The sequence below is a fragment of the Polyodon spathula genome, chromosome 19 (genome assembly GCF_017654505.1).
Source record: "Polyodon spathula isolate WHYD16114869_AA chromosome 19, ASM1765450v1, whole genome shotgun sequence".
NCBI lineage: Eukaryota > Metazoa > Chordata > Actinopteri > Acipenseriformes > Polyodontidae > Polyodon > Polyodon spathula.
Genome location: NC_054552.1, coordinates 17548260 through 17620348, shown reverse-complemented (window position 1 = coordinate 17620348; position 72089 = coordinate 17548260). Strand labels below are relative to the sequence as shown.

The 72089-nt window shown below is 43.9% G+C and overlaps 2 protein-coding genes across 2 annotated transcripts; both read left to right on the top strand.

Moving 5' to 3' along the window:
- The first annotated feature begins 18002 nt into the window (after nt 1-18002).
- Nucleotides 18003-36838, top strand: LOC121294381 (trans-1,2-dihydrobenzene-1,2-diol dehydrogenase-like). Its single transcript, XM_041218010.1, is given in 8 exon segments — nt 18003-18144; nt 26099-26210; nt 27257-27420; nt 28989-29241; nt 34791-34915; nt 35639-35709; nt 35711-35787; nt 36623-36838. Coding segments are annotated over 8 exon segments (1002 nt in total). The 5' UTR covers nt 18003-18054; the 3' UTR covers nt 36733-36838.
- Nucleotides 36839-47836: 10998 nt separating this feature from the next.
- Nucleotides 47837-69653, top strand: LOC121294464. The gene is made up of 5 exons (XM_041218174.1): nt 47837-48028; nt 49467-50270; nt 51816-52016; nt 52552-52738; nt 69566-69653. The coding sequence occupies exons 2-4, from the start codon at nt 49952-49954 to the stop codon at nt 52695-52697; spliced, it is 666 nt and encodes a 221-aa protein (XP_041074108.1). The 5' UTR covers nt 47837-48028; nt 49467-49951; the 3' UTR covers nt 52698-52738; nt 69566-69653.
- The last annotated feature ends 2436 nt before the right edge of the window (nt 69654-72089 follow it).

Below are 72089 nucleotides of genomic sequence, written 5' to 3'. Positions count from 1 at the left end.
GAGTCGGTGCGTCCACAGCCCAAGAAGGGGGAGTGCTTCCACAGACCAGGTACCCACCAGCAGAGGGAGAATGCCTCCTGGTTCCACCTCCACCTTAATGGGAGGACTGCTTGTCACTCCTTCCTCCACCAGCAGAGAGATAATACCTGCTGGTTCCACCTCCATCTCAATGGGAGGACTGCTTGTCACTCCCACCTCCACCAGCAGAGGGAGAATGCCTGTTGGTTCTGCCTCCACCTCCATAGGAGGACTGCTTGTCGCTTCCACCTCCACCAGCAGAGGGAAAGTACCTGCTGGTGGCACCTCCACCACCATGGGAGGACTACGCACCACTCCAACCTTCACCAGCAGAGGGAGTATGCCTGCTGCTTTCCCCACTGCAGCCAGACGGGGAGGAGCCCCGGCCGCTGTTGCTGCCAGAAGGGGAGGAGCCCTGGCCGCCGTCGCTGCCAGAAGGGGAGGAGCCCTGGCCGCCTTCTCCAGGAGCAGAATAGCAGGAGCTGTCTCTGTCTCCACCACCAGCAGGAGCAGAGCAGCAGGAGCTGGCTCTGTCTCCACCACCAGCAGGAGCAGAGCAGCAGGAGCTGCCTCTATCTCCACTGCCAGCAGGAGCAGAGCAGCAGGAGCTGCCTCTGTCTCCACCGCCACCAGGAGCAGAGCAGCAGGCGCTGCCTCTGTCTCCAACCCTGCTAGAGGGAGAGAAGTAGGAGCTGCTTCTCCCTTCAGCATTGGAGAAACCAGGCCAAGATGCTGCCGGACCTCAGCAGCCCCTGAATAGGTTGCTGAGGGAAGCAAGGCAGAGAAACACCCATCCACAGTGGCTGTGAAGAGGGCCAAACCCCGCACCACAGCTAGGCCTGGCTCTCCTCCCACCATTGCCTCCAGAGGGTCCATTGCTGCCCAAGGATGCCAGCCTTGCACCGCCCAAGGATGCTACGTCCGCATTGCCTGGGGCTGCCTCTTGCTCCGCATTGCCTGGGGCTGCCCTGCTGCTCTCTCTTTTATCCCCTAGAGTCGCTGAGGGTCTCGCTTCGTCTGGGGTAGCTGAGGGTCTCGCTTCACCTAGGGTCGCTGAGGGTCCTGCTTCGCCTGGGGTTGTCTGTCTCTCCTCTGCTTTGCCTGGGGTCGCCGAGGGTCCCGCTTCGCCTGGGGTTGCCTGTCTCTCCTCTGCTTTGCCTGGGGTTGCCGAGGGTCCCACTTCGCCTGGAGTCGCCGAGTGTCCCGCTTTGCCTGGGGTTGGCTGTCTCCCCTCTGCTTCACCTGGGGCCACTGCCTGCTCTGCTTCACCTAGGGCCGCTGTCAGCTCTGCTTTGCCTGGGGCCGCTGCCTGGCTTGTGCTGCCTGGAGTCGGTACTAGTCCTGCAGGACCATAGGAAGCACCGGGGCCGGAGCCTCAGAAAAAGGGACTGCTGGCTACAAAGAAGGGGGGGGGGGGGGGGGGGGGGGTCAGGAGACCAGCTCCCCCAGCCGCACTTTCACGGCAGGAAGTACGGTGGCTGGAGCCCCACAAAGGGGAGCTGCTGGCCATGAAGAACGGGGGGAGGTCAGGAGACCAGCTCCCCCAGCCGCACTTTCGCGGCAGGAGGAACAGTGGCTGAAGCCCCAGAAGAGGGAGCTGCCAGCCATGAAGGAATGCTGTTTTAACAGAAGCTATGACGGTGAGTTATTGGAAATTTACATTTTGTATTTGTGCCCTGTCTTTTGCCTTTATATTCAGTGCTAATTTAGATTTGTTTCTGGAACTCGTTGATGGCCTTAGAAATCTTTCTGTAGCTGAACTAAAGCTCACACTGAAACCCTGCCACACTTCTCACTATAAAATAGCGTGTGTGGGTTCTAGTGACATGTACAGTGATACTAGGGAGCAAATGTTTGAGTTTTTGTTTTTTTTGCAAAAAACTGAAAATTTTGTGATTTCTTCTGCAATCGTGGAATTGGGAATCCTGGAGAGACAAAATTACAGTATCAGTGCAGGCAAAAAGAAGCACCTTTGCGAATGTACTCAAAGAATGACTTTTGACAGGTCCTAGAAGCCAATTTGCTGTTGAAACATATTTTCTCTCAAAAGTGAAAGTAAGCCGGTACAGCCCAGTAAAACTGCACCAGTGTGCTCGGCAACATAATACTAGTAGGAGGTATGACACAGGCCCGGTTTTTGGGATGGAACCACATAACAGTCTTGCGTTTTGATTGGACAATGTCTGTCACATGAATATGTCATCATACGAGTGAAAAAACTTGCAGGCTTGAGATGAGAGAGAGAGAGTGTTTAAAATCCCTTTATTGTATCCAAAAAAATAACAAAAAATACATCTAGCCACAAAGCAACAATTTCAAAAACAAACAAAACAATAGCAAAACTATCACGGTTCATTCAGATCACTTTTAAAGGTTTTTTTTTTTTTTTTTTACCTTTATAGGAACACAATGAGCTCCCCCTCCTCGCTGACGTCGCACACCCAATCTCCAATGTACCAATGCTCTTTAAAACTGTCCAAGTCCTGCAACATTTGATAATTAATCCTGGAGCCCATCAGGATTCTAAAAACACTTACAGCATTACTAAAACCAGTGGCTAAAAGCTTGCTCTTTAGGCATTTTAAAATGGCCAATTTCACCTGACCCAGTACAAAGTTGACCAGTGAGCACTTGTTTCTTTGTTTAAAACTATATTTAATGTTAAAAACAAATAGTTAAAAAACTAAAAAAAGGCTGCAGTTGGGGGCAGTCTGAAAACAGGTGCAAAACTGTCTCCACTGTGGAACAGAAGGGGCACTGATCACTGACCCCTGGCTCCACAAGGCTCAAGTATCGGTTTGTGTCTACAATTCCATGCAGCACTCTCTACTGCAGGTCTCCAGAGTGCTTGGACATGGGTAGTTTATATAAAACTCTCCAGACAGAGGATTCGTTGTCAGAAACACTGAGGTGAGCTCTCCACTTAGTGTCCCCCAGGTCCTTCAGCTGATTATAATGACGCTTTTTAATGCACATTTCATACAGCTGCTTTTTCTCTGCTATATGGAAAGCCACTTCTGCCACTTTCTTCAACAGCAGTATTTTGCTTGGTGATTCCTCCTCCTCTGGCATTGAGGGGGAGTCCAGCATTGTGGGGAACAGGGGATCCTGCTCTGGAACCAAGCGCTCTTATAAAAGACTAGTCAAAAATTGGGACATAGCTAGAATAAGGGAGGCCTGTAAATCATTCAGGATCTTTTCTACAAACCGCACTGATTTAATCTGTAGTGATGTAGTTGATTTCCTACTGGCTTTCCATTTAAACAGACTAAAATCAAACAGCTGGCCAAGCTTAGTAAAACCTGCTTTATAAAACACTGAAGACATTTGTGCAGAATTAAAACTTTCACATTTAAAAATGGGATTAAAAAACATAGGCTCTTCAAAAACCCATTTATTGCACAGTGACTCTTCTGATCTAGTGTTTTTTAAAATCCTCCTTGTGTTAAGCAGGTTTTTATAAAAACTAACCAGCCCGCTATCATTCATCTGTTCAGGGGGTATTAAAAATAGATGCTTGTCGAGCCCCAGCCCCAGCCCCCCTGCTCTGTGCAGGAGTGAGTGAGCCTCTGGGGCATAGAGCAGCTTCTGGGCAACCTGTAGCCTGAACACTGCCACCCTGCTGGGGATATCAATCAGCGCCGTGCCCCCCTCCCCACCCCCACCCCTCCTCACGGGGGAGGTACAGGACAGCCGACGCAGCTAGTGATGCTCACTCCAGAAAAACTGGACCAGACACTTCTGAATCTCATTTAACAGACCCAGAGGAGGGTCCAGACACACCTGCCTATGTCAGAGCATGAATGCCACCATATTGTTAATAACGAGGACCATCCCCCTAAATGAAAGTCGTGAAAGGAGCCTGTGGCAGAGCAAAGCTCTGCCCTTTTTAAATTGGCAGGGATGGGGTTAATTTCCCCTACCTGCCTGGGTTTATTATGTTCAGGTGGCTCGGGTTGATTAGTTGATTAGGTTAATTAACAATCAATCAGCGCCCAGCCACCTGACATAAAAGGAGGCCTCTGCTTCTCATTTAGGTGAGGGAGCTGAGGAAGCAGATGGGTGGTTTGTTTGTATGTTTGAAAGTTTGAATCCAGTGAAGGCATTGCCCTGCCTGGAAATTGTTATTTTTGGGTTTTTTTGTCTTGCTTTATTTCTGTTTAAATCCCTTTATTTTGGTCCTTGTGCCCTTTCATTTTTGTGTTTATTTATAATAAAATAGTTATTTTTCTGAACTACAGACTATCTCTGGGCCTCTATCCACTCGCCAGCCTGCCACATTTGGTGTCAGAAGTGGGACAGCGCCACCTAGAGGCTCAGAGCAGTATTTATTTATTTTTTTTGAATTTTTGGGTGAATTATTATTATTTTTTGGGATTATGGGAAAGAAGAGCAGACAGCGACAAAGGCAGGACAAGCAGCAGCTGAAGAAATGTAAGCTGCTGCAGCCACCGCTGGAGGACCCGGCCAGCCTGTTCCATGTGCCACCGGCAAACTGGTGTGGCCGGTGTGAGGAGGATGGCCACAACGGGGTAGAATGCCCCTACAACCAGGCCCAGGAAGAGATGCAGTGTTCACCCCGGGCATCAGGGGCCACCCCACTACCTCCAGCATCACCACCTTCACCACCGTCCCAGGAGATCTGGGACTGGTTGATGCACCCTGAGGCAGACCCCGTCCACGATCTCCCCATAGTTATCAACACGTTGTGGCATCGAGATGGGGAGAGGTGGGAACAGTGGGAGGGACAACACCACCCAGCTTCCTTCCCAGAGGTTGTCCTCATGGTGGTTAATTACCTGGCGGTAGACATGGGAGATGCCCCGGTCACTCCAATAAAGAGGGGTGAGCCGCCTTCCTGAGAGCCAGAGAGGGGTGAGCCGCCTTCCCGAGAGCCAGAGAGGGGTGAGCCGCCTTCCCGAGAGCCAGAGAGGGGTGAGCCGCCTTCCCGGGAGCCAGAGAGGGAGGAGGAGCTGCCTTCCCCAGAGCCAGAGAGGGAGGAGGAGCTGCCATCCCCAGAGCCAGAGAGGGAGGAGGAGCTGCCATCCCCAGAGCCAGAGAGGGAGGAGGAGCTGCCGTCGCTCCCAGAGCCAGAGAGGGGCGAGGAGCTGCCGTCGCTCCCAGAGCCAGAGAGGGAGGAGGAGCCGCCGCCGCTCTCAGAGCCCAGAGAGGAGGGGCCGCCGTCGCCGCCTCCGCCACTAGAGGGAGCCGGGCCGCCGTCGCCGCCTCCGCCACTAGAGGGAGCCGGGCCGCCGTCGCCTCCTCCGCCACTAGAGGGAGCCGGGCCGCCGTCGCCTCCTCCGCCACCAGAGGGAGCCGGGCCGTCTTCGCCGTACTACCTTGGAGATCCGGGGCCCCCTCAACCAAAGAAGACTTGGGGGCTCCGACATCAACCCCGCCCACCACCACCCGCCATAACAGCCCACCCAAGGGACATAATTGGACTCTTGGGGGGAGGGGGGGGGAAGGGGGGAGTTGGCCGATTGCGGCCGGTGTACGTTGTACATGGGGGGAGGTGTGTGGCAGAGCAAAGCTTTGCCCTTTTTAAATTGGCAGGGATGGGGTTAATTTCCCCTACCTGCCTGGGTTTATTATGTTCAGGTGGATGGGGTTGATTAGTTGATTAGGTTAATTAACGATCAATCAGCGCCCAGCCACCTGACATAAAAGGAGGCCTCTGCTTCTCATTTAGGAGAGGGAGCTGAGGAAGCAGGTTGGTGGTTTGTTTGTATGTTTGAAAGTTTGAATCCAGTGAAGGCATTGCCCAGCCTGGAAATTGTTATTTTTGTTATTTTTGTCTTGCTTTATTTCTGTTTAAATCCCTTTATTTTGGACCTTGTGCCCTTTCATTTTTGTGTTTATTTATAATAAAATAGTTATTTTTCTGAACTACAGACTGTCTCTGGGCCTCTATCCACTCGCCAGCCTGCCACAGAGCCATTGCCAGCTCTGCAGCCTCCCTATCACTTTATCTAGCAATCCCTCCCAGTTCTGTTGCATGAACGCTTCTTTCCCAAAAAACACTCCCAATATCTTTACCCCAGTGCTTTCCCAAGTCAGCGCTGGGGGCAGTGATGGGGGGAGTTATTCCCTCCCAGCTACCAGACAGAAAAGCTACACTTTTTGCCCAATTGACCCGAGCTGAGGTGGCTTTTTCATAATTCTTAATGTAGGATTTCAGCACAGTGACGTCCCTGTCATTAGTAATGAAGATATTAACATCATCATCGTATGCAAATAGCCTGATGGGGGAGCTGTTGGGTGTAGCTGGCACAGCCAGCCCTATTAGCTGTATAGATGCTCTATAGAGAGGGAGTAGAGCATCCCTGAAAGGGAACAGCCCTGCCGTTCCCCCCTCTGCACAGGGAAAGGGACACTCAGATCATTGTTTACTTTCACCAGGCTAAAAACATTCTTATAGAGGAGTCTAATATTAGAAATAAAAATAGGCCAATACCAAATGCCTTCAGTGTATGAAACAAATACTTATGGTTAACTCTGTCAAAAGCTTTTTCCTGGTCAATTGAAATTAAACCAATGTCAATATTAAAAAGTTTGGACACTAAAAAGGTCTCTTATTAAAAACAGATTATCAAAAATAGATTGGTCTGGTACACAATGGGATTGATCCTTATGCACATCTCATCCTATCTGTGTCCACAGCCGATTTGCCAGCGCCTTGGAAAATATTTTGTAGACCGAGCACAACAATGAGATGGGGCGCCAGTTCTTAAGGTTACAGAGGTCCCCTTTCTTGGGTAGCAGCTTGATTACTGCCCTGTGGCAGCTCAAAGGCAGCTCTCCATCCCGGCTGCATTCCTGAAGGACCTTATAAAAATCCTGTCCAATACAGTCCAAGAATCGTTTATAAAATTCAGCTTGCAGCCTGATGATCCTGAACGCTTTCTGGTTGGAGAGCTGCACGACGGCGGCAGTGAGATCTTGGAAGGTCAGCGGGGTGTCCAGCCCCCGCCACTCCTCCTCACTCAGACTGGGGAGCCCCTGATGCAGTTGCTCCATCTTTCCCAGGCCACAGTTCTCAGCCTTAAGGAGACCACTGTAGAAATCCACTGCCGCTTGCCTGAGCTCCGCAGAGCTGGAGACCTCTCTCCCGCAGGGCAGCCTCAGACAGCTCATCTGCTTGCGCTGTAGAAGAAGGCTGTAGGAGCATCCATGTCTTTAAGCTCAGTGAAACAGACTCTGAGCAGGGAGCCCTTTACCTTCTCCTACAGCAGGCTGCCCAGGCACTGCTGTCTCTCCTGCAGGCCCTGGTACGCCTCCTCACTGCGCTGAACATCCAACTGCCTCTCAAACTTCACAGTCTCACTCTCTAATTCACTGACCACTCTATTGACCTGGTGACACTCTGGGTGTATTGCTGACAAAAAACTTTAATTTGGATCTTTCCGATATCCCACCACTGCCTCAAACTGGCATACTTATTTTTTTTCTTTTCTCCAATTCTCCCCAAATAATTTAAAATAATTGTTGAATTGTTTGTCTAAGAGTAGTTTTGTGTTAAAGTGCCAGTATGATTTGAAGTGTGTTTTGGTGGGTAAAGATATAATAGGAGATACAAAGTAATGATTGGAAATAGAGTTGGGTGAAATACTGCATTTAATTAATTTATTTGTGTAATGCTTTGGTGTGTAAAACCGGTCCAAATGTGCCCCTGACAGCTGATTCTGATTGACTTTAATCCATGTGTATTGTTTGCTGGTGGGATGAAAATTCCTCCAGATGTCAACCAGGTCAAAAGTGTTTAATACAATGGCCAGCTCTCTAACAGATTGGGGATTGGGCTCCCCGTGGTTTCTCTCATTGTTAAAATCCATAGTGCAGTTAAAATCTCCTCCCATTATGAGGACATGACCGGTATCACATTGTCATATCCACCATATTTTACCTCTAATTTTAAGAGTCTTCCTTGAACAATTTCATTTATTGCTAAAATTTCTACCTTAAAACCTGGAGAAAAAAAAACAGCCACCCCTGCACTGACATTTGAGCCATGACTTAAAACACAGTCAGTGAGACTGGCTAGTGCAGTCTGAATGCATCTCCTGCAATAAAATCACGTTCGGTCATTTACTATTTAAAAAATCAAATAGCTGTGATCTCTTATTAAAATCTCTATCCCCATTTATGTTAAAATAACCTAAAATAATTCTTTCCATTGGTAAAAATGGATTGCTCAACAATAAAATGAATAAAGACATAACAGTATAAATATTCCAGGTAAAATTAGCCATTAAAATTGATTAGAAGATATGCTTTTTCAGTCGGAATCTTTTTTTTTTTTTTTTTTTTTGATCAAATTCAGCTAAAGTTGCTTTCCTGAGTACAACATTTGCAGAGTATAGAAAACGTTTCTGGTCTGGAGAAAAAGATTTTACCTCTACTTGCCTCTTACCTTTTGTTCTATCATGAAAAGTGCTGATTTCTTTAATAGTATATAATTTGCCCTTACCGTTTTGGCTGGCTGAAATGTCAGAGAAATGCAAGGTGTCGGAGAAATTTCCATCATATTCTTCGCCCTCCTCATACAGCGACATCTCCTCCTCTTCCACCGATTACTCTGCCTCTGCCGCCACTGGCTCCTCCGCCACCGCTGACTCCCCGGGCCTAGAGGAGCCACCCGGGACAGGATCCCCATCAGAGCCGGCTTGAACTCTGACACCGCCAACTCCTTCCTCACAGCCAAGTACCGCATTTGGGGCCGACAGAGATTCACCTCCGCTAACCCCACCCGATACCTGAACCTGAGAAGCGGGATCAGCGGGCCGGGAATCACCATCCACACCTTCCTCCGTCCGACTACTCTGTTCCACCGCAGTGCAGAGATGAGGCCCTCCGCCACTGCTGTGAGAAACCATAGGTCCCCAAATTGACTCGCTATAATGCCTTCCTCTCTTTCAGCCACCATTTCTTCTCCACCACCTTGAACTCACTCTCCTGGTCAGCATCAGCCGATGTTGTAGCAGTCTCTGGTTCGCTGCTGGCAGACTGTTGCTGGGTTCAACTGGTTCCGGTAACTCTGTCTCTTCCACCTGCGCTCTCTGAACCACTTTGGCCCCCTCCCTGTTAGCATTATTATTACCACTCGGACCTGCTTCTGATTTTGACCGTGGGCATGAATGTTTGAGATGCCCCTGTTCCCTACAACGAAATCGTATAATTATATCTGTGACATGTCTGGTGAGTATGCAAGCCATGGAAGAACTGGGAAATTTCCAGCTTCCAGGAATTGAGTACAGATCCTTTCAACTTGGGGCCGTGCATTATCATGCTGAAACATGAGGTGATGGTGGCGGATGAATGGCACGACAATGGGCCCCAGGATCTCGTCACAGTATCTCTGTGCATTCAAATTGCCATTGATAAAATGCAACTGTGTTCATTGACCGTAGCTTATGCCTGCCCATACCATAACCCCACCGCCATCATGGGGCACTCTGTTCACAACGTTGACATCAGCAAACCGCTCGTCCACACAACACCATGCACACTGTCTGCCATCTGCCCGGTACAATTGAAACTGGGATTCATCCGTGAAGAGCATACTTCTCCAGTGTGCCAGTAGCCATCGAAAGAGAGCATTTGCACACTGAAGTAGGTTACGATGCCGAACTGCAGTCAGGTCAAGACCCTGGTGAGGACAACGAACACGCAGATGAGCTTCCCTGAGACGGTTTCTGACAGTTTGTGCAGAAATTCTTCGGTTGTGCAAACCCACATTTTCATCAGCTGTCCGAGTGGCTGGTCTCAGATGATCCCGTGAAGGTGAAGAAGCCGGATGTGGAGGTCATGGGCTGGCGTGGTTGCACGTGGTCTGCGGTTGTGAAGTCGGTTGGACGTACTGCCAAACTCTCTTAAATGCCGTTGGAGGTGGCTTATGGTAGAGAAATGAACATTCAATTCTCTGGCAACAGCTCTGGTGGACATTCCTGCAGTCAGCGTGCCAATTGCACACTCCTTCAAAACTTGAGACATCTGTGGCATTGTGTTGTGTGACAAAACTGCACATTTTAGAGTGGCCTTTTATTGTCCCCAGCACAAGGTGCACCTGTGTAATGATCATGCTGTTCAATCAGCTTCTTGATATGCCACACCTGTTAGGTGGATGGATTATCTTGGCAAAGGAGAAATGCTCACCTTCAGAGATGTAAACAAATTTGTGCACAAAATTTGAGAGAAATAAGCTTTCTGTGCGTATGGAAAATTTCTGTGATCTTTTATTTCAGCTCATGAAACATGGGACCAGCACCTTACACGTTGCGTTTATATTTTTGTTCAGTGTATAGTAACTACTAACAATGATATTTTATTAAAGCCAACATAAAAAATATCCAAAGGGATTCAGTATAATTTTCTGTCGCTTTGCACTCTGTAGACTCTTGTGTTTTCATCCTTTGTTTTACAAGTAAGCAGTGTATCCATTTCATCAAACATATAATGATTAATAATTATATTTACTGTTATTATTTATACTGTACTTCTAAAGAATGCAGAAATATTGTGGTTCCTTAATTAGGAGGCTTGGTGTTCCAGTGGTTAGGCTTAGGAGCACACCTATTTTTTTATAACTTTGATGGCCTTTTGACAGCCTTTTGATACTCAGCATACACTGCAATACCCAGCAAAGTTATACAGTGGCAGTATACACTGTATACAGTATGTGGTTATACAGTGTTATAACACAATAAAATGTGGAAAGTCCAACCGGGGTGAATACTTTTAAGAGCTACTGTACACTGATATTCTGAAGTTTGTAAGTGGTTGTGTTCCACAAATACAAAATAAAACCCTGTATTTATAGGGTATATAGTTTACAGTGATACAGTAGTTTAAGCCATCTAAACACAGGTTCTGCATGGGAACCAAATAACCTAGACACTCGACACTTCGAGTGGACTTAATTGGTGCTTTTGTTGCTTAAATAGACTACAAAATGTGCATGTTTCATGTCTTATATGTAATGGACATTTGTTGTATGTATTTTGCCATAGGAAATCGCGGTCGGTGGGGGGGTCCTCCTGTCATACCCCATAAGTCCACAAATTCTGGGCCAAAAAGCTCGGAAGTACTTTCTGTAGATGCACAACAGTCTTTGCTAAAGAAAATAGGTTCCTTCAAGTTCGTACAGTCCACGACCGCCATTTGCCGAGCCTTACCCCGATGGTGTTTTTATAATGGGATTTGCCATAAGGAGGGGGGTGGTCTCTTATCATACCCACATCTCCAGGACCCCTGGGCCAACAAACTCAGAAGGACATTGTTAGCTAAAAGAAAGACATTGGCCATGTGTTCATATGACACCCCACCACCAGATGGCATATGTTACCCCGAAACATTTATGTTCATAACGTGACTCTTTTTTAATAGAATTTTTCATAGGGAATCGCGGTCGAGGGGGGGGGGGGGGCAGCTGTCGTACCCTACATGTTCACGACCCCTGGGGCAAGACACTCAGGAGCACTCTCTTCATGTGCACATGACTCTCAGCTAAAGACAATCACTGGACACAGGTTGGTATGCCACCCCGCTGCCAGGTGGCGGCCTTTGCTTCAAAGGTGTTTTCTATTGGGATTTAGAAAACTTTGTTCAGGGTGCTATATCTCGGGTTTCGGGGGTCCCCTGTCAATTCCTCCAAGTGACGTGTCTCCAGCTGGAAAGGACCTCAATTTAGACATTTTTGCCAACCTGGAACTCAAAAGCTATTGGAAATCCAACCTTGACATCATGCTGAAAATGTGAAACTTTGTTGAAAATGTAGCATTTGAAAACGGGTGGCTCCCTGTGAAAGAAGGGCCACAGACATGACCCTAGGAAGTACAACCCAGGTTCTAGGCCTTGGTGTCATGGAAATATGACCCCAAGATGGGTTGTTTTTGGACATTTTTGATGGGGTTTATCTCGGGTTCTGTGGGGGTTAGGAAATTGATTCTTCTTACAGTGTGGTCCCACGGGGCCCTTGCACAAGGATTTCTCAGTGCCAGGACAGCTCGGCAAAGTGAATTTTTAGGAGGTGGTTTGCGGCGCTACCCTGAGTCTATATCACTTTCAATGGTTGTTCTATGTGCTCGGGTTCAAGAGATATGCCTTGTGTTTTTAACACTGCCATAAACATGAATGGGGCTGAACACCCTGAAAATATCTTTTGCAAAGAATTGCTAAGAAACTAGGCATGTTACATTCAGGCTGGTAGTAGGCATGTACTACAGGGATTCTATAGCAATTTCTAGCCTCCTAGTGCACGTGCTTATTACTTAATTAAGCAATTTAGGGCACACTTGGAACAAAAACTAGGAGGTACACAGACCCCCCACGACCAGGATTGGAGACCCATGCTAGCAGATTCATTGCTCCATATCACCAGATTTATATTGTGCCCTTTTTAATTCAAACACCTAATGAATCGCTTCATTGTTTCTTGCTAATATTGCATTTGTTATGTGCTTCTCCAGGCAGAGTGTATTTTATGAAACAAGCGGTGTGAAGTGTAGTGACTGCATCTTCATTACAGTGAGTGTAAAGCGATCAGTTTTGTTCAAGGAATATGTAACTAGGTGTGTGTGCAAGTGTTGTTATCTGAAAAGCAAAGCGGCCCAGAATTTGGGACATTATCTGCAAACTAAATCGGCCCAGAATTTGGGATATTATCTGAAAAGCAAAGCGGTCCTGTAGCAGGGTGGTAGGAAAGCCCTGCGGTTTAAATGTATTGTTTTGTTTATTTTTAGAATGGGGTCTCCCCCTCCGCCCCTGTGTTATTTTGTATTTATTTATTATAATTTATTTATTGTATTTGATGACGAAAGCCGTGGTTATTGTTTATGTATTAATAAATATGACGGCAAGTAGCTGAGTGTGTTATTGTGGATTTGAGTGAGTTTGTGTTATTTAAAAATACAATGTTTTCTTTGTTATTGTTTGGATGTGGTCTGGCAGATGCGATGATAGCAGCTTGAATCTGCCAGACATCTCTTGAGAATGTGGCGGTTGCCATTTACTAAATGATTGTTTAAGTGTTTTGTACTTATTTGTTAAAATCACCTGTATATAAACCTGCAGCTCTCTGCACTCTGGGTGGGTGTACAGAGGAGAGCACGAGAGTGAGCAAGGAGCGAGAGGGAAATCCAAAACGATCTGCCTAACCTGAGTGTAGTTTACTTTGTGTTCATGACCGTAGCAGCAGAAGGACTCGGGCTCCAACTCGGTCTGGACCCCTGGACTGGGCAGCCAAGCAAGAAGAATGGAGGGCTGAAGGGGCCCCCAAGTGCGGAGCCTATGGTGAGTTTGGGCACGTTCGGGAGGACTTCCCCTATAGCGACTCCCAATATGAGGAGGCCTGGAACCAGGGCCTGGTTGGGGATGCAACAGAGTGGTTCTGGGCAAGAGACCAGACCCAGCCAATGCCCAAGAGGGAGGATCCCAAACAGCCACAGCCCAAGTCTGCCCCAGCAGAGGAAGATTGACTGCTGGTTCCACCACAACCACTGGAGGAGAGCAGCTAGGGAGCCTTCCTCCACACCATAGGGGTGACACAGGAGTGCTACCTCTGTGGGGAGTGGGGGCACTTTCCACTCAACTGCTCCCTCTCACTAAAAGAATGCCTGATGTGCCCATCATCACCAGCAGAGGGAGAATACCTGCTGGTTCTGCCACCTCCACCAAGAGGGGAGGATCCCGACCGTCCTGCGCCTGGGTGGGAGGAGCCTGAACGTCCACAGCCCAATAGGGGGGAGTCGGTGGATTCACAGCCCAAGAAGGGGGAGTCGGTGCATTCACAGCCCAAGAATGGGGAATTGATGTGTCCACAACGAAGGCAGGGGAACGTCCACAGCCCAGGAACCCGCCACCAGGGGGAGAATACCTGCTGGTTCTGCCTCCACTGCCCTGGGAGAACTGCTTATCCCTCCCACCTCCACCAGTAGAGGGGTATTACCTGCTAGTCTCACCACCTTCACTCCCATCACCGCCACCACTATCACCCCCACCATGAGGAGAGGAGCAAGAGCTACCTCTGCCTCCACCTCCGCCAGTAGAGGGTGCATGCCTGCTGGCTTCACCTATACCAGCAGAAGGAAGAGACCTGCTGGCTGCCACTTCCTTCACCACCCCTACAATCACGAGGAGAGGACCAGGAGATACCTGTACCTCCACCAACACAAGGAGAGGAGTAGAAGCAGAAGCAGGAGCTACTTCTGCCTCCAGCCCCACCTACACAGGGAGGATGCTTGCTGGTCTCACCACCTTCATCGCCTTCCCCACTGTCACCTCTATCACTATCTATCTCACCACTACCTTCACCTTCACGAGGAGAGGAGCAGCAGCTGCCTCTGCCTCAACCACACGAGGGAGAGGAACTGGAGCTGCCTCATTCATCGCAGAGGGAGGGACCAGGCCAGGAGGCTGACGGACCTCAGCAGCCCCTGCTTAAACTGAGGGGAGCTCGGAAGAAAGCCATCTGGCCACAAAGAGGGCCAATCCCAACACACCGTCGGACCCTGAGTCCACAAATGGGATTAGTGGAGCTCTTGCAGCCGTCTTGAAGGCCAGGGGTCCTCTCCCGCCGTCGCCTCCTGAGGGTCCGCTGCCGCCATCACCTGGGGATGCCAGTTCACCCCTCGGAGAAGCCTAGCTTCCATCGCCTGGGGCTGCTGCCGTTCTTGCATCAACAAGTGCACTGTAATAGCCTTTTCACACTTGTACACCCAAACCAAGCTGAGCCCACCCAGTGTGTTTGCACTACTGTTCAAAGTAGAGGCTGCACTGTGGAACGTGATGTCAAATTCAATGGATACAGGCACACAGAGGAGTGGTGTAGATTTGTTTTGAGAATGGATCACAAGGTCATACTGTCTGAGACGATAGTCTACCAAAAGATTTCACAGGAATTGAGAAATATGGGACTAAACAGTGAGTGAAACAGTGTTGTAATTTTTTTTTTTAAACTTCTTGTTTGTATTTATTTTCTCACATGCTGCTAAATGCTGATACAAACTGAATAATTTCATTATTAGATTAATTTAAATTTAGATTAATTACTACTAATAATAACTTTAAAAAGTTACAAATAGTATTTGAAAAATGTAAAAACTTCAGGTAAATAGATTTAAAGTAGGCCTATTAAAAACATAATCTCAATGTAACATTTAAATATATTTATATTTACAATTTGTTTTTATACATGCAATGGTAACATATGGTCATTTTAAATAAATAAATAAATAAATAATGACCATATTGAATGTGTGTGGCAGGAAATGGCATTGCGGTGACGTCAGACCAGAAGAAGGACGAACAACAAAGCTATCTGCAGTTTCAACAAAGACGCGGCGTGCGCCGTTTATTAAATAACACAAAATTAAATAAAATATTTAAACAAAAATAAACACTGCTCACAGAGCACAAAAATAAATCACGAACACAAATATAGGTCAGGCTGGGCGCTCGCCTCTGCCTCTGCCATTCTCCACTTACCTGGAGTGAAGAGAGCAGCAGGTATTTATGCAGGTGACCATCTCCCGATTAGCAACAAATTAATCACTTAATTAGTTCGGGAGATGGTCACCTTCTGCACGGGTTTTGTAATGTGGATGGGGCTTCCCATCCACGCTGCAAAACAATAACAAAACTAAACACAGCTACGCCGTCATACAATAAATAATAAACAAACAAAACACACGGCGGTTCGCCGTCATCTATAAACAAAATAAATAATACAATAGGTGAATCTATCGTTTCTGGCAGTATGAATTAACACCGCCCCTAGCCTTGCTCAACACCAAGCCAGTACCAGATATCTTGCGACAAAATAACAAGTGTGAAACCAGCCGTGAGGGATCGGCTCGGCTCCACTCGGCTACAGTATATGGTGATCTGAGCAGCTGAATTACCATCAGCTCAACATCATCATTCCATCAGATCAGCTGCCATTGCAATACTTAAATAAATCAACCGCCATTGTCTTTGTATGTTTTAATGTTACCTGATAATAAAGGTATTGTTTATGTAAATTCATACCTATGATAAACTGGTACTCCTCATTTTTAGACATGAGTATTACATGTATTCCCAATGCCAATAAATTATTCTACCACAAACGAATGGAAATACAGTTGTAGTCAAAAGTTTACATACCCCAATGGTAATTTGTAATTTCTATACATTTCTCAAAAACAAAGAATTTTAGGAAAAATCTTTTGTAGCAAAAGTTTTGCTTTTGTGGATGAGGGAAAAAAAAGTTATAAGAAAAAGAGGTCTACAATTATTTATTTCAGCAATTTTGCAAAACTCAAAAAAATATGAATTCAAAAGTATTCATACCCTTTGATGCAATGATAGTATTATCTACAATGTGCTAGAAATTTAAATATGATAATGCAGAACCTAATTCTGGAAAAGTCTAGAAAGTGTTGGATTGCAGGTGAACATTTGATTGCTGTCATTACCAATAAGTCAATATGGGAAAAAGTAAAGAGATATCTGAAGACCCTGGGCAGAACATTATTTATTGTCATAAAGCTGGAGAAGGATACAAGAAGATTTCTAAGCATCTGAGTATCCGAATTTCAACTATTGTTTCTATTATCAAGAAGTACAAGACTCACGGTACTGTCACAACGCTCCCTCGGATGAACAAGAACAAGTAGAAGAATTGTGAGGAATGTTTATAACAATCCCAGATTGACGGCTAAAGATATTCAAAGTCAATTGGCTGCAAGTGGGAGTGGGGTTTCCATTTCAACCATAGGTCGAGTATTGCATGGTGAAGGTCTCAGTGGTCGGAGGAAATAACCATCTTAGGAAAACATCACAAGGACAATTGCTTAAAGTTTGCAAAATGGCATTTGAATGATAAGTTCTGGGCAAAGGTTTTGTGAAGTGAATAAACAAAAATCGAGCTATTTGGTCACGCTGATAGTCGTTACGTTTGAAGTCTAGTGAGGCATACAAAATGAAGACCATACCTACTGTCAATCATGAAGGTGGTAATATCCTTCTATGGGGCTGTTTTTCCTCAAATGGCCAGTGGCATTGAAACAAATTTTAAAGTGGGGGTGCTGAAAGCCATTGAACAAAACTGTAACCACAGTATATGAATGAAGCCATGCAAAACCAGGGGGTGCTTCCACACCTCCAGCACCCCAGTTCCAGCAAATGGCACAGGAAATTTGGTTCCAATACATGGTAAAATGGATTCCATAGCATACCAAAAGATATTGGCCAATCATCTGAAATTCTCCGCTACAAAACTTGGTTTAAATCGCTACTGGACGTTCCAACACCACAACGATCCAAAGCACACATCAAAATCTATTACAGAATGGTTAAAGAAGAATAAAATCAAGGTTCTGGAATGGCCGAGTCAAAGTCCCAATCTAAATCTGATTGAGAATCTTTGGTATGAGTTGAAGAAAGATGTGCACAAGAGAATTCCTCAGAATTTGAATTAACTGGAACAATTTTACATTGAACAATGGTCAAAAATCACTAAAGAATCATGCCAAAAGCTCACTGACAAATATTCTAATCGTTTAAAAGAGGTTATTATTGCTAAAGGTGCCTCAACTAGCTATTACTTTCATTGTCCTTGTCAGGGTATGAATACTTGATTGAGCATTTTGAGTTTTGCAAAAAAAAAATGCTGAATTAAATTGTAGACATATATTTCTTGTAACTTTATTTCTCATGCACAAAAGCAAAAGTTTTGCTACAAAAGATTTTTCCTAGAATTATTTGTTTTCCAGAAATTTCTAGAAAGTATAAATAAACTATACATATAGTATATGGGATTTGCACACTTTTGACTCCAACGGTATATTCATACTTCAAAATGAGGAATCATTTATCTCAAAAAGTAAAGGAAATATAACCATAGTCACAATGCTGCTCAAATTTTAAAAATGTAGTTATTTGACTCCCCCTGCTGGCCTTGTTGTTAATGTGTGTTTGTATTCGAATGTGCTGATTCCAGTACTTAGACTGCTGCTCTACAGGCAGACCACTTTCTTCTTGGGTTTCGGTGTCAACATGGCTACGAGGTGGGGGATCTGTAGCGCTGGGAAAATCAGCCACGATTTCGTGGTGGCTTTGAAAACGCTTCCCCGCGAGGAGCACCAGGTAAGATTGCTGTATATACTATATGCTATAGTAGAACCTCGCTGCTGTTGGTTGTGAACGAATCTAGACACTCTCAAGTGCTGCCAGGCGATTGCGTGTATTGTGCTTGTCTGCAATGAAAAAGACTGAGACAGTTGCATTCCGTGTTTAAAATCCACTTTGTTGAAAAAAACGACACATAAGTAAAGAATTGAGGTGAAATTTTGAATAGACGTATGTGTAGCCGCAGAACTTCGTTACAACACAAATATGTTACGCGACTAGAACTACCGTAATAAAGTCATATATCTCAAAAGCCATGTTTAGAGATATATAGTGGTGTAGTCATAAATCTGAAAGTGCCTGATAGATTTTCTTAAACAAAAATAAAACGAATTCACGTTTTATTTGTACATTGAACTTGAGATAACATGTACTAGGTAATGCGCGACTTTTGTAGGGTACTCCCTCTGATCAGTACCCCGGTGAAATTCGGTTGATATTGGATATTCGGGTGGAAATTAAGCTAAGCTATTTAATACAAGTCTATTCTTTAATGTGTCCCTTTGTAGGCATGTTTTATGTGCTGTTACTTTTTCAAACTTGGCTTTTTGTACGTTTACTGTTTTGATCAGATAGGACACAAAGGAAGCCTAGCTGCTTTGACCACAGCCTGCATCAAGTAAATACTCATAAATAGTAGTCATCCTTATAAAAATAAAATTCTGCACATAATTTTCTACAGCACATCTGGCACAAAAAGAAACCATTTTACACAGGGCCGGATTAAGTTTAATTGGTCTGTTCTTGTTTTGGGGACCCTCTGCATATCCATTTGCTTCCCTTTACTGTTTTACTATCACCACACTGGATTAACTTTAATGTCAAATTAGCCTTAGCTGATCCATATTTTACCTGATTTGATGTTTGCATTAGCACCAGTTTTGAAAAGGAGCATTGGCCACAGCCTTAAGTTACTGGCAGTTCCCTTCCAAGTGGAATGACAACCGTTACCAAATGGGAAGAGCCTCTCTGACCCGTCAATCACGGCGCACATATTAAAAAGCTGCCCTATCAGGGCCCTGCTGTGAGAGAGAAGTCCCTTCCACCTCCTGCTGAAGCGGGATGTTCTCACAGTAGCATATCGCCATTTTTTTCTCTCACCTTGCTTTGCACTATCCATGTGCTGGAATTTGTCTCTTTTTGCATGGCGAAAACACTCGGAATCGAGTCTCTAGCCTGCAAAACTAATAACTACGGTAAGATTCTACATTTTACGAGTATATTGAGATTGCTAGTTGCCTTAGTCTCCTCATATAGATTCTACTGAATAGAGCTTGTTCCCTTTCAATTGAATGACAACCATTAACGAATAGGAAGAACCTCTCTGACCGTCAATCAAAAAAAGCTGACCTATCAGGGCCCTGCTGTGAGGGGGAAGTCCCTCCCACCTCCTGTTGAAGAGGGACATCCTCACAGTAACACATCGCCATTTTCTGTCTCACTTCACTGAGACAGGTCACAGATTGCTTTGTGCTTTCTTGTACTGAATTTGGCTGATTTGTTTGTTTTTACCTACAAATTTATTTATACCCACGGTAAAATCATGCTCTTAACCATTATTAAGAGTGCTTTTGCCTGATTCGCCCATCAGTTTACTGACTAGAGCTGGTTTTGACCCCTCTTGCGAGATTGACCAGTGGCCATTACTCTTTTTCACTACACGAGGCCTCTTGTAGTTTGATGTATCGTGTGGAGAGCTGTTGTGGTGCTGTAAGGAGACCCCGCGGGCTCACGGCGTCATCTTCTACGCCGATTTAATCAGCCGCAGCGACCACAAAAACAGAAAAAAACAGCTTGGGCCTAGTGCCCCTCCCAAGCCTGGGGCTATCTTAGCGCGGCTGCGCTTGCCCTTGGCAACCACGCCGACTGATGAAGCCGATCCCAGCACCGACTGATTCGACACTAGTGAATAGCTTCGGGGCCGTCTACAGCCCGGCACCAAACGCACTACACATCAGCACCAACCTCGGTGCCGAATGACTCAGCACCAACCACTCTGCACCGACAGCGCTTTCCTCGACGCCGTTCCCGGCACGACTAATTCAGCAACAGTGAATCGCTTTAAAGCGTCTACAGCCCAGCCCCAACCATGCTACTATCGGCACCGAGCGCAGCAAATTCGCCTGCGCAACCATGACGGTCCAGTCGACTGGGTCCTCCGCTGGGTTCCACCAGTGTGACTAGTGCGCGGCGAAGCTGCCCAGGCAGGACGAGCACCAGTCCTGCGCCAGATGCTGCCAAAGCACTTGCAGGTGAGCTGGACTGCTCTCCGTGTAGGAAGTTCTCAAGTAGAACTAAGCACCAGAGAGCAGCCCTATCCCCAGCAGAGTTTCAACTCCCCAAGCCAAGGGAGAATGAGGTAAGTGGTCCAAGGCCCTCCGCAGAGGTCCTCTAGGACCCCCCCCCCCCGCTACAGTGACCAGGGAGCTCTCCTGCACACCTGTGTCACCCTCCCCTTCCCCACCACTGGTACAGAGGCACAGACACCTCTCAGGGGAGGCGAGATGGTCACCGCCAAGGCGGTACCACTCGGGAATGCTCACCAGGGGACAGGCGGTCGGGCATGCCACCTTCGTCGGGCATGCCACAGCAGAGGGCTCCTTACCGCCCCTGCCACATGTGTCACAGATGGAAGAGTTCCAGGCGCTAATGTAGCGTGCAGCTGCAGCCACGGACGTTCCCTGGCCTAGCAGAACAGGAGGAAAAGGGGAACCGCTTCCTCCAGCAGAAAGGGTACCCGCAGCATACCCTCCCTTTATGCCAGGACTTCATGGAATTGGTGCGCTCCTCCTGGAGCAACCCAGCGTCTGAACCCTCAGCCTCCAGAACAGCAGAGTTTCTGCTGCACACTGCAGGAGCCCAAGTAGCGGGCCTAGGCACATTCCCCACTATCGGGGTCATAGTATTGATGCAAGGTTCCATCTTCACCAAGGGGGATAAGGACCCAACCTGTCTCTCCAAGCCTTGCAAGACAACGGATGCAATGCTTAAAAAGGTGTATGCATCGGCAGCGTTATCAGTCCAAGCAGTGAATGCCATGGCTATACTGGTGCTCTACCAGAACCAGTTAGCAGAGAGGCTGCAGGAAAGGGCTACAGAATCATTGATCATTGATGTGAGTCTTGAGAGGCCCCACAAGGCCACAGAGGTCAACTTCAAGTTTTTGCGCCTTCTGGCTTACCGTCAGCGGCCAAGGTGGCATTCGCAGCCTGCTGGGGTAAAAGGGTCTGATCACCGCCCTCCACCCCAGAGTAGACAAGCAGGCAGAGGCAGAGCCAGCAGCAGGGACCACCGCAGGCCAGGGGTAACCGGTTCTCTGGCTGGAGACCCTGAGGGGCCCCGGCTGCCACCAAACCCCCGTCACACTGGATTGACCAACGGCAGCGACCCATGGTAAAGCTGCACCCAGGACTTCTGGGTGCTATTGACAATAAGACACTGATACGCTTTACAATTCCGGATAGGTCCACCACCCTTTAAGGTGAACCAGAGAGAGCGATACTCCTTCAACAGGAGATCGCCAGTCTTCGAAGGAAGAACGCTGTACACTTGGTAAGTCCAAGCAATGCTCTCAGCAGCTTTTACTCCAGTTATTTCCTGGTGCCCAAAAGGGATGGCGGTTTCAGACCAATTATGGACCTCAGGGTCCTCAACTTGTTCCTCAAATAGAGGAAGTTCAACATGTTGACAGCACAGCGTATCCTCCAGTCCGTCCAACCGGGCAACTGGTTCACATCGATCAACCTGCAAGACCCCTACTTTCACGTCCTTATCCATCCCGTGCACAAAAAATATCTGCGCTTCGCCTTTCAAGGCAACGCATACATCCCGGCAATCTGCACCTCGGATCCTCTCACAGAAGGGAAGTGATCACTACAGATGACTCCAGTCTGGGCTGGGGAGTGGTCTGGAAGGGGAGAGGAATAAGAGGTCAGTGGAAGGGAGATTGGCAGCAAGCTCACATAAATGCGCACGAGCTCCAAGCAGTGAGCCTGGCGTTATTACATTTTCACCAGCAATTAGCGCACAAACATGTGCTGGTCTGGACAGACAACACAGTGGTAGCCTACATAAATGACCAAGGCAGTTTGCGCTTACCGGGCCTTCAGCACGCAGCGCACAGATTCCTGTCTTGGACGCACAGAAACTTGCGGTAGTAGAAACACTACAGTCTGATAGGGCGCCGAGCACTAGAGCCCAGTACTCATACAAATTGAAAGTTGAAGACTTGCCCGATTGAGACGATATTAACCTTCTTACAACACCTGTTTGACGCAGGGAAATCGGCGTCCACTTTGAAGATATACCTGGCAGCAATATCAGTGTGCCATGACAAAATTGACTCGTTGTCCCCGGGAGCACATTTTCTGGCAGTGCAATTTCTTAAAGGGGCTCGGAGGCTTAGTCCTCCCATGAAAAGTATGGTCCCCAAGTGGTATCTAGTACTGGTACTGCGGGCCCTTATGGGTCCCCCATTTGAGCCCATGGCGTCAGCAAAACTGCACCCTGTTTCATTGAAAGTGGCATTTTTAATAGCCATTACGTCTGCCAGATGAGTCAGTGAGCTTTATGTGTTGTCAATCAATGACACATGTATGGCTTTCACTGGAAGTGACTCATGGGTAACATTAAGAACAAATCCATCCTTTTTGCCAAAGGTGGTATCCTCATTCCATATTAACCTTATTATCAGTGGTTTTAGAAACTTTAGAAACCTCCCCCGCACGAGTCAGAGGAGGGACATTACGACCTATTGTACCAGGGGCCAAGCAACTTCGTAGACTTTGCTTAGATGAGTTATGCAATGCTGCTACATGGACAGGTAGTCAGACATTTGTGCATTTTTACCGCCTTGATGTGTCAAACCGAAGACACCCTCTCTGGGCTCTAGAGTTTTGCAGGCGGCATGCCCTTAGGTGTCATGTGGGCTCTGTTGCTGTCACTGTTGGGCTGTACTGTCAGTAATCTGGAGCCACGACAGCTTTGGTACAGCTTTCCCATTCGGTAATGGCTGTCATTCGTATTGAAAGGAAACGTTATTACCATGAACCTGGTTCCCTGAAAGAGAATGACAAACATTACCCTTCGAGGTTGTGTCTTCAGATGGCCTCTGATTTCGACAGATAATGGCGATGTGCTACTGTGAGGACGTCCCTCTTCAGCAGGAGGTGGGCGGGACTTCCCCCTCACAGCAGGGCCCTGATAGGGCAGTTTTTGTATATTTGATCAGAGATTCACAGTCAGAGAGGCTCTTCCCGTTTGGTAATATTTGTCATTCTCTTTCAGGGAACCAAGGTTATGGTAATAACCTAATGTTATATATTATGTGGTCAGGGGAAGTGGAAGCTGTGTGTTTTGTGACTTTTAGAAAGTTTATTAATTGGCTCGAACGCTACATTAATTTGATTTCCCAATGGAAAAGAGATCGCTTCATCGGTACCCAGGCACCAATATTGGAATGGTCAGGCACTGTATAAGCATTTTCATAATAAATCAGTAAAGTTTCTTAAGTGAATTCTTAGACAAGTTTCTGCACATAGAAAAAAGTACCTGTTCCGACTGCACCAGTGAATAGACTCGCTGTTTTAAAGTGTCATTAACAAAAATTAAATGTATCCATAATGCATAACATAAACACTGCAATGCTTTTAAAAGCTCCTCATCATCTGGGCTGTATGGTGACAGTAAAAATGGCTTTCTTTATAATCTTTATTAAAGGAGAAAAAATATGTTTTTCTCTAGAGTTATTGTACAACAAAGCTTCCTAAATATTTAAATGCTTACATGAACAATAGTAAATAATAAATTGCAGTAAATTTCTTAGAGTTTTTTTCACCATCAGTGAATTATATCGATCATCATAATAATAATATTATTATTATTATTATTATTATTATTATTATTATTATTATTATTATTATTATTATTAACACAACAACAACAACAACAACAACACAAATGCAAGTTAAAATAACAACAGGCATCTGAAATGGTCCATTCTGCTACTGGACAGAAATCATGCAGGTCCTTGCAGTGTGTTCAGTCATTTACCAGAAGCAAACTAAACTGGCCACCAGGTTCCTAAACGTAGTCTAACACAGTGGTTCTCAATCCTGGTCCTGGGGGAACACTGCCTCCTTACAATTAAACCCTTAAGTGAACTAATAATTTGCCTAATCTGAGCTTTTTAAATACAGTAGCTTATAAAAAGTTTAAGAATTTAAGTTCATTATACAATGTTATACCTAAAGTGAAATCTCCATCTGTTAAAAATATTTAAAAAGCTCAAATTGGGCAAATTATTAGTTCAATTAAGGGTTCAATTATGTAATTGAGTGCTTGGTTAGAACAAAAACCAGCAGGGCAGTGTTCCCTCAGGACCAGGGTTGAGAACCACTGCTCTAACAGGTAGTACTAATAAGGCTGTATTTATTTTTAAGTGTGAGTGTGCGTGTCTTGGGCTAGTCGACGAAACAGAGAATGGAAGGTGCCCACTTGAACACCCCAGAGATGTACCCTACTTAGCTCAATCCAGTTGTCATGCTGATGTGCTGGGGAGACCGCACTGTTGTTAATCCCCGGAGCCAGCATCGCAGTTATCGTGTATGCTGATGCGCTGGGGAGGCAAAATAAGCTGATCCAGCCAGCATTACACTTCAGCCATCAACACCAGACAGAAGGATATCTACACCGTCAGATGGAAAGAAACGCAAATAGATGGAGATGCAGATGGATCACATTAGTTTACTGTAAAGCTACATCTTAGTTGGTGCTTATCTTGGCGAGAGCCGAGTTCAGCATTACGTTTTAACATCTACTCTCATATAATGGAAATATATATATATATATATATATATATATATATATATATATATATATATATATATATATATATATATATATATTTACACTATTCTTTCAGAAATGGGAATTGTTTGAGTAACTGCGTATTACATGGCAATTGCACAGCTTTGTAAGCGATGAAAAAAATACAGACTTATACAAGCATAGTTTAATTGTACCCAGTGAACGCATGGTAAAGCAAGGTAAGCTTTGTAAAGTGCAGTGAGGTATATTAAAAACATGGTCAACTGTGGTAAATGAATACCATATAACCAAATGGGGTAAAACAATGGGGGAGAATGCAAATTACTGTGCAGATTTACTGTGGTAGCATTTAATAAGGGACATTAATCTATACACATAAAAGACTAATCAATTCAGAGTTATAATAAGTAGACAAAATCCAGCAACTGCTGGTGAGCAGCCAAGAGTTTACTGTTCTCTTAACCGGTCCCCCAGCAGGTCACATCCCAGACAAGGTTCCCATCAAACAGGAGAGGAGACAGCTAACAGCTGACCGCACAACTTCACACTAATGGGATTTTAATGGACCTATTGTTGTCTTGGACCAGCTTAACCAGCTTCTCAACCAGCACCATGTCTCCTGAACCAGTACAGCCAGCTTGTAGTAGTCATTTCTGGAGTTACCCCAGGGTGAATACAGATCTTTAAAATCATGGTAAACTCGTGCAGACATGCTTGCGGTACCATCAGCAGCCACTGATGCAAGGAATTAGTTAAAGTTAAAGGACAATATATTCTCATGTATTAGAGATGCACTGCAGCTTTGCAAAATGAAACAGGTTTCATCTCATTACTCACTCAAAAAAAACTAATGTATTTTTTCAGGGTGACAAGAACCAGTAAAATATCTACTAGAGCAGCCTCTTTGGGAGAGAGAAGTCTTTCTACTTTGTTGGAAGTGTAGAGAAAGGGAAATGAGTGTTTGTGTTAGGATGGGTTTTGTATAGCAGCATAACTCAGCTGCCATCCTACTCGTATATTTTTAGGAGCTTGTTTGAAACCAGAATGACAGCATCCATTAATATTATGGCTCCATTTTTCTCAGGTGACAGCAGTGGCAGCTCGTGAACTAGGGAGGGCTCAGGACTTTGCAGACAGGCACAACATCCCCCGAGCGTACGGGTCTTACCAGGAGCTGGCTCAGGACAAGGACATTGGTGAGGAGGTGTGGCAAAGTGGCTGGTAAAGGGGAACAGGTGTAGCGGTGATGAGATGCAGGAGTGACAGGCAGACAACGATAATTCAGTGAATAAGCTTTATTGCTCTTTTTCCAGGTCTGGCAACCGTCAAATAATAAATCCCCGGCAATACACAAGAATGTGTAAAGCACAGGGATAATGAAAACAAGGGCACAGTCCCGAACAAAAAAACAACGGCACGGTCATCGGTCCTGGGTGATCGAAAACATGCAGGTCCTCAGTGCAGTGGTGCTCCGGATAGTGCTTTCCTTTTGACAGCTCCGGAGGTGTGCGTTAACTGTCTATTAGTGCGACAAAGACAGACAATTACAGACAGACAGAAAATAACACACAACACGTATAACACTCTTCACAAATACTCTCTGAGAGCTCCTCTCTCAGTCCTTCTCTCCTAACGTTAACCCAAACGAAGGAAAAGATCCGCGTTACCCTGGCCCCTATATGTAATCCCGCATGATATCTAGGTAAACGGTTGCAGCTGCCCCTCGTTTACCTTTCAAGTCAATACGGTCTTACAACAGAGTCTCGCTTCTTTCCAGGCTGACCCACTTCCTGGTCCCGGAAACGAACTGTCAGGCCAGCCCTTCCAGATACTTCTCCTCCCGTTCTTTAGCGCCCTCACAGGTCGGGAGGAAGATTTGTCACCAGAACTCATTGTATTTTTGTCACAGGAGGGCAGGAGACTTCAGATAAGTGCAAATGGGATAGTCCTAATGGGCTCCAATGGGCCTGATTCTCAAAGCTATTTACACTAAATCGGCATTAGCCCAATTATTTTGGGCAGTAGCGAGATGAGTAGAGGCTGAAGTCAGGAGATTTTTATTAAAAATCTATCACAAATTCTTAAGGAAGGTACCCCCAAGTTTTGCTATCTCTGTTCAGGGAGCTGCACTCACCCATGCACTGACTGCTCTGAAATCTCTCAGCCAACAGCATTGTCCTTGCCATGGTAGAAAGAACTCTTTGGGGTGAACGCAACAGACAGGCCCTGTTTTCTGTTGCAGACGTGGTGTACCTGGGAACGATTCACCTGCAACACCATCCTGTGGGTCTGCTGTTTCTGCGGGCCAAGAAAAATCTCTTATGTGAGAAGCCGCTTGCAATGAACATGAGGGAGGTTCAGGATCTCACTGCTGCAGCCAGGGAGAATGATTTGTTTTTAATGGAGGTAAGGAACTGGGCCCGTGGTACCATGGTGTAGTGTCAGTGCAGTATTGTAGTGTATTTGAGAACGCTTCTTCATTTAAGAATGGCTATGCCCTGGTAATTGGTGACGGTGCACCTCACGAGGGCGCCGAAATCCCGCGGCTTCTAACCTTCCCTGACTTAGGGAGGCAAAATTGGCAGGGACTGTTTCTCCTTATCACGCTACAGTGGTCCCTACAGGACAGGTGCCTGGTAAGCTCAAGCAGACTGCTGGAGAGCTGGCCTTTGTCCTCCAGGGGCTGGCAGCTTGCCAACATCCACTTTGGAGTTCCTGGGTGTAAAAATTCAATTGGCTTGGTTGTGGGACCGGAGTACACTCACTGAACTCCAGGCCTCCTGAGCTGTTGTGGAGAGTACATTCTAAATTGGAGAGAAAAACAGGAGTAAAGCAATGAGGCGCTGTACATTATAAAATGTATAAAACACCAATCATCAATCTAGCACATAAATTACAAACTAATGTACACACACATAGCACATTTTATTTTATGGTAGTACAGTGCTGAAAGAAAATGCAAGATAAACTATGTACAGAACAGCAGTCCTTCTGAAGTTCTTAAAGGTGGTGGTGTTGTTTTTTTTTTAGTTTAGTTGTAATTCCTATACTCAATCCCGTAAGAATAAAAACAATGTGCTTACTGTCTATGAGAAGATTTAGTTTTGGTTTCTCTTGCAGAGACATTACAAACAAGCAAGTTACAGTGAGAAAAAAAATAACTGAGTAGGATATATTGTAGTTTTTACAGAATCAAGATGATATTCTGAGGTAATTTTTGGTGCAGAAAATCATCTGCGTCACGCTCTTGGATTTAACTGTCACATCAGCATTGTCCCGCCCCTTAACAACCAATACACACTCCTGATTCGCTGATAAAGTACTCCTCTGAACTTCCAACTCCCACCTAATAGGCTCTTGGTAACTGTCACCGATAAATGTACTATAGTCAGAGTAGGTTCGCCACACACGCTGCCACATACAGGGAGGCTACCGTATTACAGAAAATAAGCAACTGCGATACTTCTAAAATGTCTTTATTTATTAAATCATGTAATAAAATATTGCAGCGTTTGAAAATTGTAGTATTATTAATAAAGGCCACTGTCTTTTTAAGCACCGCAGTCAGTTTGATCAATTTTAAATAAATGCTACGGCGCCAAATTGAATACGGTATTATTTGTATTTTGTTTCAATAAAAACGGTGCACCAGAGCGCTCTTTCACCCGTAGTATCTGCCTGTGTGTTTCTCTGTCAGCTGTCTGTTCTTGGACATGTCACCACTCGAGCAACCTGTCACTGTCACATAAGGTAGTTTGAATTGAATAAACAAGGCTTTTCGGTGCTGTCAGTTAGGATTCTCCAGATAAGCTATAAGCAGCTCAAAGTCTGCTTCAGGAGGAGCGACAGAACCACTCAGAATGATTGTAAACAACATTAAACAGTAAAGGAAATAAACAAGTAATTACAATGACATTTGAATCCCCTGTCAATTGGCACACTGTAAGGGTTCAGGCTGTACTTGCTTTCCGCAGGCTGTGTGGACTCGCTACTTCCCCGCTTCCATTCAGATCAGTGATTTGCTGGCCCAGGGCGCTCTGGGAGAGGTGAAGATGGTGAGGGTGGAGTTCGGGATGCCGTTACTTAACGTGTCCCGCGTTGTGAAGAAGGAGCTGGGGGGCGGAGCACTGCTGGATATTGGGGTCTACTGCCTGCAGTTTGCTTGCATGGTGTTCAATGGAGAGAGACCTGAGTCCGTCCAGGCTTCTGGATGCCTGCTGGATACAGGTGTGTGTGTGTGCGTGTGTCTGCTGGATACAGGTGTGTGTGTGTGCCTGCTGGATACAGGTGCTTGTGTGTGTGCGTGTGCCTGCTGGATACAGGTCTGTGTGTGTGAGTGTGCTTGCTGGATACAGGTCTGTGTATACATGTGCATGTACCTGCTGCATACAGGTCTGTGTGCATTTGCGTGTGCCTGCTTCATACAGGTCTGTGTGAGTGTGTGTGTGTGTGCGTGTGTGTGTGCCTGCTGCATACAGGTCTGTGTGCATGTGCGTGTGCCTGCTGGATACAGGTCTGTGTGCATGTGCGTGTGAATGCTGGATACAGGTCTGTGTGTGTGTGCCTGTGCCTGCTGCATACAGATCTGTGTGTGCCTGCTGGATACAGGTCCGTGTATGTGTGTGCCTGCTGCATACAGGTCTGTGTGAGTGTGTGTGTGTCTGCTGTGTAAAGGTTTGCATGTGCATGTGCTTGCTGGATACAGGTGCGTGTGTGTGTGCGTGATCCTGCTGGATACAGGTCTGTGTGTACATGTGCATGTGCCTGCTGCATACAGGTCTGTGTTTGTGCATGTGCCTGCTGGGTACAGGTCTGTGTGTGTGCCTGCTGGATACAGGTGTGTGTGTGTGTGTGTGTGTGCATGCTGCATTCAGGTCTATGTGTGTGTGCATGTGCTTGCTGGGTGCAGGTATGTGTGTGTGTGTGTGTGTGTGTCTGCTGGTTACAGGTCTGTGTGTGTGTGTGTGTGTGTGTGTGTGTGTGTGTGTGTGTGTGTGTGCGTGTGCCTCCTGGATACAGGTCTGCGTGTGCATTCATGTGCAGTCATTCACGGGTTTTTATTTCAAAGACAATGACTGCTCTTTTTCTTTATTAAGGCCTGCCACAGACATTGTAATGTACATCAGAGTGATTTTATTTTGAAAACCACCAGCTCCCTCTTGTGTCAGCAAAACAAAAGGAAACAAAGTGACGGATCACAAGATGGTGCTAGATTTGTGGCTTATCAAGCCTGTGTCACTGTGACTCCAGCACCCAAGAAAGGGAAGCCCAAGTCTCCAGTGACCGAGGGAGAGCCGTACCAGTCTCCAGTGACAGATGGAGAGCCACACCAGTCTCCCGCCTCCACCGCTAGAGGGTGACTACCTGCTGCTCCCGCCTCCACCGCCAGAGGTAGACTATCTGCTGCTCTCGCTTTTCCCACTAGAGGGAGACTACCTGCTGCACCCACCTCCAACACTAGAGGGCGACCACTTGTTGTGTTCACCTCCACCGCAGAGGGAGTAATCGATAGCCAGTTAATCCCTCGGCGACAGTATAAAAACAAGCAGCACTGACTGAAAAGGTTTCAGTGTGTATCCAGCAGTGGAGCGAGACGTGAGTCGTAAGACGAGAGTCAAGAGGAGAAAGCAATTGCTACCTGTGCTGGTTTACACCAGCATGATACATGTTTTTGTTTCGTGTCTGTTTGTTTTGTCCATCGTGCCATTTTATTTTGAGTGCAGTGTTTGTTTCTGTTTTGTTCAAAACTTTTATTTATTTATTAATAAAATGCACAGCAGCACTTGTCTCACAATCATGGGTGTCAATTCTCTTCCTGGTCTGACGTCACCACAAAGCCATCTTTCCGCAGTTACATACATCTATAGCAGGCAAATAGAAATGAAGAGCAACTACTGAACTCAGGAAAGCACCTCCACACAAACTTCTCAAATAATAATAAAAACACTGAGTCATTGCAACAAGAACCACTCTGAACGAAAGCAGTGATTCTGAAATGTTTGGGACAAGCAGGAACAAATAAATGACGAACAATTTGATTGTGTACTGTAAAGGTTTGTGAACAGGGTACACTATTCCAGGGTGGATGAGGCTGTCACTGGTTCTCAGGTTTCTATTTCTTTGCAGGGTGGATGAGGCAGTGACTGGTTCTGTTTCTTTCTATTTCTTTGCAAGGTGGATGAGGCTATGACTGCGGTTCACATGTTTCTGTGTATTTGCAGGGTGGATGAGGCTGTGACTGGTTCTGTTTCTTTCTATTTCTTTGCAGGATGGATGAGGCTGTGACTGGTTCTGTTTCTTTCTATTTCTTTGCAGGATGGATGAGGCTGTGACTGGTTCTGTTTCTTTCTATTTCTTTGCAGGATGGATGAGGCTGTGACTGGTTCTGTTTATTTCTATTTCTTTGCAGGGAGGATGAGGCTTTGACTGTGATTTTGTTTCTTTCTATTTCTTTGCAGGGTGGATGAGGCTGTGACGGGTTCTCATGTTTCTATTTCTTTGCAGGGTGGATGAGGCTGTGACTGGTTCTGTTTCTTTCTGTTTCTTTGCAGGGTGGATGAGGCTGTGACTGGTTCTGTTTCTTTCTGTTTCTTTGCAGGGTGGATGAGGCTGTGACTGGTTCTGTTTCTATTTCTTTGCAGGGTGGATGAGGCTGTGACTGGTTCTGTTTCTTTCTATTTCTTTGCAGGGTGGATGAGGCTGTGACTGGTTCTGTTTCTATTTGCAGGGTGGATGAGGCTGTGACTGGTTCTCTTTTTATTTCTTTGTAGTGTGGATGACGCTATGACTGGATTTGTTTCATTCTATTTCTTTGCAGGGTGGATTAGGATGTGACTATAGTACTCATGTTTCTATTTATTTGCAGGGTGGATGAGGTTGTGGCTGGTTCTGTTTCTTTGCAAGGTTGATGAGGTTGTGACTGTGGTTCTCAGGTTTCTATTTCTTTGCATTTTGGATGAGGCTGTGACTGGTTCTGTTTCTTTCTGTTTCTTTTCAGGGTGGACAAGGCTGTGACTGGTTCTCAAGTTTCTATTTCTTGGCAGGATGGATGAGGCTGTGACTGGTTCTGTTTCTTTGCAGTGGATGAGGCTGTGACTGGTTCTGTTTCTTTCTATTTCTTTGTAGGGTGGATGAGGCTGTGACTGGTTTTGTTTCTTTCTATTTCTTTGCAGGATGGATGAGGCTGTGACTGTTTCTCATGTTTCTATTTCTTGGCAGGATGGATGAGGCTGTGACTGGTTCTCATGTTTCGATTTCTTTGCAGGGTGGATGAGGCTGTGACTTGTACTTGTTTCTATTTCTTTGTAGGGTGGATGAGGCTGTGACTGGTTTTGTTTCTTTCTATTTCTTTGCAGGATGGATGAGGCTGTGACTGGTTCTCATGTTTCGATTTCTTTGCAGGGTGGATGAGGCTGTGACTTGTACTCGTTTCTATTTATGTGCAGGGTGGATGAGGCTGTGACTGGTTCTGTTTCTTTCTGTTTCTTTTCAGGGTGGATGAGGCTGTGGCTGTAGTTCTGTTTCTATTTCTTTGCAGGGTGGATGAGGTGGTGACTGGTTTTGTTTCTTTCTATTTCTTTGCAGGGTGGATGAGGTGGTGACTGGTTGTCACAAAGACGGCCGGAGTGGGTGGCGTCAGACCAGAGCCAGGAAATAAACAACAAGAGAGGTGGAGTTTGGTGGAGCTGAGCGAATGGTCTCGCTCAGCATTTAATAAGTGAACAGACAGTCAGGAAATAAAAAGGTTGCAACAACCAAAACAAAGGACACAGCACTCGTCGCCAAAATATAAAGACAAACAAAACGGACTATACAGACAAAACATGGCAAGCAGATATTTTAACGATTACGATTATTACAATTATTACTATTACCTCCGTCTCCAATCCCGTTCTCCACTCACCGAACACACAACCCAGAGAGGGTGAAAACATGCAGCTTTTATGCAGCTGTACCGAGATTCGACCTCTAGTCAATCATTCAATTGGAGTCGCGGTACAACTGCATGTGAATTAATAAAGTGCAATTCCCCGTGCTCACATATTATTACTTTTTACTTGCATGTGAAGTGCTGTGCAATCCTCTTGCCTAAATACAAATATACATTTTAAACACTGTTGTTACACAGACCCGTTTATATCCCGTGTACCAATGATTATACACCAACATTAACACACAACAAAAATACACACAGGGGCGGGCACTTTGCCAGATATACCCCCCCCCTTGTGCAAAGCACACATGGCCTCAATGGCCACCTCCGCCCTTAAAATCCCAAAAGTCTCGCTGAAAGTCCTGGGCTAAGAACAGGGACTTTAAGGGGTTGCCTGGCCATGCTGTCAGCAGACGTGCTGACAGTGGGGCGAATCTCTCCACCTGCTTTACCACTGGCAGAGAAAATGCTGCCAATGGTGCGGCTGTCAGCAGACGTGCCGACAGCTCCCAGACTGACTCCTTCAGCCGGGGCAAGTCCAGCAGCGGAAAAGCTGCTGGGGTTGGTGTTCTGCAGACCTCCCCGAAGATCTCCAGCAGCGAAACTGCTGCAGTGGAAGGTGGTCTCCTGACCTCTCCCCCCTTTATAGCCAGCAGCTCCCTCTGGGCCAAGCAGAGCTGACTGTGACCCCTGGCGAAGAAGTTCCAGCGACCCCAGGGGATGTGGAGCGGCTGGCAACCCCAGCCAATGTGGAGTTGCTGGCAACCTCAGGCGAAGCAGTTCCAGCGACCCCAGGCAATACGGAGCGGCAGGCAACCCCAGGCGAAGCGAGGCAGGGAGTCAGGACAAGCTGGGGTGAGGGCGTTGGCCCTCTTCTGGGGCACTGTGGCTGGGCGGTTCTTCCCCGTGCTTCCCTCAGCAGCCTATGCAAGGGCTGCTGAGGACCGCCAGTATCTAGTCTTGGTCCTTCTGGTGGGGGAAGTGATACCAGCAGGCATTCACGCTCTGCTGGTGGACAGGGACCCAGCAGGCATTCACCCTCTGCTGCTGGACAGGGACCCAGCAGGCATTTACCCTCTGCTGGTGGACGTGGCAGAGGCAGAGGCAGCTCCTGCTGCTCTGCTGCTGCCGATGGAGGTGGCGGAAGCGTGTAGTTTCCTGGCGGTGGAGGTAGGAGCGGCGTGTAGTCTCCTGGCGGCGGAGGTGGGAGTGGTGTGTAGTCTACCCTTATTACAGGGGACTGGTGCGGCTCTCCCTCACTTGCAGGGGACTGGTGCGGCTCTCACTTGCATGAGAAGGTGATGGAGGCAGAGGAAACACCTGCTCCTCTCCTCCAGGTGGTGACGGTAGGGGAAGTGATACCAGCAGGCACTTGCCCTCTGCTGGTGGAAGTGGGAACAGCTCTCTCTCGGGCTTTGAATCCCCCCCGTCTGGGTGCTGGACTCTCGTGGTCCCCCTGTCTGGGCGCTGGATTCTCGCGGTCCCCCCGCCTGGGTGCTGGAGACCCTGCAACCTGGGCTGCTGTTCTATTTATAGCTGCATCTAGGTAGCAGAGGACCAACTCCACACCTTCCTCCAGGGAGTCTGGGGTGTGGTCCCTCTCGTATGCCTCCCATCGCTCCCTGTCCATCAGCCACAGGACCCGGATGGCTATGGGCATGGACTGTGCCTCTAGTGGCTGTTCTCTTTCTGTTTCTTTGCAGGGTCGATGAGGCTTTTACTTTGGTTCTCATGTTTCTATTTCTTTGCAGGGTTGATTAGGCTGTGACTGTGATTCTGTTTCTATTTCATTGCAGGGTGGATAAGGCTGTGACTAGTTATGTTTCTTTCTGTTTCTTTGCAGGGGTGGATGAGGCTATGACTGTGGTTCTCAGGTTCTCTAGGAATAGGATGGCTGTCTGTATATGTACCATTTCCATTCAGCTGCCAAATGAAGCATTCATCTTTGGCACAAAGGGAACTGTAAAGGTAAAAAGATTGATGGTAACGTTTAAAGGAGTCCTAATCTATGCTTTAAAAAGCATTCATTATCTGTTACTAGCATCAGAGGTGTGCCATAACCCTTTCAATGTAAAATATACATTCCTTGTCTGTTACTAGCATCAGACTCTTCCTGACCTTTGATCTCTCATAATGTCATGTGATTTTACTAAGCCACACTGTGACATTAAATAAAAAGACAGCTCTTGTTCAATGCACTGATACCACTTGTGTGTTAATGTAATCCCATGTATAAAATTATAGTTATTGTCATTTGTCTTGCCACCACCCCTACTTTTTAAAATATTAATTTCAGGTAAGTTACATGAAAAACAGCCTTATCATTTTATTTGACCATGTTAACAAGCATGTACCCACCTTAGAAGGATCTATTCTGTCCCACAAACACTGAAAATAAACTAGGGATTGAGGTTCATCACCAGATTAGGTGCTCAGACGATAGTCTAGAATGTAAGGTCAGGGCTCAGTCAAATCCCCTTACACAGACTTATCTAAAAAGTGTCATTGCAATCTAATTTGCTAGGACTCTATGCTTAAAGATACTGAGAGAAACTTAATAAATTCCACAATGTTTTGATTAGTCACTGAGTGTTTGTCACTGAATTTATGAAGTTTCTTTTAGTATTTCTAAATTGAGCGCTCTAGTGTGAGTAGTAGCTATGGATGATACGAATCTCTGTTGCCTTCCAGATCCCAGCTCCCATGTGGTCTCCCACCTCTTTGATAGTGAATGGGAATGAATCTCAGTTCCCACTGCCTGAGTTCCCAGCCTCTCAATTTCCCCAACAGTACCGGGCTGCGCTATGAGGCTCAAGAGGTTCGGCGGTGTTTACTTGCAGGTACTGGGTTGGATAGGGGTGTGTTCTCTGTGAGTGTCTAATTGAATTGCTGATTATACACTTTGGCGTGCCATTGCTCAGTGGTGAAGCCCCTTCTAAATGATTTGAGGGTTGGATGAAACATCTCAATAGCAGTGGTGCTCATCCTTTTTATCTTTAGATAAAGTAGATGTCTGTCAGAAATGCAGTCCTCACTGATGTTCCATTATTGCTAATCATTTTTTCTGTACAATAAATAATCAAGAAAAAATTATCCATAACATTATGGTAACAGATTGTTTTCTGTGGTTATTGGGGTTTGGGACATTAAAAACCATTTTCATGATCCCTTGCTTGCTTATTAAATATCTCTAGGCAGTAATCCCCATTAAATATAGTAGGCAGTAATCCCCATTCCCCATTCAAAGATGTTAATAGACAACAAGTACATTGTCACATGATGACTAAAGGGTTGATTTGATCAGCCTATACCCTGGTAAGCCACAGCTACATTTCATCAGAGCATTTTACAGCACTGGGCCATCACTTTGCATTAATCTATGCTGATTCCAGTATTACCCAGAAAAATAGGTGCTGATGCAGTCCAAGGGCATTCCCCAGAGCGGTGAAATGTTCTAATAAACCCTGCTGTGGCTCATCCCAGTGGGGTACAGGCAGGTCAGAATTTCTGCAGTGGCGACTGCCACGACTGGTAAAGCATTCCTACAAAATGGATTGGTATGTTCTTTTGTAATGAAGACAATGTATTATCCGATCAGGTGCTATGGTTACAATACTGTGTTGCATTGTATGTGTTCTTGATTTATGAAGCCTAATAGCAGATATATTTTGCCAGGTCTCAAGGAGAGTCCCAGAATGACACTGGAGGACACAGCTCTATTAACCAGTATTTGTGACGAAGCTCGCAGACAGGTGGGAGTGGTGTACTGCCAGGATGCAAAATAGAGTGTGGGAGGAGGCTCACTACTCAACTATACCATTCTATTGCTGATTGTATAGTGAACTGTCCAATGCTGGTTTTTATTTCCACTAATAAACTGAAACATTCTCTAATCCAATATTTTCTAATCTGTGTTGTCTTTTGTTGTTGTATTTTACCTTTTAAACTTTTTTAATGTTTTCCTTTTGAAGAGCCCAGGTCCATTTCAAATGCCTCCCAAAGTACCACTGAAAAGAGACCTTTTCATGCCTTCTGCTGGTGAAGATAAAAGAAAATGTTTGTTTACATATAGAGGTTCTGAATTCCCATTTGGTTTGGGCTGCCTGGCTGCTTTTCTGGGATCTGTCTCCCTGATTGGGTTTGGCATGGCCCTGGTGTGCTGCATGTTCTCCTGGGAAACCCTGGTTTGTGGCATGTTCTCCTGCACCCTTAGGGTGTTGGAGTAGAGATGGATAGCGATACACTGACATGCTCATTAAGCTGTTTATTAGACACACAGCAGGGAACTCAAATTAAAGGACTGTATTTACAGACAAAGATGTATTTGTTCTTGCAGGATATGTCGCTACAGCCTGTAGCTCTTCCACAACAAAATAAGAAACAAACATGCTTTAAACGTCAGGATGTGACTGAATTGATATACAAAGTAAATATAAGCAAACAGAAGAATACATGAGTTAAGAGAACAGTGGTACAGAGATACTTTCACTATTGCTTTACTTGATTATTGGTTTGTAAAAAGAATTTGAATATAGTGGAGTTGTGGAGTTTATAGTTTGAGAATATAATCCTTTGTGATCAAGTGGTTTGCAGTACTCAGATGTACAAGCAGGTGCTCCAACAACGACAGACCCAAAGTTCACGGTTCAAAACAGTTATTTTATTTGTTTCCTGGTTTGCACCTGTTAAATAATAAGGCTGGCTCTACTCAACAATGTGTATTTCCAGCATGTAAACCACGGGGTTCAGTCCTGAAATAATAATACAAAGAACAATACACAACTCAGACACGGTCACGTCTCCTGACAGTGAGTGCTCTGAGTGTAGGTACGGTGCAAGTTAATTACAGTGACAGTCGTGTAGTGTAGTCTGGGCTTGATGCTGGCCTGTAGTGACAGCTGCCGGTTCGTGTTAGCCATCTAACAGTGACAAACACAGACGGTTAGTTTCCACAAACAAACAAAACACTTAACACTATATGCTTTACACAGTCCATTTACTTTCTCATTCAATCTCATAACCACATCAAAGAAACAGATTACGTTGTCCCATCCCCAATAATAACCTTAATCATGCCCCCTGCACTAGCTAGTTCAGACACATCTGCTCCAATCCATGACTGACACATCGCATACCGCTGTAGAGCGATGACTTCGGGCATTGTAACTCCACCCCCTTCCTGGATGGATGGCTTCCGACTGACCCTGGAATGAACTGCCAGACCAACCAGTATGAGGCACTCTGTTCCTGTTAGACAGCGCCCTGACAAATCAGGAGGGAGATTGTTAACTAGGATTCATTTACTCTCTGTCACACCCTTATGCATGACAGATAATAAATAATAATAATAATAATCTTTATTTTTATATAACGCCTTTCATAATGGACCACCGTCACAAAGCGCTTTACAAGATACGAGACTAGTATAACTTTGTATACCTATACAAGAAGACACAGGAAGGCAGATAGACACATAGACAAAAGAAAGGATGATGAAAGGAGTTACGCCATACCACAGTAGTTCATAATCGCGCAGTGCTCTCCCCAAAAAAGGTTGCTTGGCTCCCCAGAATTCAACCGTTTGAAATCCAGCCTGAACCATCTGTCCATATATTCTCCTGCAGACGGAGACAGGGAGACCATTCTGACAGACCGCCTGAATGTGCTATTTCTACTCGACAGGGTCACAGCCACTGCTAGTCTCTATTAGAACTCTGTACCTATCTTTTAGTATTACTAGATTTGAGGTCTGTAGAGTGGTTTTTGAGATAATCAGCATACGCAGAATAAAACAATAATACAGTCATTTGAATAAAATCAAAAACCTGAACCAACATATGAAGACTTTGTTATACTGTTTTAACAGCCACAGCTAACCCAGATATAATAGATTTTGTTACATGGTTTACCATCAGGAGTGTAAGAAGGATTTGATTGTGCAACAACTAGAGAGCTGAGAATCTCTCTTCAGCCAAAGAAGCAGGTGCGGTAATTTAAGGTGTTACCATAATGAAAAACCATGGAAGCTCATTACCTCCACAAAGAAAAATAAATGTATTGCGTTATTACGTGATTTTGCAATAATTATTGTGTTATTTCATAGTAAATAGAAAGTTTAGGTCATTCACACCACTCATCACTATTCCCCTTTAGTCTTTTCATTTTGCTTTAAGATGGTTTGTACTGTATGGTGGTATTTAATGATAAACTAGTACACAGTATTTATTATTTAGGTAAGACACTCCGGCACTTATGTCTTATGAGACTTGCTGTCTCCTTTATCGTGCCAGTAATAGTGTTTACTATGACAGTAACATCACTCATCGTGACATTAGATTAATGTGCCCTGGGAGGCCATAAATAGTCTGAGTCATAAAGCTGTATGGTGCGGTTAATTGACCCTCACTGGCATCATTACTACTTGCCATAGACCATGGGAAGAATACAGCATGATTCAGGTGTCCTCAGAGCTGGTCAAAGGCGGAGGATGTCTAGTAACCTCTAAGAGTGGACTAGTTTTCATCAAGGAAAGTTGATACATTCAAAATGATTTGTTAACAATCAACCGGATGTAAATAACTGGTGCAAGATGGAGGAAGAATGAAGTGTATCAACTGAGCGCCTTTTAATTTCTCTGTACCTTCTTTTCTAAAGGCTATCGGCACCTTGAGCACATTGAATAACTATTTCGTCCACTGATTGATATGTATTTCCATACATACCTTCAAATGCTTCGGTGAAAGTATACATTTTTTAAGAATCTCCAGTTACTATATGTTTTGTATTTTCACCTGTCCCCAGTTTGGTTATGCCTAGAGCCCTGTGTTTTTCGCAAATACAAAATAGCACAGAATAAAACTAAATGCAACCTTGTAGTTAGGCAGCAGGAGAGAAGCCCTGTATATGAAAAGGGGGCAGGGCTAAGCCCTGCCATAAAATGTTTTTTTTTTTTTTGTATGTGGAGGACAAGCGAGATGCCATCTACCACGTTATTGTTTTGTTTTTATTTTGTATTTATTTAAGAACGGGGTACTCCCGCCCCTGTGCATATTTTGTATTTATTTGTATTATGCTTTATTTATTGTATTTATGATAGCGAGAAGCCATAGGTTTTGTTTGGCAGTGTGGATGGGAAGTCCCTTCCACGTTAAAATACCTTGTGTGGCTAGTCATTATTGAATTTGCTGGCAGTTACGCAAAATAGATCTACCTGTGCAGACTATGACGGAGGGGTAATGAGAGAATTAATAGCCAGTTAACCCCTCTGCCATCATATAGACCTGCAGAAGTACAGAGAAGAAGTACAGGAGAGCTAAAGGAGAAAGGACACTGGAAAAGAAAAACAAACACAAACATAGGAACAGTGAAAGCGATCTGCCCAGCCTGACCAGTGTTTGGTGTTTTTAGTGTTTGTGATTTTTATTTTTGTTTGAAGCTTTTATTTTGCTCGGTGAGCAAGGGTTTGTTAAAACTGTTTGCTTTATTTTTTGTTAATAAATGGTGACACAGCGTCTTTATGTCCTGCAGTACTGTCTGTCTGTGTTTCCTTCTGCATCTGGCCTTACGCACCACATTGACCACCCTGTCACAAACCTATAAAACAAAATGCAAAAATAAAGTGAAAAATCATCATAAAGATTTGTGGAAGGGTGGTGGGTAATTCACTGACACATGGGAGTCAGAAGGGTGTACTTGAAACACAGCACAGGTGCCCAGTTTTATTTAGTTATCTTTTGTGTTTTGTACTTGTGATGATTTATTTTAGCCCACAGAGGACGCTGTTGCCATGGCCTGAACACCAATGATGGTAAACAGGTCCACAGATACTCTTGCGCTTTCAGAAGTGCTCTGAAATAATAATAATAACAAAAGGCGAAATCAAAAGAGAAAATAAAATACAGTAATCAAAAACTACAAAGAAAAGTTGGTGCGCTCAGCAGCGTTACCCCGACCAACGCTACCTGCATGGCCCTGGTCTTGGTCCTACACTTCACCGCTCCCTCAGCCTGCTGTCTATACACTTATGGGGTCTGCCCAAGGTTTCTCTGTTACCAATATTTTTGTTTTCTTCACTTTGGGTTTCTTTCTTTTCTGTCTTTTTCTCCTGGCCGGTCCTGGAGCAGAGCTTCCACTAGCTTGTTGCTTCTTAGAGGGGCAGACCTGAGGGAACAGCAGAACGTTATTTTATAGGGCTAGCAATCCCCCCCCAAGGCCCGCCTCTCAGCCACTCAGAAAGAGGGAAAGCCCACACACCCTCTCTCCCACCTCTTTGTGTCACTGCCATGACTGACAGGTGGATATTGTAAGGCTGCTGCCCTCTTCCTGCAGCACTATGAATGCACCAGAAGAGTCAGCACAGATCTCCCCCTTGTTACAAGATTCCTGTCTCATGGCAACCGTTAGAGGAAAACCTATTATCGCCACATAGACTTCAAGACCTGTTTTATTCTGGTGTTCTTCTCAAGCAATGTAAACTCTGTTTTGGCCCTATAATCGTTCATTTAAATATGATTTGGCACTTAGTGGAAAAGCATACAACACTTCAAATAAAATGGAATTCTCAGTCACCTATTTTTCATAATTTTGCATTCCTGTCAGGTGGTCATCTCTTTTCATTTCCTCAGTGGAGAGATAAGGGAATACATACTCTTGTGGATATTTGTTGAGATAAATGCCTTTGCACAGATCCACAATCGCAATATGCAAAGCCTGGGGGACGGTTAAACGGTTGCAGCTGCTTTATTGCTTGCAGCTGCCTCTCGTTTACCTTTCAAATCAATACGGTCTTACAACAGAGTCTCGCTTCCATCCAGGCTGACCCACTTCTCTGTCCTGGAAACGAATTGTCAGGCCAGCCCTTCCAGATAGTCCTGTCCTCCTCTCGTTCTTTAGCGCCCTCACAGGTCGGGAGGAAGATTTAAAACCAAAACTCACATTTCTGTCACAGGGACCCATAAGGACCTCAGTACCAGTTCTAGATCCCACTTGGGGACCATACTTTTCATAGGAGAACGAAGCCTCTGAGCCCCTTTAAGAAATTGCCCTGCCAGGAAATGTGCCCCAGGGGAAACCAAGTCAATTTTGTCATGGCACACTGATATTGCTGCCACCTTCAAAGTGGACGCTGATTTTCCTGCGCCAAACAGCTGTTGTAAGGTTAATATCATCTCATTATGGCAGGTCACAGGATCATGACCTTTGGCAATGCACCACTCTTGGAAAACTTTCCATTTGTATGAGTATTGGGCTCTAGTCTTCAGTGTCCTAGCAGACTGTAGTGTTTCTATTACTGCATCTGGCAAGCCTCGTCTGAATAGATGGTTCCGTTGGAGCTGGGCTGGGCTGGGTTCGGGTGCCATAATAGTCCATCCGCTTGGCTCAGGAGGCCCTTGCGCAGCAGGATCTGCCACGGCTGACCCAACAACATGTCGGAGAGGAGAGCAAACCAGGGGCGTCTCGGCCATCTGGGTGCAACCAGCAAAACCTGTGCTCTCTCCACCCTGATCCTCTCTAGTGTCAGGGGTAATAATGGTAGGGGAGGGAAGGCATACAGGAGTCCCTGTGACCAGGGGTGAGCTAGTGCATCTACTCCTAGGGGGACCCCGTCTCTCTCCATTGAGAACCATAGGGGGCAATGAGTAGACTTGGTTGTGGCAAAGAGGTCGACTCGTGCAGTACGAAACCTCTCCCAAATCTGTTTCACCACTTGAGGATGCAGTCTCCATTCCAAGCTGTCTGGCATTCTTCTGGACAGGTCTGCTGCCTTGTTGTCCACACCGGGGAGGTGAACCGCCCTGATGGAAAGCAAGTTTCTGTGCATCCAGAGCAGGAATCTGTGTGCTGCGTGGTGAAGGCCAGGCGAGTGCAGGCCGCCTTGGTGGTTTATGTAGACTACCACTGTAGTATTGTCCGTCTGGACCAGCACATGTTTGTGTACTAACTGCTGGCGAAAATGAGATAATGCCAGGTTTATGTGCATTTGGAGAGCCCTCGGCCCTGAACCACCGATCTCATTCTCCCTTGGTCTGGGGAGAGAGACTCTGCTGGGGAGAGGGCTGCTCGCCTGCCAGCGCCCTCGGCACGTGGTCTGGCCATAGGCACCTGGCGCAGGCCGAATGCTTGTCCTGCTTGGTCACTGGTCACACTGATGAAAGCCCACGGAGGATCCAGTAGAGCTCATTGACATGGCGTGGGCTGTGCCGAGCGATGCGTCTGTGCAGAGTATAATAAACTTGCGGCGAATAACAGATGTCTGTGTCGGAGTCAATCGGTGTCGGGGTCGTTGCCAAGGAGAGCGCTGTCGGTGCCGAGCGGTCAGTGCCGAGTCAATTGGTGCCGAGGTCAGTGCCAATGGGGAGCGTGGTCAGTGCTGGGCTGTATACAGCGCCGAAGATGGTCACATGGTCAGCAGGAGGCGGGAGGGACTTCTCCCTCACAGCAGGGCCCTGATAGGGCAGCTTTTTTATATATGCTCAGTGATTGGCGGTCAGAGAGGGCTCTTCCCATTCGGTAATGGTTGTCATTCCATTGAAAGGGAACTTGCATGATGTACTGTATACTGTGATATTAATTTTTCACAAATTTCATTTTATTACAGATACACATTAATAAAAACAAGATGTATATGGATAACAGTATAGCATATATAATGTTTTAACTAAATTATTTTTATTAAACATTCTACTTTCTTGTAACATTATGACATAAACAGACCTCGCACAAAAAAATAATTTAGCTACCATAAATTCTCATTAGCGGCAGGAACGGTAACATGCAGTCCCCCACTCTTTTTAATTAACTGCCAATTTACAGTAAATACTGCCCATACCGTCTATAAAAATACAATAAGATAAATATATTCACACTGCCCTGCTATTGCGGGGTTGTTATAATAATTGCACATACAGCACATACTCAATATTTGGGATTTTTAACAGGGAATGGAAGGGTGAGACCCGTATTCACCAAATTCCAGGCTTTGGTTGACGCAGCGATCCCCAAAACCAAGACTCAGGTGAGGTTACTACTGGGATTAGCTGTTTATTACTGCCGCTTTATCCTTGAGTATGCCACAGTGGTTAACCCATGTGTTGACCTCACCAAAAAGAGTGCTCCAAATTTAATTAAGTGGTCAGCTGAGTGTCAGGGGGCGTTTGATACAATTAAGTGTAGACTTTGCCAGGCTTATCACACCAGATTTCACCAAGAGATTCATCCTTCACACCGACGCATCGGATGTAGGTTTGGGTGCTATCTTGTCCCAAAAGGTAGCTGGAGTAGAACACCCAATACTGACATCAGTAAAAAGATGCTCCCTCGTAGCGCAACTACTCCGTAGTCGTAAAGGAGTGTTTGGCCATTAAATGGGCTACTCACTCTTTATGATACTACCTGCTGGGGCACTCGTTTGATCTTGTCACAGACCACGCCCCACTCAAGTGGTTAAGCACGATGAAGAACAGCAATGCCCGAATAACTCGTGGTATCTGGCATTGCAGCCCTTCATGTACCACATGGTACACCGTGCGGGAAAGAACCATCAAAATGCAGATTATTTTTCCCGGGAGGGGAGTAATGGGAGAGGTAGATTCAGTCGAGTGTTCCTTCGGCTCCACTCTGTGCGGTGGGATATGTGACAGAAATACAATAAGTTCTGGTTGTAAATCTCCCTCTCACCTGTGAGGGTGCTAAATAGCGAAAGGAAAAGTATCTGAACGGGCTGGCCTGACAGTTCGTTTCCAAGGTCAGGAAGTCGGTCAGCCTGGATGGAAGCGAGACTCTGTTGCTGGAACATATTGACACGGAAGGTAAACGAGGTAGGAGAGGAGGAGGACGAGAGGAGGCCATTCGGCCCATCTTGCTCATGCGGGGATCATGTGGGGTAGCATAAAAGGGGCCAGAGAAATGCTAATCTTTTCCTTCACTTGGGTTGTGTGCATAAACCTGGATGGACTGAGAGCCGCAGTAGTAACTGCCTAAGAATATTCTTGAGTGTTTGTTTGTTTTGAGTGTTAGTAATTGTCTTGTTTGTTGAATCACCAGACGGCTAAACACGTTCCGGAGCTGTTGCTTTTGGGCCAGCACAAGCCGGAACTGCACTTTACGAGCTGTCACCAAATAGCTTGTTATCATATACAAAATATTTGTTTGTGTACTGTAATTCCCGTTGTTATTGTGTTCACCTCCCACTCTGTATTTCACGCTGCTGCTTTACCTCTGTCAGTGTCTGTGTAATCCTAGCCTGCATGTGGGCATGTTCTGCGCCTCTTCTGTGATTGGCTGTTGTTTGTCTGTGCCCATTGGTCCTAGTGTGTGGCTGAAGGCCAATGGGATGTGTGGTCAATAAGGGGGCGGGGTTAAGGTTAAAAGAAGGCACTGTGATGCCATTTTATGTTGTTGTTGTTGGTCTTGTACCCTGAGTAGTTGACAGCTCTGTGGTCTCTGAAGGAGAGAAAGGCATTTTGAATAAAAGCCCTTTGGAAAGAAACAAGCGTCTGTCTTGTTTTCTGCCTCCTGCTGAAACGCTACACTATGTTTGCTTTATAATGATTTTTCTTTTTTTTTAATTGTGATCAAATTTTTTATTAGGGAATCAAAAGAACAAACAATGCGACATAAATCACAATTCCCCAAGTTTTGCACCCCCCGCCCCACAAAGGACCTCACAAACCCAATTCAGTCAGAGATAATTGGAGATAGATTTATCAGCGATCTAATGGAGTTTCAATCTCCAGGCCTGCACAGTCGTCATTCCCCTAGCGCAGTGGATCAGAGCAGTGGAAAGTTCCATATAAATGATATTGAGAAAGGCAAGGGTCCACTGACGAAAGGGAAGGGAGTGCGGAGGCTGCCAGCAGAAAGCTGTCATCTTTTTAGCTGCTGTAAGACCGGCCAACCAAATGCACTTTTGCTGCAATGATAGGTCAAGGGGCCAGGGTAAGGCTGATCTTTTCCTTCATTTGGGTTAACGCTAGGAGAGAAGGACTAAGAGAGGAGCTCTCAGAAAATACGAGAAATTAGTGTTTGTTACGTGCTGTGTGTTATTTCTGTCTGTCTGTAAGTGTCTGTCTTTATCGCACCACTACACAGAAAAAGCACACCTCCGGAGCTGTCGCCACAAAAGCACTATCTGGAGCACCACTGCACAGAGCACCTGCACATTTGGATTCACCCAGGACTGGTGACCGTGCCTTTGTTTTCTGTTCAGGACTGTGTTGTGTTATTCACGCTCCCCGCGGTTTTCACATTGTTGTGTACCGCCGGGGATTTATAATTTGACGGTCGCCAGACCTGGAAATGGCACAATAAACTCTTATTCACTAAATTACCGTTGTCTGCCTGTCACTCCTGCATCACATCACTGCTACACCTGTTCCCCTTACCAACCACTTTGCCACAGTCCCCCATTCGAGCCCATGACTTCAGCATAACTGTGCCATGTTTCCTTGCAGGTGACGTTTTTAATAGTCATTACGTCTGCCAGATGAGTAAGTGTGCTGTCCATCGATGACACAAGTATGTCTTTCACTAGAAATGACTCGCGGGTAACATTAAGAACAAATCCAGCTTTTTTTGCCAAAGGTGGTATCTCCCTTCCATATTAACCAACCAATGGTTTTGGAAACTTTCAGACCTCCCCCGCACGAGTCAGAGGACTGTAGACAGCACACACTATGCCCAGTTCGGGCTCTGTGCTGTTACCTGGATAGGACAGCATCCTGGAGACAGTCCAGCCAGCTGTTTTTCTGCTATGGGTCCTGCTCTAGAGGTCAGGTCCTATTGAAGCAATGTCTAGTGCACTGCTATAGCAGATGCTATGCGCTTGGCATATGAACATATGGAATCCCCCTTACCGGGGGACATTACAGCCCATTCTACCAGGGGCCAGGAAACTTCATGGGCTTTCCTTTATGCCGCCTCCTTAGATGAGCTATGCAATGCTGCTACATGGACAGGTAGTCAGACATTTGCACGGTTTTACCGCCTTGATGTTGCAAACCGAGCGAAACCCACTCTGGGCACTAGGATGTTGCAGGCGGCATGCCCTTAGGCGTCATGTGGGCTCTGAGGCTGACTGAGGCTAAGAGCCGTCTTACATGCAGTTAGACTTCACTAACACTGAGAGTGCCAGCTGCAGCATGCTATCTCGTATTACAACTTAAAGTAAGTCATACAACTGTAAGCAATTAAAGTGCAAGTCACCAATTTCATACCCAACACTGGCAAAATATTTAAAATATAAACACGCTGGGTTCATTGCAGTCATCAACTGCACAGATTAACCATTCAGTAGAATGAGGCATCAAACAAGTGAGTACAACATTGTTAGTGTTTCGTGTTTAGCATGACTACACCCTTGCCGTGGTGTGCCATTGCATAATAAACACTGAAAGCTGCCGCTCTTGTCCCGGTGTTTATGGCATCGTGTGTGTAAATTCACGTTTCACACGCCTTCATCTATTTCTTGCAGATATGGAGCTGTATATATTTTTAAGTGAGAGTTTTGCACTAACCAACATTGTTTGCGTTCTAATATATGGGTGTTGTTATTATTATTATTATTATTATTATTATTATTATTATTATTATTATTATTATTATTATTATTTCTTCATTTAACGACGCCTTAACCAAGTGAAAGGGGAGAACTGACCATGGCGTTTTGATGAGGGAAATCAACTGAAATAAAAAGCGCTGGAAATTAATTAGGTGTTAGTTTTTATTTTAATCTGTGACACAACTGAAATGCAAACACTCAATTTATCACATCGGGGAAATTCATTTTCACCTTAAAAGCGAATAAATGGGAACGCCTGCTATTTGTAATTGTATCCCAAAATGCAGCTGTATCGTTTCCTGTCTGACCGGCGACATCCAGGGTACCAGCAAGTAGTCTGGTTTTCTCAACTATGTAGCTTCCGCTGTAGATTGCTGGAGAATTCAATTGATTGTATTTTGTGGGTTGTGCTTAGATTTCCTAAAAACAAAGAAAGGCGATGATTGCCTGAACGCTTGCATTTCAGACACTCTTACTTAATCTGCGGTGATTGTCGCGGTGGGAGTGTACGGCACAGCTCTTTGGTGAGTGTGAGCGTTTATTTGATACATTATGTGACGCACTAGCCCCAAGCAATGCAAGCAAAGTTTGTTGGAATTATACGTAGTTTTTTTTGTTTTGTTTTGTTTTTCAGCCCAATTGAAAAATGTGTGCTATAATGCTGAAGCAACGGGTTCTATGAGTGGAGATGTGAACTAATTAGTTTATTTTGTATTGTTATAGTTCCCACCGCGAGGATGAATTGTTTTTGGTGAATCCTTGTCGGTTTCACCAATTGGATGAGTCTAAATAAAACAATACAGGAGAATGGTATTAAATGAGCTGCTGTTCTGTGCTGTGAAGTTAATTATTTTCCAGTTGCAGTACCGCTGGAAACAGCCTGGTGGTGCGGGAGTATAATGCGGACACATTTCTTTGTTTTGATCTTGAGTTAAGTTATACTGGTTTATTTCAGTATTTATGTATTGCGTTTATATAACGCCTTTTTCATACAAAAGTATCGCAAAACACTATACAGTACTTAACAGAAAAAAAGAACAGATCACATACATTTGTGTAGCATGACACACATACAATTTCCACAATCAAACCATTTAAATAACAGTGTACACTTAATAATATACAATCATCAATTTTAAAGTTACATTAAAACCCACTATGATAAGAAAGCCATTTTATAAAAGTGTGTTTTTAATCTTGACTTGAAAACTGTAACGGTTCCAGCTTCCCTGACAAACTAAGGCAGAACATTCCATAATTTAGCAGCTCTACAAGAAAAAGCTCTACCTCCGGTGTTGCTTTTGTTGACCCTAGGAATAACCAAAATTACAAAGCTTTAAATAACTATGAATCAGTCAGAGGGGTCCCTGATGTCATTACTTCAGTTTTCTGCTTTGATCTATTACTCAACGTTTGTGTGTTAACTTAATATTTTACTGGGAAATTTGAATACAAATAATTTAAATAAATAAAAAAAAACGTATATAGTGTTTAAAAAATAAATAAGTAAATAAATAAAACTGAAGGTGCTTTACCCTGCTGCAGTTGCCATTGACATAAACATAGACTAGATCAACCAAAGAGACTGCTTATATCAGCAAGCTCAGCTGTCCACTTCACATCTACAGCTAGCTGCATCCTTCTGTAGAATTCTATCGAATTCTGCTTATAGTCGAATGAAAGCTGCTGAGTCATGATACGTTAACGTATTAAATGACATTCCGCTTTGTTGTTTTCCATAGTGGTCCATTATGAAAGGCACTATATAAAATAAAGATTAATTGATTTGATATACTTAAAGAAAATGGACAAATAGAAAAATGTGGCATTTCAAAATCTAATGTGAAATACTGTACTGCTGCTATGGCTTCCTGTACTTTGATATATTGTTGTAGTTTCTTTGATTGCATGATGTTAAATAAAAGATCTTATGATGTTTTTTTGTTTGTTTTTAAATTCTAGGGTGATGCAACTCCTTTGGCTAGAGCTGTAAAAAGCTTGATTTTTGATGCTGCTGGATCTTGCTTCTATGAAGACACTTGGTTTTACAGATATTTATGGCAAGCACATACACCTGGTGCCTATTTTTCCCTTTTTACTATGTGCTAACTGTTCAGCGCACTGCATGGTATTTGTTCCAGTTTACCGCTGTATTGATCAACATTTTTGCTGGAAAAAAATACCACTCACTAAATTCTCATTAGCATTTACCACCAGTTAACACTCTGTATTTTGCTATGCATTAGGACAGTTTACCACATGGTAAATTGCAGCCTGCTTTCTGGCTGGGGAATAGTGTATAAAGGCCCAGCATTCTACTGTGTTCTTTGTCCATCAGGATACTGCAATCCCTGCAATCCCTGTGTGCTGGAGCTCCAGAGTCTTTATGAACAGTGGCTGAGCAGGCATCCATCTCTGCTGGTTCTCAGAAGGCACGACTGCGCCTTATGAAGTTCTCCGCACAAGAGCTGGAGATACTGGTCACTGAGGTGGTCAATAATTATGATGTCTTGTTGGGACCCCTCTCCAAGCAGGCCGTCTGGGAGGCTATGTTGAGCCGCATTAATGCCCTGGGGGTCTGCCAGCGCACTGTGGAGATCCTCAAAAAACGCTGGGCAGACTTTAAAAGGAAAACCAAGGAGAAGCTGACAAAACATGGTGCCTCAAAGGAGCAGCTCAGCCCCCTGGAGAGCCTGGTGGAGAGCACCCTGCAGCCAGAGCATCTCCAGGACACCTCCAGGATCCAGAATGGGCCTGTCCTGGAAGGTAATTGTGATATGCATTGTGTGCCATTATTTAATGTGTTTGGAGCCATTCATTTTGTCAGATAAGGAAACACCTTAACTTACAGTTCCTTCTCACACATAAAAATTGACCCTTTGGTATGTTTCTGATCATATGTTGTGGATGTTGACTTTTTGCAAGTAGCAGTGAGTTACGATCAGTTGGTTTCATAAATACTGTATTTATATTATTTTTGTAGAGTATTTGTTTCATCTTTATAAACTTCAAAATCTAAAAAAGTATTTTGTATAGATCTGATTCACATTTTAATTGCAAATTAATATTAACTGAATTAATGTAGTTGACAAATTGATCCACTTGTAAGTTTGTTCCTGACCAAATTAATAGTATATCATCGATGTAATGTTGCCATAGGTCAATGAATGGTCAAAGTATTCATCTCGCTGTACACATTTTTCTTCCCAAAGTCCTATATACAGGTTTGCATAATTGGGAGCAAACGACACCCCCATTGCTGTGCCTTTTGTTTGTAAAAAAAATATTGGCCCTCAAAAACAAAATAATTTGAATTGACACAATTCTAATAAATCCAAAATAAGGAACAAAATTACAATTACAACTGGATCAATTTGTCAACTATATTAACTACATTTGTTTTTCAATTGAATTTAATGACCTTTTTAACAATGTGAAAGCAGTTGTTTTGAAACATTGGCATATGTTAAAGTGATCCCTCTCAAAAATATAATACAAGATTGTTACATTTCTTTTGTGGTTTATTGGCACTGAAGGAGACCTTTGATGCAGTGTTCCCAAGACGAAGCACTCCGTGATTATATCAAGACTTTCAAACACTTTTTGGCACCGGCTGTATATTTTGTGTGTGCGTCAAACGCAGATATATATATATATATTATCATCATATATATATTATATATATATATCTATATAAGATATATATATATATATATATATAATATATTATACACATATATGCATACAGTCAATTCTTGTTAATACGAATTTCATAGGATCAAAGACAAATTCATACTGTTGAAGTAACTGTAGCACTGGCTACAACCAGGAAAGACTTAAAAGGGTGTGAGAATTGAGCATGTCAGACACTCCCGTGGCAACAGTACTTTTGAGTAGTTTTCTGGATTGTAGCCTGTTTTTCATGGCAACATAAATACACACATACCAGGGGTAACAAAAGATACAGCATGAGCACAGAATACACACATACCAGGGGTACCAGAAGATAGGGCTTGAAACACAGAATACACACATACCAGGGGTACGAGAAGATAGGGCTTGAAACACAGAATACACACATACCAGGGGTACCAGAAGATAGGGCTTGAACACAGAATACACACATACCAGGGGTATCAGAAGATAGGGCTTGAACACAGAATACACAGAATACACACATACCAGGGGTACCAGAAGGCGAGCCCATTTAGCAAGTGCCACATATTGCAAGTGTTGTAGATCACACCGACCCCCCCATATATAGTAGTGCATGGAAAAACAAAGCACTTTAACAACTTTGCTTTGTTGCAGACCCCATTGCCCTTGCCAGAGTGAGGGTGGAGTCTGCCCACACTGCACAGGAAGCACTTGATATTAAAGAGGAGGCCTCAGAGATTGAAGAGTTCCAAGTGAACAACACTGAGCACGGCTCTGACCAGGACCAAGGCTCCTTTGAGTTCCAGTTCGTCCACATTAAAACTGAAGAGCCTGACATCAAAGTGGAGGACTCATGTGAGTCATGGAGCTGGGGTGGTCACAGCTAATGAGCAAGTAGCTTCAGATGACATTGTCACATGCTTTTCTATTACCTGGTTAATGTATTTGCACTTGTTCTGAGTAGCTCTGAGTGCTGCTGCTCAACTAGTTTGTGATTTATATCTCGTATGACCGGGCTATTCTTTTGAACTGTTTTGAAAAGTCCAACAGCTTAACAAACCTGTAACTTCTCCTTTGCTTCCTCATTCAGGTTTGTGAATTTCCAGGGCCACAAATTTTGTGCAACTTTTGCTTTGCAGAATCTTATAATTGAACTTAAATTATTACATTGCATTACATTACAAATTATTCTACACAGAGGAACTGAGTCTGTTTTATAAGGGACACTACACCAAAATGCCATTTGGAAATAAAAGAAAAACTACTTTTCCTTTCATGAAGATTGGTACAAATGGTGTGTCTCCAGCCCACAGTGTGATGTGTTGATCTGCACTTTGAGCTGGACTTGGAGTCCCGGGCAGTCACACTCTGTGTCTCTTCTGTTCTGCAGTGACCATGGATCCTGTGCAGCAGTCTCAACCCTGTCCGTACTGCCAGTACACCTTCACAACGGCACATTACCTGGAGAAGTACTTGCAGAGGAGACACACAAGGAGTACATGGAGATCGTGGGAGTGCAGTCATCCAGCCACATAAATCCACTGTTAAACCACGGATAGCAGCCAGCTTTCTGCTCGGTGAGTAGAGACTGCGATTCCTCTGCAGCGGTTCATTCTCTCTGCCAGTGCTACCTAGAAACATAGTGGTAGCCGTGGCCAGCTGTAACAGTGTTCAAGTATGGCACGTTGTTGTCCATGGTAAAACTGAGGTCAGTGTGAAATGCAGTTTAGTAAACCTGCCGTGCATCTTCTGCACGCTAGAGGATGTTATCTGACTGGAAATTGGTTTGAAATACTATTGAAATTCAATGTTTCACCAGCAGGTGTCACACTCTGAAGATTAGGTCACTATAGAACAGTGGTGCCAAACTCGGTTCCTGGAGGGCCGCAGGGTCTTCTGGCTTTCGTTCTAACTGAGCTTTCAATTACTTCATTAGTCTAATTATTTGATTAATTGGACAAATTTAACACTTCTCTTCAGGTCTCAAAATGTTTCATAGATAGTGTACCTTGAATCAAGTCCATTTTTAAAACCACCAACTGTAAAAGACCTTGAAAAATAAATATGTCAAATTGAACAAATAATTAGATCAATTATGTTAATTGAGAGCTTAAGTTGGAATGAAAACTCTGCGGCCCTTGAGGACTGGAGTTTGACACCCCTGCTATAGAAGGATGTCTTCTTAAACAAAATACTACATGTTATAATTTGATCATACAGGAAATGTAACTAAATACAATACAGTAAATATGGACCAATGTGCAGAAAGTTCAATGTTACATTTTCAAAATGCTAATCTTAATAAAAAAAAAAAAAATACAAATAACCTAATATTTCAAACTGTGGCGAGCAAGTGGTGTTCAATGTACTGTAGTTTAATACTTTAGCGTTTCCAACCCGTAATATGTATCGGTACTTCTGTGTATAGGAATCAAAGGGGATGGGACTGCTTGCTAAAACTGTTTATTATTATTAAGACAGTCAAACCAGCTTGTTTACTTTGAAAAATGATTTCCATTACATGAGAGTAGATGTTAAAACTTCATGCTGATTTGAACTCTGCTCTCGCCAAGACAAGCACCAGCTAAGACGTAGCTTTACGGTAAACTAATGTGATCCATCTGCATCTCCATCCATTTACGTTGCTTTCCATCTGATGGTGTAGATATCCTTCTATTTGATGTTGATGGCTGAAGTGTAGTGCTGGCTGGATCAGCTTATTTTGCCTCCCCAGCGCATCGGCATACACGACGACTGCGATGCTGACTCCGGGGATCAACCACAGTGCGGTCTCCCCAGCGCATCAGCATGACAACAGTCTGGATTGAGTTAAGTAGGGTACATCTCTGGGGTCTTCGAGTGGGCACCTTCCATCCTCTGTGTTTCATCGACTAGCCTAAGACAAGCACATTCTGGCATCCCAGCATCACCCCCCTCTGTCTGCCACTCAACTCAACCCAGCTTAGTTACCCGGACATCAGCATTTCTATCTTTTTATTGTGCTTGAGGTCTCCATCCAGAATCTTTCCGTCTCAACCACAGCCAGCTGCTGCTCCTCTCTGCTGCCTCAGGTAAGTTCTTCACTGTGTGACGCAACTCTTGGCCACTGAATCCGACATCTCTGAGAAAAAGGGTTTTAGAGTGTGCCACAAATCCTCGACCACCCAACTCCACTGGGTAAACCCGGACTCTTGTTGTTCCCCTTCAGCAGCTAGTTGAGCGTACTGAAGTTTCTTCCTCTCATAAGCCTCATCCATCGGATCCTCCCATGGCACTGTTAACTCTACCAGGTGAACAAGGCGTGCTGATCCAGACGACAAGACAATAGTTGGTTGAAGGTTAGTGGTGGCAATCTCAGGTGGAAAAATAAGCCGTTGACCAACATCTGCCAGTATTTTCCAGTCTCTAGCAGCTTCCAGTTGTCCTGGGCGAGGCCTGCTTTTAACACCTTTTCTTTGCGGTTGCTCTCTTGGGTGGAGGAATCTTGTTTCTTGTGTGTAATGCTTTGATGGAATTGATGGCAACGTATTGGTCATGTTACGCTTGTCTTCAAATGCTAAGGCCATACATCGCAGCACCTGGTCATGGTGCCAAGTAAACCGTCCTTGGCTAAGACCCACTTTACATCCTATCAAAATGTGCCTTAATGTTGCAGGTGGTGAACACAAAAGACACGAGGGATCTCCTTCTACCCAGAAGTTTAGGTTCTGTGGTGATGGAAGGCATCATATGATGATGGAAGGCATCATATGTTGACCTGATGAGGAAACTGATCCTCCTCTCTTCCATTGTCCATAGCTCTTGTCAGCTGATCTTGCTTTGTTCCACACTCTCTCATCTCATCCATTCTCCCTGCTTGGCCTGGGAAACAGCCTTTGTGCACCTCATCCTCTCCTCCTGCTTTTTCACCTTGTTGACTACCAGCTTCCTCCGTTGAGCTGGGGCTGCCTTGTGCCATCTAGGAGGAGCTTTACTGAGACCAAGACCCCCTCTTCCATGGTGAACTTGCCCCATGATATCACCGATTTGAAGGGCAGCCTTTGCATCTGTCGCGTGACTCTACGAATGTCATTTCCAGTCAGACCTTGGCGCTTAAACTCCTCGGTTAGAGCGGAGACTGGTAGCTGCAGTATTCCTTTACCATAAAGTCCCACTCTGCTGAGGTAGCGTGGAACTCCCAACCACTTCCTGATGAACCGATTAAATGTTCCAGCTTCTATACTGTTGTCAAAGAAACCTTGTACACAGTCAGTGGCCACAGCAGCCTCGGCAATAGACCAAACTGAAAGAACCACAGTTTTAGTTTGCCCAGAAAAGCGCTGCTGTCTATGCTCTTCAACCCTTCCACTGCTTGTTGTTGTACCATCTCCCAAGACTTCTGTGGCTTCTCAGACACTATTGGTATTGCCTCACCATTAATATAGAACCTTTTATCTACTACTTTACCTTTAATTATAGAGATGCTTCTTGAGTTAGTGTAGGGGTGTCAAACTCAAGGCCCGCGGGCCGAATGCGGCCCTTGGAGGTACTTTATCCGGCCCCCCGCAAAGTTAATTCATTGCGGTGTAATTTGGCCCAGCCCAGTCTATTGGGTTATTACAGGTAAGAACTCCAAATCCCATCAGCCATCAGAAAAGTAGCGGGAAGCTTAGAGCTAAAGAAACTGAAGACAGCGAAAGACAGCCAATCTTATCTCATGCTTGGTGCTTAAGGCGTGTTTTCTGTTAGACACTAGCCTACGGGCCTGCAAAAACGGTAACGTGACTCTCATAATGTCCAAGAAAAGAAAAATCGATAAGGAAGGCAGACTGTTTCAGGAAAGGTGGGAGTTTGAATATTTATTTGTACAGCAGCAAGAAAACCTCCATTTGCTTGGTTGTAAGGGAAGTATTGCAGTGATGAAATAATTCAATTTAAGATGCCAGTATGAAATGAAACATAAAGAAAAATATGGCGAGTTTGAAGGAAAGGAAAGGCAAGAAAAGCTGGCCAAATTAAAAAGAACCCTTGATTTACAGCAGAACATGTTTAAAAAGGGAAAAAGTGAAAGTGATGTGGCAGTAAAGACAAGTTACCTTGTTAGAGCTAATTGCAAAGTTGTCAAAGCACTTTTTTCTGAGGGTGATTTTGTAAAAGACTGCATGCTTAAAGTCACAAAAATAGCCTGTCATGAGAAAAAGCGTGTGTTTTCCAATGTCAGTCTTTCAAGAAATACTGTGGCTAAAAGAGTGGATGACCTGCCTACCGATCTTCAAGAGAGCTCACTGAAAAGCAAGCGATTTCGTAGCTTTTTCTCTTGCTGTTGACGAGAGCAATATTACTGATACCGCTGGGTTATCTATTGTTATCTGAGGTGTTGATGCAGACTTCAGTATTACTGAAGAGCTTTTGGATGTTGCAGCTATGCACCTCACTAGCACAGCAAACGATATATTTCAAGAGCTTGAAGTGTCGGCGCAACATGGAATTACAGTGGGAGAAATTAGTTGGATTGACAGCAGACTCCCATGTGTGGTGAAAAAAAAATTAGCTTGTTTCTTTGGTGTGCAAAAAACTACAGGAGGTGAATTGCCCAACGACACTTACAATGTACCACTGTATTCTACACCAGCAAGCGCTGTGTGGGAAGGTACTGAAAATTGATTACATAATGGTCACGGTTGTGAAAACAATACATTTCATCAGGGTGTAAGGTTTGAATCGCCGGCAATTTCTAAAGTTGCTTGACGAGCTTAATGCTCAATATGGTGATTTGCTGCACCATAACGAAGTTCGCTGGTTTAGCCGCGATGCAGTACTTACAGGGTTCTTTGAATTGTGTCAAGAAATAAAAATCTTCATGCACAATAAAGGGAAAGAAATTAGACAGCTTTCAGATGCAAAATGGAAAGGTATGATGGTGTTAAGGTTCTTCAGCTAAAGTTACATGTGTGTGAAAAACACAAGCAGCAAGGAAACCTTTCCCATTTCCTAAGGTGCCAAGCTGTATGTGATTCTATGGCGGATTTTACTTTTCCTGGTAGTGCATTTGCTGCAAAACGAAAAGTGTTGCGGGTTGAATTTGAGCAGCGTTTTTCAGATTTTCGCAAGTAGCAGTTCCAGTTGCAGCTTTTTTCAAACCCGTTTAGCGTAGATGTGGAAACTGCACCAGAAGACATCCAGATGGAATTTGTTTTGCAGTGCAATATCTCACTCAAGGCTAAGTTTGATTCTGTCTCGGCTGAGCAGTTTTACCCGTTCCTTCAAGTCACATTCCCACAGCTCCGCATTCAGGCTCATGTCAAAGTTTGGCAGTACGTACTTCTGCGTACAGCTATTTGCACTGATGAAGAATAATAAATCTGCTCAAAGATCTCGCCTTAATGACAAGCGTCTACACTCCGTGCTAAAGATCGTTTCAGCACAAAACATGAATCCTGATATTAACAAGCTTTTCTCACAAAAAAGATGCCATATTTCTTCAGTAAATGAGAACGTACAGGGCAGCAACTAGATAAGATAGATAACGTGTATTTTAAATTAATAAGTCATATTTAACGTATATGTGTATGTATTAAAAACGGAATATAAACATGCGTTTTCTATATCGCCTATTAAAATGCATGTGTATATGTAAAAGGTGTGTATTGTGTGGCCCGCGAATCAAACGTTAAATTAAGATATGGCCCTTGGTAAAATTGAGTTTAACACCCATGATTTAGTTAGCTTGAATTGCATTCGTGCCCATTTAATGTTATTTGTTAATTTGCCCAATAACCGATTAGTGCAGGGTACTGCTGTAGATACTCTGCAGTCAACAGAGTATCTATACCAGTTACTATAATATACTAGTAATGTTATGAAAAATAAATGTTCCAAAACCCTGTACAGCACCCTGTTTACATGCAGGGCCTGTAAACACTAGTCCTTTCCCAAAGCAAAGCTTTCTCATTGGATAGAGCAATTATTTCAGCCTTTCCTTTCTGGCACTTTTCCAGTTTAATTTGAAACCATACGAAGTGGGGATAGATGCTGTACAGCCAGCAGTAGCTGCATGACAAGAACTGTGATTGAGCACACAGTGAGAAATGAGAATGACAAGAAATATTCAGTGGGCTGCAAATCAGCTGAATATCTGATAAATCTGAGTGATATTATCAGGAGCTTTTCCCATTCACTCCCACTGTATACTGACAGGGCATTTCACTGTGTGGTCCAGTGGTTAACCAACAGGTCCCCGGTTCAAATCCCAGCTCAGCCACTGACTCATTGTGTGACCCTGAGCAAGTCACTAACCTCCTTGTGCTCTGTCTTTCGGGTGAGACGTTGTAAGTGACTCTGCAACTGATGCATAGTTCACACACCCCAGTCTTGTGTCTTATAAAGTACTTTGTGATGGTGGTCCACTATGAAAGCACTATATAAAAATAAGATTATAATAATAATAATAATAATAATAATAATAATAATAATAATATACAGAGCGTGACTACGTGGTTTCACTGTAATTGTTGTTGTTATTCATTGTAGGCTAAGATACAATTTACAATGAACCCTTAAAGGCATGTCAGTCAAAGTGTCTTGTTTGCCATGAACAGTTTTAAATGCTATCCTTTTTGTTTTTGATTAGTTGAGTCCATCAGTTAAACTAGATCAGCATGACAGATGTAGTGCACTAGATGTGCCTGACAGGGTGATTAAGTGAGTTTGATCCACTTGCTTGGACTAACATTACCATTGTTACCAAGTACCATTGCTAATCCTGTACCTAAAGTTCATTAGCTCATTGGGATCATCAGTTAAACTAGATCAAGTTTAGTAGTGATTGCAGCACACTAAACCAAACCCTTGCAGATCCACATTAAGAGGATTCACTTAGTCCTGTGAAGGTAGAGACTGCAATAGTCTGCTTCCTCTGATTTGTTTCCTTTGTCTTTATTTGCTTGCAGATCTGTGTAACACAGTATAAGTTGCACTCTAGAAAACCTCCTTTTACGTGCCTCATGTCTGCATTACATTATCCAGGAATAATGTCTGCTAAAATTACTTAATAATAGAAGTAATGTATATCTGTTATAAACGTATTTTATAATACATCCTTGTAGACCTTAAACGACCATGGTCATTTCACATGGTAATGTTGCACTTTTAGATGCTTTTCCAATATTAATGCTGTGCATTTATAGTGATGGTGGTGTTGTTACTGTTCTGCTTGCCCTGCTTATCATACCTCTTCATACACTGTGCTTTACAATGCTTTCACGCATTACACTGTGCTATCGTGAGGCAGTGTGGTCCAATGGTTAAAGTCCAGGGCTTGTAACTAGAAGGTCACCGATTCAAATCACATCTGTACCACTGACTGGCTCACTCTGTGACCCTGAGCATGACTCTGAGATGTTAAATCAATGTCCTATTGTAAGTGACTCTGCATATAATGCACAGTTCACAGCCTACCTCTGTAAAGCACTTTGTGATGGTCCACGATGAAAGGCACTATATAAAAATACAGATAATAGTAATATTATATCGTACATTGTGCTTTACAATCCTTTCACACATTACACTGAGGATAGTTTATTTTACTTCTCAAACAAGAGAATAACCCTGTTGTAAAAGGAGAAGTGCTGAAATTCAGGTTTCCTTGGTAACCCTACTCTAATCATATGCCTGCTCTGGCACATGCCACGCAGTGAGGTTTATTAAATTGGTCTCAGTAATGATGTCATTTAAACTATAAGAACATGACATGGAGAAAAACCACATCTCAAATTGCGATTGTCACTTAAGTGTATTTATGTGTAAAAGTAATTTTAAATCCATGTTCTTATGTAAACGGCTTAGGTGCTGAGATCTGCCGCTGTTCAAGTCAGTTGACTGCACCCCATTGTTGGTTCTTTTACATGAATTCCAGATTTAAACACTATTTTACCTCAAAGCAGCAAAACAAATCGTAAACAAAGTGGAACAAATTAGGTCTGCTCTTTGCTTTTTTTTACACTCATAACTATAAACCTGATGTGTTTTCAATGTATGCGTGTGAGGTAAAAAATTGTATGTTGTTCTGCATGTTTGAAATAATGTTGTATAAATGGCTGATTTGGGTGGAGGTGCAGGTTATCTTCTGGACAGGCAGCACTGACAGGATTGTGATCGGGGTGGAGGTGCAGGTTATCCCCTGGACAGGCAGGACTGTGATCAGGGTGGACGTGCAGGTTATTTCCTGGACAGGCAGGACGGTGATCGGGGTGGAGGTGCAGGTTATCCCCTGGACAGGCAGGACTGTGATCGGGGTGAAGGTGCAGGTTGTTCTCTGGACAGGCAGGGCTGTGATTGGGGTAGTGGTGCAGGTTATCTTCTGGATAGGCAGCACTGAGGACTGTGATCGTGGTGGAGGTGCAGGTTGTCCTCTGGACAGGCAGGCTTGACAGGACATGATCAGGGTGTGGAGGTGCAGGTTATCCTGTGGACAGGCAGCACTGACAGGACTGTGATCGGAGTGGAGGTGCAGGTTATCTTCTGGATAGGCAGCACTGAGGACTGTGATCGTGGTGGAGGTGCAGGTTATCCTGTGGACAGGCAGCACTGACGGGGACTTCGATCAGGGTGGAGGTTGTAGCATCAGAGGGGAGTCATCATATCATTCTGTGCATGAAAGTAACATAATTGGAATATACAGAGGGGATCTTAAACCATTCTCTGTGTCTTCTTGGTTTCTGGTCTCCAACTCCCCCACTGACTAAAAATGTTTTTAGAAAGAGTTGTAAACTAACTGCTGGACAAGTGTTTTATCTCTACCTATCACTGAATGAGTCATTTCGGTGTCAGTAGTATTTTGCTGAGGGCAACTTCCAGACAATTCTGAGTACCTTGACACTAAGATGAGAACCAGTCCTTGTCATAAGTCCAGCCGACAGGCGACGAAATAGCGGACCAATGGAGAACAAGGGGCTGCTTTGGTAAGAGAACAACCAATGAAAGGCACTTCACGTGGACTCAGACACTGCCCAAAATAACCAGACTAAGTAATCACAGGGTTGAAGAGAGTATCAACTTCTGAGGAAGGGCCCTGCCGTCTGTGCTACGAGAGACTGAATCAGTGAGCGGGATACTGCATTAATCAGAAAGTGGGTCTTTGTTTCCATGTATCTGCATGAAACAAACTGAAGCAAAGCGGTACAGAAGAATTGCCACAAGAACACTTTTACAAACTATATAACTTTTCAATTGCAATGCATTAGCTGAACTGAGTTACGTCTGATCCACTGAACTATTCCCAGTGGGAAAACTGCCAACAACAAAGAATGTTGCAAACCTTGGAGATCAACAAGCTGATCTTCATTTGAAAAGAACTGTTTGTGTTGCGAGCCTATGAAGTACAATGCGTACAGCAAATTAACTGCATATTATTATTCACGCATATCTCTAACCAATAGCCTTTCCTTTCTTTAATATTAGATTTGTTGTGCACCCCTTGTTTCCTTAAATTATTGTTTTATAATTCTGACACTTTGTGTGGATGTCAATTGTTGTCAAGGGAATCGGAGTTCTACGTGACATCACCAAACTATTATGGTATGTCTCAGTTATTAACATTTGGAAGTTCTTAAACAGTGTGAAGAGCCTAATTTATATATAATTAAATTGTACACCAAAGTCACTACAAGGAGCAGGTTGTCCTCTGGACAGACAGCACCGAGAGGCCTGTGATCGGGGTGAAGGTGCAGGTTATCCTCTGGACAGGCAGCACTGTGATCGGGGTGGAGGTGCAGGTTATCCTCTGGACAGGAAGGACTGTGATCGGGGTGGAGGTGCAGGTTATCCTCTGGACAGGCAGGACTGTGATCGGGGTGGAGGTGCAGGTTATCCTCTGGACAGGCAGGACTGTGATCGGGGTGGAGGTGCAGGTTATCCTCTGGACAGGCAGGACTGTGATCGGGGTGGAGGTGCAGGTTATCCTCTGGACAGGCAGGACTGTGATCGGGGTGAAGGTGCAGGTTATCCTCTGGACAGGCAGGACTGTGATCGGGGTGGAGGTGCAGGTTATCCTCTGGACAGGCAGGACTGATCGGGGTGAAGGTGCAGGTTATCCTCTGGACAGGCAGGACTGTGATCGGGGTGAAGGTGCAGGTTATCCTCTGGACAGGCAGGACTGTGATCGGGGTGTGGAGGTGCAGGTTATCTTCTGGACAGGCAGGCGGAGGCAGCACCGTCGTCACTCCACTCGGATGCACAGGATTTATTTAAGCAGGAGTACACAGAAAAATCACAGCTGATACCAGAAATAGTAACAACCAGACAGCAATACACAGAGGTGTATAATTACAGACTAACAAAACTGAGGCAGAGGACAAGCCGCTGTTCCTGTTGCAGGAGCCTGTGTAGCTGTGCATGTATTTGTTTCTGCTGAAGTGGATGATGCATTATGTATACTTTGAGACACCATTGTCACCTTTTTTTAATTTTTTTAATTTAAATTTTTTTTTTTCCAGCCCTAACCTGCATTGCAGCAAATAGTTTGTACACATATTTGGGTGGCCAGAAAAACACGCTTCTCTTCTGATGGGGTACACACTGATCATCTAAATGACAACTAAGCACCATTGTTTGGGATTATGAGGTAGATATAAGTATAGGCGCAGTACAAATAATTGCAGGTGCAAAATTCTAATTGCATTGCGGCCAGGCAATTATTTTGCACTGCGGCCTATGATCCGCAGTTCTGATAGCGAGGGTATCAGTTGAGCGCGCTGGTGTATTTAGTGCCGCGCTTGCAACCGAGAGGTGATGGAGTTAGGAACACAGAGAGCAGTAGGTACTTGATGACATTTGTGGAGCACGAAAATACAAACAAAGTAAAACGTCAAAAAGGGCAGCAAAGTTCTCTTGGCGTACGGAAATGGAACGTTTTCTGAGAAGGAGCTGACAGTCCATGTCGCTCAGATGAGATGCCCATGCTCCATACACAAAAGAACTGTGGTTGTATAAGATGGTCTTAAGCACCCAGCAGTGCTGTGATCAAAGAGGAGGATCTGGCACGATGGCCTCTGGTGCTGCCGACAGTATCAGGTAGAAATGAAACGCAAGCGGAGGAACATTCACATTGCAGTAAAGTCTGCGGAGAATCACCCCATAGAGAAGGTCACAGCCAGGACATTCACTGCTGAAGTGCAGGGAGATGTGGAGAGTCTTGCAGAGATGTGTAGCTCTGACTACTTCACATGTCTTTTAGGGATGAGTAGCTCTGACTACTTCACATGTCTTTTAGGGATGAGTAGCTCTGACTACTTCACATGTTTTTTAGGGATGGGTAGCTCTGACTGTACTCCATGTCTGGCAGGGATGGGTAGCTCTGACTGTACTCCACATGCTCATAGTCCTGAACCCAGTGACAGTACAGATAGACACCATCATTCTAGGAGTTCTGTACTCTGTTACAACCAGGAGCTATTTTACTTGGTCCATGCAAGTGGAATAGCATATATGAATGTACAGTACACATTAGTAGTGTGTGTGTGTGTGTGTATGAAGTATGATTGTATAGTGTTTGTCTATGTATTGTAGGTATAGTCCATATGTGTGTAGTTGTGAAAGTCACTTTGCAAATGGACAGCACTATTGGAGAAAAGAGATTAGACCCAGTTACATCCTGGGGAATTTATACCAGCAAAAAAAATATTTGAAGTGAACACAATGTAGCCTCTTCAGAAGGACATGGAGGCCAGTTTTCTTGAGGTTTGTATTGATGTAGCACATTTTAAAGTGAGGCAGCATGTGTGCTTTTATAAAACTGAAAATACTTGAATAATGATTACTTTTTATAACAGTGGTACCGAAAGTACTTTTTTACTATATTGAAGTGGACGGTCACTTTTTTTCAAAGTCCAGGACTAAACAAATGCCATTAAACAAAGGAATATTAAGTCCTTTCAATACCTCTGTACAAATCCATGCAATAAAGTACTTCAATCACTGTGCAGCTATATTGTGCTTTTCTTTCATACCAGATATCTAGGCTGTTCATTTAATTTTTTATTTTATTTTTGGTCACGGGATGCCCTTTTTAAAGTTTTATATTTTATATTTCTTAATTAAACTTGTTGATTGTGAAACAAGATCTCTTCAGTTTTTTTTAAGTTTAAGACTATGGTTCTGTTTCATTGATAATGTAAAAATAAAATAAAAAAGGCAGCTCCTTATTTTTAATTCAAACAGAACGTAAAGAGCAAGTTCAGTTAAATTGCTTTTCTCTGATTTAAAATCTAATGACTTGTTGCAAAACTGTTAACCAGTTTTGCAAATAATAGCTTCCTCTTAATTGCGATTTAAAGAAATCGTTTTAACTTCACTCGCTGTTTGTGTTCGGTTTCAATGAAACGGAATCACAGCCTCAGTTAAGTTATGGATGAAAACACTAACGTGAACTTGGGCATCAAAAGGGACATCACATGATCAAAAAAAAAGACGATCAAAATACTTAAGTAGAGTAACTTTCAAAAAAAAAAAAAAAAAACAGGAACACAGAAAGTAGAAATAAAACACTTTTTTTTTTCTTCTGAAACCTGACACTTGCTCGAGATACTATTGCAAAATGAAATGCTGAACCCAGCCTGAGACAAAAGGATAAACAGCCCCACAAATAGACAGGACTGGCTACAGCATTCTTTCAAAGCAAGCTGCAACAAACAGCTATATCAGATTTCATAAAATCCACAGCAGACACAAAACCAAACTATAATAATTCTGCCAGCAATTAAAATGATCAAGAGTATTAAGTTAATCAAAAATATTCTGTGTATTATGTAGCATTATTAAATATAAAAAATAGTTCAACATATTTATACAAAATCGCTAGCTGTGAATTGAAGTGACTATTTTATTATTTCATTTTCATTCTTGCAGTAACTCTTCATGCTACTCATCACTGACAATCTCCTTGTGGTTAACAGTCCTGTTCTGAAGTATTATGTGCCTATGCATAGTAAACCTGTTATGCGTGAGAGGACAAGTATATCGGGTCACTGGGGTTCATAGGGGTTGCTGTTTAATCATTCAGAGGCATCATTTAAAATGCCGATCATTGTGATTTCCATTGCTTCAATGACAGTATCCATCCTTGGCAGGATGTTGTAAACAGCAGATCATCAATTCTTGACTCCTGTCAGCATAGTGCAGCATGTTGTCTGCGCTAGTCAGGGCACACATAGTAGTTTAATACAACTTTATTTAGTCTCATAGTGCCTTTAACCACCTTGTATTTAAATAGGTAAATGTTGGAACAGTTGGGAAGCCATACGGTGTACCCAGACTTCTCATAGATACATATCCCACCTGTGCTGCACTCATGCCATGGAATTGGTGTTCCCTCACTGTCCTGGCTTTACTGCAGTATACCCAGACTTCTCATAGATACAGTGCTTCAGTCCTCAGGCCATGCCCTGGCTTTATTCAACATTTTTTTTCAATGAGAGCAGCTCTGAGCACAAAGATCAGTAAGTATCACTTTTATTGCTTTTGGAACAATTACTAGAAAAGAAACTGTTTTAATTCCAAAAACCAAGATGTCAGGCATCTTGGTTTTTGGAGAGGCCTGGTATTGAAAGCTCTGTACATGTTGATGAATAGATCTCATATAAAACTCCTGAAGTAAAGCAGCTCGTTAACATAGAAAATATTATTAAACACAATATTCCATTTAATCCGAAATACAATTGCAAAGCATGTTCTTGTTTTGAAATTGATCAAAATCAGTGTCCTTGGCAAGCAAGGAGCAGTAAGAAATAGATGATTAATGGTTCCCAGGGATGTTCTATAGCTGGGTGGCACAGCACTGTAGCTTGAAACACTTTTAACGGAAACAAAGGTGCTTACGCTCCTGTCTACAGTACATTGCCTTAAATGATTAATGACAATAAATTAGAAAGAAATACATTTAGAAATACACTTATTTATTACATTCTTTTGCATTTCAGATTAACATTTCAACATTTTCTTTAAAATTTAAATATACTACAGCAAAGCTTTCAGGTATTCTTACTTAGTTTCAGTACCCCTTTCACTGCCCCCATCTTCACTCTTTAGTTCTAGTATAAGTTTTCTTAACTTTAGGACAACTTGTTTATGAAGAGAAAAGTATCGGCTCCTGTCACAAAGACGGCCGGAGTGGGTGGCGTCAGACCAGAAGCAGGAAAATAAACAGAGAGAGAGGTGGAGTTTGGTGGAGCTGAGCGAATGGTCTCGCGCAGCATTTAATGAGTGAACAGACACAGAAAATAAACGGTTGGAACAAACAAAAACACAGGCCACGGCACATTCGCCAAAATAAACAGACTTACAAAACAGACGATACAGACAAACATGGTGAGCAGATATTTATCTACTATTATTATTATTATTATTATTATTATGATGATTATTTTTACCTCTGTCTCCTATCCCGTTCTCCACTCACCGAACACCCAACAACGAGTATGTGACAACGTGCATCTATATATGCTGTTGTGCTGGGATTCAATTACCAATTAATTATTCACTTGAATCCCAGCACGTGAATTAATAAAGTCCCCGTGCTCGCATATTATTACATTTTACTTGCACGTGAAGTGCTGTGCGATTCTCGTGCCTAAATACACATATACATTTTAAACACTTGTGTTACACAGACCCATTTATATCCCGTGTACCAATGTCTATACACCAACATTTAAACACACCACACGCAACACATAACAGATAATATACACAGGGGCGGGCACTTTGTCACAGCTCCCTACACTCATTAAACCACAATTCAAGATAACAGATTAAGGACTAAGCATTTAGTGAAGTAAAAAGCAAAATACACAATTTCTAGTAATTTAACAACTAATCTTTTAACAAAAACCAAACAAACTTCTATCATTTAAAGTATTCGTTCATGATGAAAATATCGCCCCCCCTCGCTTTAGTATTGTGTGTGTCCGCCTCCTTTTGCTTTTATTACGGCTTTCAGATGTTTGTAATAATTCCTTACCAGTATGTTGCATCTTGATGTCTGACGTATTTCCTTAAGCTCAGACAATTTGGATACACAATATTTGGCTGCAGCTTTTTGCAGATCAGTCCAAAACATTTCAATTGGATTGAGATCTGGTGATTCCGAAGGCCTTTCCAGAACTCTTTCTTCAAGAATTCCAGAGTTGACTTTGGGTATACCACTAGACCTTGGCTTTAACAGTATTTTCCAATAATCTCTGATCAGGCTTAAGTACTGTATTTTGCTGTAATAATTCCAGAGGGGTTGAGCCTGCTGGCAGTGCAATCAGTCAGTTGTGTTGAAGGCAGAGTAGCAGCTGCAAGGCGGGGACCCTGACTTTGTTGCCAGGCACCTGTCACTTAGTCGGATGAAAAGGCCTGGGGAGAACCCTGTTAAATGACTCTGTATGGTCATTTAATTCGTCAGACTTGGATAAAGGCCTTTTAGCCAGTATTTCACCCAAAGGGCCAATCTGAAAGGCTCTTGTTTTTCACAACACAACAGCCCATTAGGAGGTGTGGTCATAGGAGGCTGTGTGGTCCAGTGGTTAAAGAAATGTCCTTGTAACCAGGAAGTCCCTGGTTCAAATCCCAGCTCTGCCCCTGACTCATTGTGTGACCCTAAGCAAGTCACTTAACCTCCTTGTGCTCTGTCTTTCAGTTGAGATGTGTTGTAAGTGACTCTGCAGCTGATACATAGTTCACACACCCTAGTCTAGTATGTTGTAAAAAGCTTGGTGATGGGGGTCCACTATGAAAGGCACTATATAAAAATAGAGTATTATTATTATTGTGTATTTTGTATTTTATTTAGTTTATACCCAGAATAAAACCGTGGTATGAAGAACGAAATGGCGACCCTCTTCTCTCCCTTTTGAAAGCTTCTGCCGAATCTTTCTGTTTCTCTGGGTTAAGTCAGATGTACAAGAGGAAATTTAAAAACCACAAAAACAGAACAAAGAAAAAGGGAAATCACAGAGCTAGAACTGGGGCCTGCTAGGCCTGTCATTCATTTCATCAGCTTAATTTCTGAAATTCAGCTACTACTCCCTTTGAACAAGAAACAGCACTATAGTTACATGCACACAAGAATGCTGGCACTTTTCTGAAAAGTAATTCAAATTTCAAAAGTCATTCTAATTTGTATAACCACACTTAAGACAAGTTGAACTTGTTTACGCCACACTCGCTCAGCAACTTGAAACACCTGCTCGGCTTTTAGGCAAGACTTTCTTGTAGAACAAACTATTTGGGTTTCCATTTAACATCTCTAATCCCAGCTCTCAGCAAATAAACATTCAACATCCAAAAGACAAAGTGATATGGCATTGTATTAAAGTGTAACTTCTATCATTTCCATAAGTGGCTAATAAAGGCACATCCCACTCAATATTCACGTCCAGTGTAATAGCAATATCCACGTCTATTTTAATATCCCTTGCAGTTTTGTTTTATTGCATGCTTTGAGCCCCAACATGCGTGAAAACAAACTGCACTGCACAGGATTTTACTATGGACATGGATACTGAGTGTTACGTGACTTTTATTAGCAACATTTTTAACTGACATGTTACCCTTTTATTAGAACAGTCCAACATTTTATATACTGAGCATCAAAAGAAATGTATCACTTATATTTGAACATCAAAAAAAACTATATTTGGATAAAATGCACTAGATGTAATGTAAAAATGACAATCTCTGTTTTAGAGCAGGTGCAGTGACTTTTTATTGTGCTGATTAACAATTGACATCACGAAGATTCTGCAAAATGATCTGTCGATCTTGGTCAGTGGTTGTGACTCTTGGTCTCCCAGTTCGTGGCCTGTCATTGAGAGAGTGCATCTGGATATACCGTCTCGCCAGGTTTGAAATTGCTAGCTGTTAGCACCCAAGATGGCGAGCCACAGTACACTGCCCTAGTCCTGCCTCCAACATGCCGATTGCACGAAGGTGCTGCTCTCTTGACAGACGTGGCATATTGTTTTTTTCTTTTTTGATTTTCTTTATTGCTTTTATTCAGACTTGCAATTCAACAGCTGAAATCACTCCATATCCAGTGTCCAATCAACTGTCTCACTAATTAGGTGATTAAGTGCATATACTTCAGTCATAATCACTCAAGCATGTCATGGTCAAGGATGAATGGTCGAGTGAGTAAAAAGAAACCAGAAACATTTCATCAATGTCCATCATTTATATACCTTATTTTTTTCGAAAATAAATGTGTTTTAAGAGTGATACATTTCTTTTGATGCTCAGTTTACAAAAATCGGTAATCTTTCATTCCATATATGGGGCTGGTGGAAGCATACATTGTCCATATTCAAAGGTTGATTTGCAAGTACAGATATCACTATGTTATATAACACTGTAAGCACTATCTTCAATGTTGTCTTCCAATATTTCAGAAGAATCATCCTGACGTCTCCTGTGACAAGCCTGATGGTGATCAACCCCGGCCTTCCTCCTCACATACTCTAATCTCCAGCATTTCCACTGCTACTTCAAAGAAGTACAGTTCTACTCATCCTCGTCAGCTGAGAGCCACCAATGCCTTGGCAGACTATATAGCTGACACCATTACTCCACTGTCCCATGTTGATCATCCCAGCTTCTGCATATTTGTTGAGGCACTGGATCCAAGCTACAATGTTCCCTGCAGCAAAACCCTGTCAACAGTGTGTCTTCCTGCCAAGCATAGCAGTATCCACAGTCACCTTGTCACCCTGCTACACTCTGCACCCAGGGTGTGTGTCACTGTTGATATGTGGTCATCACGCCAGATGAAATCTTTTCTCGGCATCACAGGCCATTTCATCCTTGACTGGAAGCTCTATGATGTCCTGCTGGCCTCCAAAAGGTTTAAGGGGCGTCACACAGGAGACAACGTCGGTGTTGTGTTTGAAGAGACTATAAACCAATTTGGGATTAAAGGGAAAATTACCAATGTTATCACTGACAATGCCAGTAATATGAAGAAAACATTTAGACTGCCTGGATTTGAGGAGGTCGGTCAGTGTGATAGTGACACTGACAGTGGGGATGAGGATACTGTGTTGGAGAGAGTTGACGTTGTGGAATCCCTTGATGTACTCCCCCATCATGAAGGCTGCTTTGCTCATGTCATGCAGCATGTTGTAAATGATGGCCTGTCCAAGTGCCCAGCATCCCGGAAAGCCCTTGCCAGAGCTGGTTCTCTTGTGACCCACGTCCACAAATCAACCATTGCAGCTGGCATTCTGGATGGAGAAAGAAAGCTTCAGCCTGCAACTGCTGTACGCTGGAACTCCGATCTCAAGATGATGCGATCCATTTTGAGGGCTGACCAAGATAAACTCAGGCAGATCAATGCACCAGTACAGCTGACCCCAGCAGACATCCAATGCCTTGATGAACTTGTAGCTATTCTGGAACCTTTTGAGGATGCCACTCTCCTCACCCTAGGTTTCAACATTGTTTCTGCCAGCTATGTCATTCCCAGCATCATTGGACTAAGGACCTTCCTGAGCAACTTTAATGCAAAGTACAGTGCACAGCTGGTGAGTGCCCTCAAGGTATCCCTGGAGAAGCGGCTCTCCCCTTATGAACAGATGCCTCTTTACAAGTTGGCAGCTCTACTGGACCCCCGCTTTAAGGCTGCGTGGTGCCCAGAGCAGCTACTGACAGCCACAGTTCTTCTCCAGCAGGAGTGTGCCACGTTTGCTCCACAATCTTCCCAACCTGCCTCTGCCCAGGATCCACCTCCAAAGAGAAGCAAATTGTTCTCTTTCATGTCGGCTCCCATACCAGCCACTTCTGCTTCCACAGAGGTAACAGACTACCTGTCTGCCCCCTGTCTCCCAGAAGGGTCCGACCCCCTTGCCTTCTGGAAGAGCCACGAGCCTCAGTTTCCTGCATTGGCAAAGCTAGCTGCTAGGTACCTCAATGTGCCAGCCACCTCAACCGCAGTCGAGAGAGTGTTTAGTATTGCTGGCAGGACCTTTAGGCCAGATCGGTGTTCAATGAGCGACTCCAGGTTTGAAACACTAATGTTCATCAAGTGCAATCGCCACATGCAATAAAAGCAATGGACAATCATATTGACTTACTTGGATGGGACTGTATTGATTTGTTCATAATGTGATTTCTGATGGTGGGGAAATATGGGTCATTACACATGCTAGGGATTGATGAATCTTGTCACTATAATGGCAGTAATAATGTGTCTTATTATGTGTTTTGTGAATTATAGAACTGTCACCTGCCTGTATATGTGCTTGTATAAATAAATGTTGAAATACAGTACAGTATGCATTGTTATTTTACAATATTTATAAATGTATTTGTAAATCAAGGTTAATATTGAAATATAGTTCAAATTTTAATGGACAATGGTTGAAATATTTAAATAATTACAATCAATTCAAATATATTTCTAAAAAAAACGTTTCAGTATTCTAAGTCACATGTACATTTATATAAAGTATTTAAATAGTCAAACCCATTTACAACGTACCTGGGATATAACATACACACTGATATAAAGAACCAGTATCATGGAACCAAATAAAATTGTTTAAATTCTCCTTTAGTACGTACTCTGATAGTGCAGTGAAATGCCCACACCACAGTAAATAAATTAGGTGGGCATTTGCACAAAGGGAAAATCTGGAGTGGATAAAACGTTCTTTAATTTAATTAAAAGTCTAAATAAAGACCTTTAACTTGCTAATAACACAGTTCTAAAAGCTAATGTGGACAGGGCCTAAAAGACTTATTAAAATAGTGTACAGACAATGATTACTGTACTGTACCTGAACTGCCAGTTTGTATGGTAATGTTTATTGACTTGTATATTATTTTTATTATTAACAGTTTTATTATTTCTATGTATGTATTATGAAATGTATTATGTATACATAATATATATAGCAGGAAGAGGGTCAGATTCTT

Excerpts from the sequence above, each read along its gene's own strand:
- LOC121294464 (XM_041218174.1), top strand. The coding sequence starts at position 49,952 with ATGAAGTTCTCCGCACAAGAGCTGGAGATACTGGTCACTGAGGTGGTC. Across the intron at positions 50,271-51,815 it reads GAATGGGCCTGTCCTGGAAG|ACCCCATTGCCCTTGCCAGA; the intron begins GTAATTGTGATA and ends GCTTTGTTGCAG. Across the intron at positions 52,017-52,551 it reads CATCAAAGTGGAGGACTCAT|TGACCATGGATCCTGTGCAG; the intron begins GTGAGTCATGGA and ends TCTGTTCTGCAG.